This window comes from Trachemys scripta, chromosome 6, assembly GCF_013100865.1.
Source record: "Trachemys scripta elegans isolate TJP31775 chromosome 6, CAS_Tse_1.0, whole genome shotgun sequence".
NCBI classification, from domain to species: Eukaryota; Metazoa; Chordata; order Testudines; family Emydidae; genus Trachemys; species Trachemys scripta.
Window position 1 is genome coordinate 124,057,723 of NC_048303.1, and position 71,287 is coordinate 124,129,009.

At 47.4% G+C, this 71,287-nt stretch overlaps 2 protein-coding genes across 3 annotated transcripts in view; both read right to left on the reverse strand.

The window, feature by feature from the left end:
- Window positions 1-2,706: 2,706 nt before the first annotated feature.
- CHRNB3 (cholinergic receptor nicotinic beta 3 subunit) lies at window positions 2,707-34,402 on the reverse strand. Its single transcript, XM_034774926.1, has 5 exons — window positions 34,245-34,402; window positions 29,603-29,754; window positions 27,787-27,831; window positions 8,823-8,932; window positions 2,707-3,637 (listed from the first exon to the last, which is right to left on the reverse strand). Exons 1-5 carry the CDS (start codon window positions 34,300-34,302, stop codon window positions 2,707-2,709), a joined length of 1,296 nt encoding a protein of 431 aa, XP_034630817.1. The 5' UTR covers window positions 34,303-34,402.
- Window positions 34,403-62,251: 27,849 nt separating this feature from the next.
- THAP1 (THAP domain containing 1) overlaps window positions 62,252-71,287 on the reverse strand; it is a 9,195-nt gene continuing 159 nt past the window's right edge. Inside the window, exons 1-3 of one of the 2 annotated variants that reach the window (XM_034774769.1) lie at window positions 71,201-71,287; window positions 70,020-70,215; window positions 62,252-62,822 (exon numbers count right to left, since the gene is read on the reverse strand). The exon at window positions 71,201-71,287 is cut by the window's right edge and continues 159 nt beyond it. In XM_034774769.1, the coding sequence (XP_034630660.1) occupies window positions 62,385-62,822; window positions 70,020-70,215; window positions 71,201-71,271 (705 nt within the window). In that variant the 5' untranslated portion in view covers window positions 71,272-71,287 and the 3' untranslated portion in view covers window positions 62,252-62,384. Of the gene's footprint in view, window positions 62,823-70,013; window positions 70,216-71,200 lie in introns of both variants that reach the window. The other variant, XM_034774768.1, reaches the window with a different exon arrangement.

The window sequence follows — 71,287 nt, forward strand, 5'->3', positions numbered from 1 at the left end:
GTGGCTGGAGCTGTGCCACTGCTGCAGAATGACAGGGCTCGGACCCAAGTCACAGCGGCACTCGGGCTCTGACCCACGCCGCAGCAGTGTCCTAGGACTCGGGGTCTGTGTGCTGGCTGACCCGAATCAGACTGATTGGTGTGTGAATGGAAGGGGGGCTTGGGCTCAACCCTGAGCCAGAGCCAGGCTTAATGTGCAATAAAGACACTGCCTAAGTGAGCACGACGGCTTCACCGGTACCAGGAGTACAAGAGAAGAGACATCTTTTCAGAACGTCTGCTAGCAGGCTGGCTAAACAAGCCTTTCTGACCCCCAGGCAAGAGACGGGGAGGCCAAACTGGAGACATGCTCTGGAGCAAAATAGTGGCTGCTGTGACATTTGTACATCTGAATGTAAGAGAGCTGGAAAGCGGAGTGCAGGAAGGGCTGACTGGTGCCTGTTCATGTGGCGAGGCAGGCAGAAGGAGGCCGATGCCCTCAGAGAAAGTCCCCGCCCACCCTGAATGAGGTATGCTGGCAGGGCACTTTGAGTGTGGGAAGCTTGCCCTGCTGTTGCCCAGCAGCTAAAGAGAGGACTTCAATCACCAGGGCTAGCAAGCCCTTTAACAAGCTTAATTGCTATGTACATTTCATTTACAGCTTGGGGGGGAGTGGGGAGGTACCAACACCTAACCCAGCGACACTATAGAAAGGGAGATTTCAAGTGGTGGAGGTTGGCACTAGAAGGCCGAGGTTCTAGCCTGACTCCGGGGAAGGAGCCGGTCTGGCTGTGTGATTGCTATAAATGAGGCATCTAGCCAAGAGGGGCCCACAGTCAGAAGGAAAGGAAGTAAAACAATTAGGTAGCACAGAGATGCCCCTTATGGAAGCAGTACTAGAGTGCTAGAAGGGATGAGTGCCCTGAACAAAAGGGAACCAGGAAGGAAAGAAGCCAATTGCCGTGGCTAACTGGCAGGGTTTGGGGGCCTATTTGAGCCAAACAGAAATCCTTCTGAATTTGGAAATCTGACCCTCGTGAAACCAATCAAACTTGAGGCTGAACAGGGAATATGTGAAAGGGAAATTAGAAAGGCTAAAAGGGATTATGAAGCGCAAAGAGCTACATGCATGAAAACAAACAAGATATTATTTATGTATATCAGAAGCAAGATGCGTGAAAAAGAATCAGTAGGTTCACTGGGTCACCATGGACTAAAGGGAGCAGTTAAGGAAGATAAGGTTGTTGCGGAGACACTAAGGGTACACTGCAATTCACGACTGGCCCAGGTCAGCTGACTTGGGCTTGCCTGGCTCAGGCTGCGGGGCTATAAAGTGTCAGGGTATATGTTCCCGTTCAGGCTGGGGCCTGGAACCCCATGAGCCAGAGTCCAGCTCGAGCCCTGGGAGCCAGAGTCAGCGGACACGGTTGCAGTGTAGACATACCCACTATGATTTCTTTGCATCAGTCTTCACCACAAAGGATGCTGGGGAGAGAGACTTACCTGAACCTGCTCTTTTCTTGTACATTAGGGACTGTCAGATATTGAGGTGGCAGGATGAAGTGGCTAAGCTGCGAGCATATATATAAGATTCCCAGACAATTGTGTGTGGCTTTAGAGGAACAGTCATACATGGACTTTTCTCTACCATGCACTTTCATTAACAAGCATATCTGGGAACAGAGCATTGGTTCCACCCACTCCCTCCCTTGCCCATCCACTCCCTGCTCATACATGCAGGGAAGTAGCAGGTGCCTAATGCATAAAGAAGCTCATGACTGAGTCTTCAGAATTTGTGTGATAACTAATGACACCTGCAACGGGCATGCTGGCAGAGCTCACATTCACTTAGAGGGGAGCTTTCCCTGAGTAAGTTCCCCTTAGTACTTTTCAGATGAATTGAATAGTTTTCTCCAGACTAAGGGTAGCCATTGTAGCTATCTGGTGTGGGATCTGTGAGCATTTTCCCAGGCCCTTCCTAGAGCTGGCCAAGGAGCAAACAAATACGAATTCATAAACATCTCGGAAACATTTTTGTTTTGAAGTTTTTTTAAAAGAATATTTTTTTTTACTGAAAATTGTTGGTGTTTTTCCTTTTTTGGTTTTATCATTCAAAACACTTCAATCCAGTCTGTCCCTAACCTGCATTTCTACTATCACAGTGATCTTCTGAAGCTATCAGGGAAATTTTAAAAAGAATAATAACCAATTATATCTTGGGGCCAGACCTCTTTGATCCACTTCTAAAAGCTGGATGGAAACAACAGACTCTCAGAACTGAAGCTTCAGAACAAAGGATACAATTAAAATGAATTATTTACCACTGATTGGAAGTAACTACAACAAACAGCTCCTTTCAGCATGGTACTAACAAAACCTCTATTTCTTTTTCATAACTTGTCTGTATACATCACCCACAAAATCATATCTTTTGGAAATTCCTTGTTATTTCCACTTCTATGTTCATTTTTTAAAATGAACATCATAACAGACAGCTAGATAATTGGGGCAAGAAAGTTTGGAGAGCCAAATATACTTAATATTTAGGGTGTGATTCTGATATGACATACATTGGTGTAAATCAAGAATACCTTCACTGAAATCAATGGAGCTATTCTGATGTAAAACAGATACAAAGCATTTAGGTGGCTAAAGAACCTATCTGTAGGTGTTAGATGAGACAAGTTATTTAACTATGCTGGCTGTAGATGAAAAAAAAATCTTCATTCTATTTCTCTATTAGAACAACCATGTACTCTTCACGTGTTAACATTACCTGTCTGATGAAATGCTCCTTTTTTACATGGCCAGAGATGTATCTAATAGAATCGGCAGCTTTTTCCAAAAAAGCAATCACAATTTTTTCTCCATCCTTGACTTGTTTCTGTTTCTTCTTGCCTGAGAGCTTTGATTTTAACACTGGGATAGTTCCTCCAGCCTCTGAGAAGGAATACCGATCCACATGGCCCTTCATGCATAATAGCCTAGGAAGCTTTTGAAGGAAGAGTCTTTTAACCCAGGGAGCCATAGGATGGTAGGTTGCTGAGGACCGATGGTGCACGTTAATAACGAAAACAGTAACAATAATTGAGAGAGTTACAAAAATCATAATAAACAACAAATACTCGCCAATCAGAGGAATGACTTTGGAAGAAGATGGTATTATTTCTTCAATTACTAAAAGAAAAACGGTAAGGGAGACTAAAACGGATGTAGATAATGAAAGTTTTTCCCCTTCGTCAGAAGGCAAATAGAACACTAGCACAGTTAGAAAAGATAATCCAAGGCAAGGGACAATTAGGAAAAGAGTGTAAAAAAGTGGGAGGCGTCTTAAAACAAAGGAGTAAGTAATGAATGGGTAGGAATGCAACCCATCCTTTCTGCTGCCTTTCATGCCTTTGGCCTTTAAGATCTCCCACTCTCCATTATCAAAGAAGTCTTTCCTATCTACGTTTTCATCTACTAAAATCAAGTCAACCATGTTGCCATCATAGGTCCAGGATCCAAATTTCATGGAGCAATTCTGTCTATCGAACGGGAAAAACGTCACATCCATAGTGCAGGAACTCTTATAACTGGCTGGTGGAGTCCAGGTAACAAGCCCATTGTATTTCACTATGACTTTGGTCATCAGGGAGCCTTCAAAACGTCCATCGGCACTGGGGAGAGGAGAAATAGGATCAGTTTCAGTTTTTCACCAGACCCAGCTCAGTCATTTGGATTTTCTGATTCCAGTTCTGTTTTCTATTCCTTTCAAATGTGAGAGCACTGACACAGTATGAGTACTGGACAAAGAATTCCATAAAATCCCAGCCGCTTTAGACATTTGGGAGGAATACCCCAGATGATGAGGGTCATGGAGGCCCTGGGCTTTATAAAGTGCTACTCTTGTCCTTGTGTAGCAGATCTCAACTTCTAGACTCCCCAGGTCTTTCTCCATGTGATGCCCCCACATGAACTATGGCCCAGTGGTCAGTGGAACTATTCAGGAGCCTGATGCTGGGAGGCAGCATGAACGAGTGGAGAAAGCATGGGACTGGAAGTCAGGAGACCCTGATTCTACTGCCAGCTCTGGTGACCTGCATCAGCCGTCTGTAACTACGTTTCCCCTCCACACTGCTTCTGTCTTGTCTCTTTAGATTGCAAGCTCTTCACAGCAAGGACTGTCTCTTACTGTGTTCACACAACGCTGAGCACAATGGGGCTCTGAACTTAGTTGGGATCAGTAATTCCAATAGCCCAGGTTTCATGGGACTTTGAGATCCTTCACAGATTCATAGAATTTAAGGCCAGAAGAAAAAACTAGATCACCTAATCTGACTTCCTGTATATCACAAACCATTACATTTCACTCCATTATCCCCACACTGAGCTCAGTAACTTGTGTTTGGCTAAGGCAGGGGTTGGCAACCTTTCAGAAGTGGTGTGGCGAGTCTTCATTTATTCACTCTAATTTAAGGTTTCGCGTGCCAGTCATACATTTTAACGTTTTTAGAAGGTCTCTTTCTATAAGTCTATAATACATAACTAAACTATGACTTGCATCTGAAGAAGTGAGGTTCTTACCCACGAAAGCTTATGCTCCCAATACTTCTGTTAGTCTTAAAGGTGCCACAGGACCCTCTGTTGCTTTTAACTAAACTATTGTTGTATGTAAAGTAAATAAGATTTTTAAAATGTTTAAGAAGCTTCATTTAAAATTAAATTAAAATGCAGAGCCCCCCAGACTGGTGGCCAGGACCCAGGCAGTGTGAGTGCCACTGAAAATCAGCTCGTGTGCCGCCTTTGGCACGCGTGCCATAGGTTGCCTACCCCTGGGCTAAGGCATATCTTCCAGAAAGGCACCCAGTTTTGATTAGATGACATCAAGCAATGGAGAATCCACCACTTCCCTTGGTAGTAGGTTCCTATGATTAATTACCATCTCTGGTAAAACACTGTGCCTTGTTTCTAATTTGAATTTGTCTGGCTTCAGCTTTCAGCTACTGGTTCTTGTTATGCCTCTCTTTCTAGATTAAAGAGCCCTTGAGTATCTGGGATTTCCTCCCTTTGCAGATACTGTGTATACTCTAATCAAGTCCTCAATATTATTTTCTGATAAGCAAAACAGATGGCGTTCTTTAAATCTGTTAGGCATTTTCTCCAGCCTTCAGATCATTTTTGTGGCTTCTCTGCACCCTCTCCCATTTTACAATATCCTTTTAAAAACACTGACAGCAGAACTGGATGCAGTGTTCTCACACTGGTCTCACCAGTGCTGCATGCAGGGGTAAAATCACCTCCCTACGGAGTACTCTCCTGTTTATACTGTCCCACTTTGACCTTCCAAAGCCCCATGTACCGGTTGAAGCAGCTTCTGTCCCGCCGAGGATGGCTGTGCTTGGCTCCCCACTCCAGACATTGCAACCTGGTGCACAGGATCACAGCATCACTCCCTCAAATTTGGCCCAGCCGCACCCCTCGTTGGAGGGCTGGGCCAAAGCTGAGTGGCACTGTGCCCTTGTGCAACAGGGACCAGGTTGCAATGCCCAGAGTGAGTAGCCAAGCCAATCAGCCCCACGGAACAGGAACCACAGGAGCTGTTGTTGTGAGGCGGGCTCACGCTCCTACTCCCCCTCGCCAGGCCTCCCACTTCCTGGGGTAGGACTCATCCCATTTCAGCCACTTGAAATGTTGGCAGGTAGGTAGTTCTATGGTAATAGTATAGACAGCTGGTAGGGCTTCCTATTATTAAGGTTGCTTGATACTTCCCATTGTAAGACCCTGTTTTCAGTTGCTTATAACTTTGCCGAACTTTGACCATTCAGGCTGAAATTTTCCAGGCCAGCTGACATATCCGGGAACATTTCAGCTAAAATGGTTCAGCCATTCCTGAGAATTATATTAGGGACAAATAGGTTGTTTTGCCCATGTTGAGAATCTAGCATCTCTATGCTGTGGAGCAGGGAGTTGAAATTTGGTAGGGATGTGGCCTTTGCATCAGGGATGTGCTTTTGCTATTCCTGTTAAAAAACCTGTCCACATTTGGTTATGAGACTTTGAAAAATATCAGTTTGCACATGCTCAGTACAGACTTGTTAGAGCTTGGCTGAGAAATTCTCTGAAGATTCTGTCTGCACTGAGCATGCTCCAGCCAAAGGCTGACCAGGACTTTCCTTGAAGTCACTGCTCCTGGGTGCTGCAGACCATTGTGGTGCCAGGCACCAGAAGTGAGAATAGGGTGATTGTCTCGCAATGCCCACACTCCCTGCTGGGCCAAGCAGAGTGAAGGATGAAACAGCCTGAGTCCAACGCAGAAGGAACAAGAGCTGGAAAGACTGAGATTGGATAGGAGGCTGGGGTGGGAGAGACATTGGGACTTGCTGGGCAAGGAGAATGAGGCAAAGATCCCAGGATGAGGTCCCTGATCAGAGACTGGGACTCAGAGTCAGGGAGGGGGAAGACTGGGACTCGGACAAGGACCCCAAAGGGGAAGACTGGGACTGACTGGGCAAGGAAACTAGGACTGAGCTGAGCAGTCGGGGGAGGAGGGGATATGGGACTGGCTGGGTGAGGAGACTAGAACTGGGACAAGGAGCGAGGGTGGGGAGGGAGAGACAGGCTAGGGAGTGGCTGGGTGAGGAGACTAGAACTGGGACAAGGAGCGAGGGTGGGGAGGGAGAGACAGGCTAGGGAGTGGCTGGGTGAGACAGAAGCAGAAGGGTCTGGGAGCACTGGAGAACACTCTCCTCCAGAACTTGAATGGAACTCATTATTCCTGAGTCTCAGTATTCCTCAACTGTCAACAAATAGCTGTGAAAACCACTGGCAAAATGTGTGTCTCACACCTGCCTCCCCAGTCGCTGCTCCTCACAGAGGATGACAACCTACTACTGCTATCAGTTCATCTATTATCTCAAGTGGCAGAGGTCCATGCAGTGGAACTAAAGATTTCAACCTGCTGATGTTCCTGTGGGTGTCAATATGGTTCCATATGATGGATTTTCTGTTTTTTCAATTTGTTTTTTAAAAACAGGAAATTACACACAACACTATGTTAAAAAAATGTTAAAGTTGCAAAGTCACTGAAGGAGGCAGGAGTCCTGTGGGAAAAAAATTGTTTGTGATCATGTAATTAAGGACTATCAAAAAAGCAGACTCACAAGAGGGCCCTGTTACGGTGGCATAGACAACCTTAATTCTGGCAATTTCTAACTGGAGCTTGACTTTGCAGCCTTAGTGTTTTTTAATGTTGTTTTTTGTGTGCAATAAATAATACTAAGAGAAAAGTTGAGCCCAGGTTGAAGTGCTTTGCTAGGCTAGTGCACTATGCACTACTCAGCTCTACTGCGGGCTGGAGATGACCCATTGGGTATAACAGAATGTGCTAATCTCATCTGCGCCTGTCTCCTTTGTGTACTTATTTTGCTTCCTCCAGAACCACTCCCTACTATGGAAATTTCCTCTGTGCAAGTTTCAGGTAATCTGGTAGCTGGAATGCAGAGAAGGAACAAAAACATGTGCCGAGAAAACTGTTTCATTCTACTGTCTGTCTACAGAAGGCATCTAGAAGGCCAGGGAAACACCTGGCAGTTTGGTAGCACTTTTGAGTAACATGAACCAAATTCTGCCTGGTGTTTTGTTCCTGTGCACTTGCAAGACAAGACATGGGAAAAGTGGGAGTAAGGGGAGAGTCACACAGAAGCTGATCCAGAGAGTGGGGATGGGCAATTGCTCCTTTTCTCCAAAAACCCTCTCTGGCAGAGTACCACAGGGATCATCTATCCTGTCTCCCCTCTGCAACACGAGGCCAACTGGGAGTAGTGAAGAGATGCTACAGATTCTGCTCCTAGCAGCAGGCTGATGGCACCCAGCTGTGCACTGTGTTCCCCACAGATGCAAGTAATGATTTAGTTGGGGATTGGTCCTGCTTTGAGCAGGGGGTTGGACTGAATGACCTCCTGAGGTCCCTTCCAACCCTCTGATTCTAGGATTCGATGTCAACCTCCCGGAGTTCAGATCTGGATCTGAATGCTCCCCAGGGTCAGGTGTGATTGGATTAACAATGACACATCAGGCCCAGGCCGGAACTACAAAGTGCAGGTCTGAATCCAAACGGCCCCAGAGTTTCGTTCTTTTATTTTATTTCATTGAATTTGTAAAACACAATTCTAGGCACTCCTGCCCAGTGCGTAATATGGATATAAACAAAGGACTGCGTCCCTAGACAAATCCATCTCAGCACACTCCCTGTTCACCAACCTTAGGGAACAAAAGGGAAAGATGGGCTGTGCCTGGAGAGTTAACAAATCTGGGCTCTGGCTGGCCAATGCGGGGAGCAAGGTCTGAAATGGAGGACCCCTCACAGACCCCTCAACGCCCTGCCAGCAGCTCCCTCTTGCTTACACTGGGGGAGCTCCATGCAGCTCAAGCGCCTCCGCCGATCTCAACAGTGGCCGTATATCACAAGGTGAGGAGCTCTCTCGGGCAACCCTGTCCCAAGCCATTCTTAAAACCAACCTTTGAATCCCACCCCAAACCTTACAGGAAGCCAGTGCAGACCACAGAGCATTGATCTAATGGGCTCCCAGTGTCCAGCTCCACTCTGCACCAGCTTCAGTTCCTGGTCCCAATATGTAGCCCCAGGCAGAGTATATGACATTATATGGAGCGATCTAAGCCAGCCAGCATTCTAGTCCAGACACATTTCTGGATAGCCGCTATCTAATGAGATCCATGGTTAAGCCCAGTGCTAGCCAGCATGGCTGAAACGTGATGTTAGTTATTCACTGAATAAGTCTAAACAACTATCTGAAACCCTGAGCAATGAGCCTTGCTTTAAAACCTGAAGATCCTTATACTCACTTTTCAAACAAAACAATGTCCGGCAGCCACAGCGACTCTGACGGAACCCGGATCGCCGTGATCCCACCATAGTCCTCAGGATTCCAGCACAACTTATGGTCAGTCCATTCCTGCAACGAGCCAACAATGTCCTCTTTCCATTCAGACACGACAGGCTCCCACCGCCAGATGGGACATTGGTCCATCTCAGAGGGATTGTAATACACAGATGTAAGCCCAGCACAATGGGACCTCAAGTCCTGATTGGAATCTACGTATCACAACAGCTGTTGTTGTTATTAATTTATTAATTATTATTATTGAAGTTGGTAGTGACCCCTATATTTAGGTTTGTCGCGGGGTGAACACCCACTCCAGCCCTGAAGGGGTTGGAAAAGCCCTGCAGAGGGCTGGGGCTGCAAAAGGGAGCAAAACCCTGGCTGATTGGGGGAAGTGGCTGCATCTGGGGTCATGCCCCAATCTAAGCAACTAGGCCTTATAAGAAGGCCAGGGAACCCAGAGGGAGAGTCTCTTTCTGACTGGAGAGGGAGACATGCCTGGCTGCTGAGGAACTCACCCAGGGGACCTAGAGTGAGGCAGGGCTGGGGAAGGGCCTTAGGAGCTGGGAAGCCCTAGGCCAGCAACTCCCCCGGCTGCAGGGCCTAGTTCTAGGCCTCCTAGGTATTGGGCTTGCAGAGGGGCAGCCTGAGGGTGGGTAAAGGCAGCCAGTCCGAACCCCTTTGCCTGTGATGAGTGGCTGATAGACTGCAGGGTGCGGGGGCTAAACTGAGACTGGGCAGTAGCCATGACTGAGGTGATGTGGGGATAGGGGGTGGGGGTTGCCCCTAGGGGGAACCCAGTAAGACTGTGGGGTACTCCAGGAGGCAGAACTCTGAGATAAGGGCACTGGGGTCCTGGGAGGGACACGGGGGGGCCAACGGCAAGCAGATCACTGGCCTGCAGAGGGCGCTCCTGGGTCAAAGAGCTAATTCCTGAGGATAACCAGCAGGAGGCGCCACAGGGGTGAGTCCTGCGAGGTGCTACAAGGTTGTAAAACTTTCCATTACAAAAGAATTCGCCTCCACTTTCTGCAAGAGGCCTGTGATATTTGGCAGGGAAAATCCCTTCAGGATAGAGAAGTGCCTTTTCTTTATCCTGTGAAATTCTGTTCAGATTTGGTCACCATTTTTTCCTTCTCTCCCTTGTGTTTCTCAGAAAATTTTTTTGGTAGCCTGCCAAAATCACTGAACATTCCCAGGCTGGGCTCACACCACCACCAAAACAACAGCAACGTGCATGGAGAACACCAGTCAGCTGCCAGGGTGGAGAGAGCCAGGCTCATCCCCGGAGCCTCTTCTCTGCCCGCTCCAACCTGGCACATGGGACCCAGCATCCCAGCCCCCCTTTGAGGGAACTGTATGGGGCAGGAGCTCCCTCAACTTCCAGAGCTGGCAAGAGAATGCAAAGCCAGGCTCCACCCATAAACCCCTGGACCTAGTACACGTCCCAAACAACTCTCCCCCTCCTTGGGGGCCCACACAGGGCAGAAGCCCCCACCTCCCTGGGTGGGAAAGAGAGAGAGTGACATCAGACTGCCTGTGACCACCCTATGAGCCCAGCACATGGTGCCAATGGCCCATACTTCCTCCTTTTGCCATGCAATGTAGTTACTCCTGTAACTCAAGTGGTAGCAGGCTGTGTTGCAGAGCTGAAGTTTTGGGGTTCAAACCCTGTAGATGATGGAGGGGTGGGGTATTACAGGCATGTAATAGAAATGTTTTTTACCTTTGTCCTTAATAAAAAAACTAAGACATTACATACAAGAAGGACGATAAAAGAATGTTCTTTATCCAAGCACACCAAAATTAGGAAATGCCAGATTTACGCTTGCCTGTGCAACCCTCATTCTCTTGCCTGTGCAACCCACATACAGTATGATAAAGTCTTCAATTACATTATCACATACTGTGTTATCCACAAGACCCCTGCCTCATTCAGTGCACAGGATAGACGACCAAGGGGGCTGATGGGGATGCTGGTGAGTTCATGTTTTAGGAGTAAGTCAGGTGCAGGCCTTTCTTTCAGCACTGAGCTTTGGCACGATTTTCCACCTCCTTGCTTTGTTTCTTTGGTTAGCTTTGTTAACTTTGGATCACATGATGCCCAGTCTGAAGAGCTGGGGATATGAGCAATTCTCACAGTGAAAGAGATTTTTGCTGCTGCATTCATTATTTATGGGTTTTTAGGCTGCCCTGTGAGATTGCGAAGAGAGAAGAGAACATGCAAACTAAAATCAATACCAGTAATAACAGCAGCTTTCTGTAAAAGCTCACGAGACAGGGCCTAAATAGCCCCTTGGTTTTCCCAGAAACATCCTGCCTGGTACTTGCTGATTGGCTATGGATATCCCAGAAGGCAACATTCTTTGGCACATCACATACTATGGATATGCCGAGTTTGCAATGTCTGCCATTAGTGATGATGCCCCATTGCTATCCGTTCAGATTGCTGCTACAAAGCTCATTCTCCTAGTCTGTGGCTTTGACCATGTCACCCCTCTCTTTGTGAAAGGGACTGTTGGCCCCTTACTAAAACTCAGTGGGGGTGTTTTGGTTGGCTACCTCCCAGTACCAAAAGGAAGGGGAGGGGTCAATGGGAAATCAGGACCCTGAGACTGACAGTCCCCGGGAACAATGGGGAGAGGCCAATGCTCCAGGTCAGCCTGATTGACAGGACGGGCAGGCTAATGAAGGAGTCAGGGGGGGTCCCAAATTGCCTGGAACAGAGTGGGGCTGAGGAGAGAGCAGGGGCCCAAGGTGAGCTGGGGAGCAGAGCTACGCCAACCAGAGAGAAGCAGCCCAGGGAGCAGACCTGTGCTGGGGGCAGAGCTGCAGCAACCAGAGCCAGAGGGGCCAGTGAAGCAGCCCAGGGAGCTGGAGGCAGAGCAGCAGCAGTGCTGGGGCTGGAGCCATCTGGAGCTGGGGGCGGTGAGCAGCTGGAGAGATGAGGGGGACCCTGGGCAGCGGGCCCAGTGCAGGGAGGCGCCCCCAGCCAAGAGGCTCTGCGGGCCAGACTTGGAGGGGGATCGTAACCCCGACAGGGCGGGGGCGACGCTGGGAAGAAGGGTCCTGCCACCTAGAGCCTGAGGGCTTGTGGCCACCACCAGAGCAAGCGTCCGACCCGCAGCACTGCCAGGGCCTGGGACATGTGAGTAACAGACTGAACTGCCCTGACATTCCAGAGATGCTGGTTGTGACGTCCCCGTGCCACAGAGCAGGGTGACGCGTTTTTTTTCCTTTAACTGTTCCCATTTTTTTCCTTATTTTTTTAAATTGGTTGCTGTTTAATAAATTGTATTTGCTTGAACTTGTAATGATCAGTGGGTCAAGGAAGCGTCCAGAGCGGAGAGAGCCCCCCAAAGTGGGGACACCCCAGCCCCTGCCCTAAGTGACCAAACAAGGCTGGGGGTCGAGCCCCGCAGGAATCCTGGGCCCAGCCTTGTTGGGGTTACGAGGACTCTGCCACACAGGAGAGAGGAAGGGGAGCCCTCGAGGTCAGGGAGGCCTCTGGATAAAGGAAGTGGGAGCGAGGACTCAGATCCTTTCGCTAGCCCATTTCACTGGGGTAGTGTATGAGCCAGGAAAGTTCCCCACAATAGCAGGACTATTCCCCCACTTACAGTTGCATCCCTCCACTGGCTTGCTCTTCTCTCCTGCACAAATATAAGCTGCTCTCAAGGCTCTTCACAGTAAATCCCCATCCTACCTATCTTCTCTCATTCACCATCAAGATCTCAACTCCCATCGCCAATCGTCCTGGGATGCCAGCCTCCGTCGCTCACTTGTTAAATTTTCAAACAAGCCCCTGCATGCTTTCTCCCATGCTGCCCCTCACACCAGGGAAAAGTATCCCCAAAACTAACTTATCAGCCTCCTTCAAACCCCCTTTCAAACTCGGCTTTGCTGTGTTGTCTACAGAAAACTTGCCAGTGCTTAAGCGGTTAGGGTGCTGATACCACCTTGTACTCCCCAGTCTGTCTGCATCCATCTGTTGTCTCTTGACTTATAGACTGTAAATTCCTTGGGACAGGGACGGTATGTTTGCTCTGGGTTTGTAAAGAGCCTAGCGCAACAGATCCATGAGTGGGGCTTAGAGGCACTACAGTAACACGAATAACAACAACTACTTTCTGGGATGACTCTAGTGCTAAGAGGATCTCAGAGAGGAACAAAAATTAAAATTAAGTTAAAACTTATTTCAGTGCCTAATGTGTCACCCTTCCTTCTTCCACAGGCTGCGATTCCCTCACCACCAAGGGGTGCAGGTTACAATGACTCTGCTACAAACCCTAACTTTAGTCTTCTTCCCCAGCGCTCAGACACACTCCCAGCAGGTGGCAGCCCTGGGGAGGGCTAGCAGCCAGAGCAGAGCTGGCCATGTGGTGGCTGATTTTACCTGGGGAACTGGAGGGCTAACTCAGCCAGGGCTAACTCAGCTGGGGGAGGGAGGTTCCCCAACAAAACTCTACAAACTGGGCGTCACCTTGAAGAGGGAAAGGGTCAAGCTGAGGGATGTTGCTTCCAGGTCCCCAGAGGCCAGTTCTCAGGGGGACCCTGCATGCAGGCCTGGGACATACCAGCCCCCGCTACCCCCAAAATGGCTTCTCTCCTCTCCAATGCTCCCCGGGGCAGGCATTTCACTTCCTATTGGCCAGGCTAGCTCTTCTTCCCAGGCTTTTCCCTGTCTATCATATGACTCTACCCCTGCCCCCTTCTCTCAGACAGTGCCCCTCCTTTGAGCAGGCATGCTGGCAACCATCTGGGCACCTCTCCTCTCTCCCTCTGTGTTGCCTAACTGACTCTGAGTCTGCTCTTGGCCCTGCTTCCTCCCAGGGGCAGCGCCCCTCCCTGAGTTATACGCACACAGAGCCCCTGGCGGGTTACGAGTACAACTAGATCATTTCTCCTACGGTCTTTGTGCTCGCCTGTCTCTTTGTCTGTCTGCACCTATTGTCTCTTGTCTTAGGGCAGGTGCACACTGTGCTGGGCCACTGTAGTGCCTAAGTGAAAGCGCTCCTATGCCGACGGAGAGCTTCTCCCATCGGCATAATTAATCCACCTCCCCGAGAGGCGGTCGCTCTGTTGACAGGAGAAGCTCTGCTGTCGAGCTAGTGCTGTCCGCATGGGGGTTAGTTCAGTATAACTACATCACTCGGGGGGAGTGTAATTTTCACAGCCCTAAGCACTGCCGTTATCCTGATACAGGTCTGTGCTGTAGCCCTGGCCTTACGCTTAGATGATAAGATCTTCACGGCAGGAACGGTCTCTTTGCTCTGTGCCTGTACCACACCTAGCACAATGGAGTGCTGGTCCGCGACTGGGGTCTGTGGGTGCTACCACAATACAAATCGTAACTACTAATGATGGCTGAAAGGGGCTAATGGCTGCCATCAGGTGGGTTGAGGATCTAAGACAATCACTGACCTTGTTAAAGCCAGTGGGTGCCAAGCACCCTCCTTCAGGATCAACAGAAGGCACAATCCTGCAGCTGCAGACGTAGGCCTTGGCTACACTTGCGAGTTGCAGCGCTGTAAAGGCACCTCCAGCACAGTAACTCACTCCCCGTCCACACTGGCAAGGCATTTGCAGCGCTGTATCTCCATGGTTGCAGCGCTGCATGTACTCCACCTCTCCGAGAGGAATAGCAAGTATTGCGCTGCCGCTGCTGCGCTGCGGCGCCCGTGTGGCCGCCCAATGCGCTGTGAATGGCCTCTAGAAGTATTTGGCAGTATCCCACAATGCCTGTTCTAGCCACTCTGGTCATCAGTTCAAACTCTACTGCCCTGGCCTCAGGTAACCAACCATGTGACCGACCCTTTACATTCCCCGGGAATTTTAAAAATCCCCTTCCTGTTTGCTCAGCCCGGCGTGGTGTGGAGGGCTATCAGCGAATCTTTCCAGGTGACCATGCCTCCACGCGCCAAGCGAGCCCCAGCATGGAGCAATGGCGAGTTGCTGGACCTCATCAGTGTTTGGGGGAAGGAAGCTGTCCAGTCCCAGCTGTGCTCCAGCCGTAGAAATTACGATACCTTCGGGAAGGTATCAAAGGACATGATGGAAAGGGGCCATGACCAGGACACCCTGCAGTGCAGGATTAAAGTGAAGGGGCTGCGGAGTGCCTACCGCAAAGCCCGTGACGCAAACGGCCGCTCGGGTGCTCCCCCCACGACCTGCCGATTCTACAAAGAGCTGGATGTGATACTTGGGGTTAACCCCACCTCCACTCCGAGCACCACCATGGACACTTCAGAGCCAGTGTGGGAGGAGGAGGAGGAAAACGGGAGTGATGGTGGTGGGCCGGATGGAGACACCCCGGAATCCCTGGAGCCATGCAGCCAGGAGCTCTTCTCGAGGCAGGAGGAAGGTAGCCAGTCGCAGCAGCCGGTACTTGGTGGAGGTCAAACAGAAGAGCAGGTTCCCGGTAAGCGTTTTTTGTTTTTTTTTTCGGGAAGGAATTTTTTCGGTGCGGGCTCTTTGGGAGAGGAGGGTTAGGCATGCATGCCTAGATGCGGAATAGTGCATTGATGTGGTTTATCACATCGCGTTAATCGGCCTCAGTAATCTCTTCGAAAGTCTGATCCAGAACGTGTGCAATGCGCTTTCACAGGTTTATCGGAAGAGCCACCGTGGTCCTTGTCCCAGCCAGGCTAACGTGTCCGCGCCACTGTGCCGTGAGGGGTGGGGGGACCATTGCTGCACACAGGCAAGCTGCATATGGGCCAGGGCGGAAGCCGCATTGCAGTAGAAGACCCTCCCTTGCTTCCCAGGTCACCCTCAGCAGCGAGATATCGTCCAGGACGAACTCCTGTGGAAAATGTTGGGACAGTGTTCAGTGTAGGTGTCCCCTGAAGCTGTTGGCTCTCCCCAAGGCACAGAAACCCAGAGGACAGTGCAGCCCTGAAACAATCAGTCCCCCTTACTCACCATTTTGAGGCTCCTGTGGGATATGTGTGCTCTGTTTCGGATGGGAAAATTATGCTATTGTGTAGACCCTGTGTGTTTTCTACTCCTTAAGTGCGGGGGGAATCATTACTCTGTCTGGTATAAACAATGCTGCCTCTGTTAAATGTTGCATTTTGCCTATACAGCTGCAACAACCTTGAGACCTCAGACGTCCCTCTTATCGCCTGCTCAGAGACTGCAAAGACTCAGGAAGAGATCGCAAAAAAGCAAAGAAGACATGCTGCAAGAAGTGATGCGGCAATCTATTAAAGAGAATGAGAAAGCACAGAACTGGAGGGAGAGAGAAAGCAGGATCCGCCAGGAAAACGCAGCACACCGGCGGCAAAGCACTGATAGACTCATAAGCATCCTGAAGCGCCAAGCAGATGCTATCCAGGAGCTGGTAGCCGTGCAGAAAGAGGAGCAGTACCGCAAACGAAAACGCCCCCTTCCCCCCCCCCCCCCACAGCCCTTGTCCCAAAACTCTTTCCGTTGTGCCCCACTGTCACCTCCAACCCACTTTCCCCAACTTCCGTGTTCTTCACACCACCCGCTGCCTCCAACACCAGTATCTTCACCACCCAGCCCTGAAAACCACGATCCTCACCCTCTGCACTCAACCCTCATCACCATGCAGTGTAGCTATCCTGAAGTGCAGCACTCACTGCACAGCACACCAGACAGGACATACGCGAATCTGTGATTGTACTGTTCCCCACTCCACCCCCCTTGTTTCTTTTCAATAAATGGATTTTTTTTCTTTTCAATAAATGGATTTTTTGGCTTTGAAAACAGTCTTTATTATTGCATAAAGTAAAAGACTCCTTAGCCCAGGAAATAAAGAGGCACTGCAAGTCTGCTTGTCTGCTTAGCAAACACTGATTCCTAAAGATTGGAACTACTGCACTTCACTCCCGTGCAGGGGCACCAGATACCACTGCTGGTTTTCAGCCTCAAATTGCTCCCTCAAGGCATCCCTAATCCTTGCAGCCCCACGCTGGGCCCCTGTAATAGCCCTGCTCTCTGGCTGTGCAAATTCAGCCTCCAGGTGTTGAAGCTCGGAGGTCCATGCCTGAGTGAAGCTTTCACCCTTCCCTTCACAAATATTATGGAGGGCACAGCACACGGATAAAACCACGGGGATGCTGTTTTCGGCCAAGTCCAGCTTCCCCTACAGAGATCACCAGCGGCTCTTTAAACGGCCAAAGGCACACTCCACAGTCATTCGGCACCGGCTCAGCCTGTAGTTGAACCGTTCCTTGCTGCTGTCAAGGCTCCCTGTGTAGGGTTTCATGAGCCACGACATTAACAGGTAAGCAGGATCTCCAAGGATCACAATGGGCATTTCAACTTCACCTACCGTGATCTTCCGCTCTGGGAAAAAAGTCCCGGCCTGCATCTTCCTGAACAGCCAAGTGTTCCGAAAGATGCGTGCGTCATGCACCTTTCCGGGCCAGCCTGTGTTAATGTCAATGAAATGCCCACGGTGATCCACAAGCGCCTGGAGAACCATAGAGAAATACCCCTTCCTATTAACGTACTCGGATCCTAGGTGGGGTGGTGCCAGAATAGGAATGTGCATCCCATCTATCGCCCCTCCACAGTTAGGGAACCCCACTTGTGCAAAGCCATCCACTATTTCCTGCATGTTACCCAGAGTCACGGTTCTTCTGAGTAGGATGCGATTAATGGCCTTGCAAACTTGCATCAACACGATTCCAACGGTTGACTTTCCCACTCCAAACTGGTATGCGACCGACCGGTAGCTGTCTGGAGTTGCCAGCTTCTAGATTGCAATAGCCACCCGCTTCTCCACTGGCAGGACAGCTCTCAATCTCGTGTCCTTGCGCCGCAGGTTGGGGGCAAGCTCCTCACACAGTCTCATGAAAGTGGCTTTTCTCATCCGAAAGTTCTGCAGCCACTGCTCGTCATCCCAGACTTCCATGATGATGTGATCCCACCACTCGGTGCTTGTTTCCTGAGCCCAAAAGCGGCATTCCACGGTGCTGAGCATGTCTGTGAATGCCACAAGCAATTTCGTGTCGTACGCGTTACTCGGCTCAATAGCATCGTTGGACTCCTCACTCTCACTGTCACTTTGGATCTTAAGGAATAGTTCGACAGCCAAACGTGACGTGCTGGTGAGACTCGTCAGCATACGCCTCAGCAGTTCGGACTCCATTTCTCGCAGACAGATCGCGCTGCACAGAAACCGTTGAAAGATGGCGCCAAAAGGTGGACAGAAACAAAGGGATTTCTGGGATGCGAAGCGATGCATCACGGGGCATTGGGATAAAACCCAGAATCCCCCGCACCCACGCCCCCTTCCCACAACCCACAGCGCCAGAATGGGAAAAGGTGCTCTGTGGGATAGCTGCTCATAATGCACCGCTCCCAATAGCACTGCAATTGCCACAAATGTGGCCACGACAGTGCGCTGGGCAGCTGTCAGTGTGGACAGACTGCAGCGCTTTCCCTACTCGGCTGCACGAAGTCAGGTTTAACTCACAGCGCTGTACATCTGCAAGTGTAGCCAAGGCCTTAGGGCTTCTGCCTAAAGCAATAGGTCTCGTGGCAAGCTAGAGCTAACCCAGGTAGATTAACCAGGGTTTCCCTTGTTGCCAGCACAGGGACTAGGCTGTGTTCGCTGGCAGGAGAAAGCCAGCAGGAGTCGTGAGTGTGACCCTGAGAGGAAGCAGAGACAGAGCACGGGGCTCCCTGAAGTGTCAGCCTTGGGGATTTCTGAGCAAGGAGCCTGCCTACTGCTTGCTTCTCCTGTGTTCAGGGAAATGAGACTTTGTGGACACTCTTTGTGAATAAACAAGATCACACCAAGAATATACATAAATCGTGGAAATACTTCCAAGATGTTTGAGTGAATTTTTCCATGCCATAATACAGCAGCAGTACTTCAGTAAGTAAGAATGGGCTACCTAGTACCCACAGCGGTAACAGTCGGCAGCCTCTGCATTACTGGGAGTATCAATGCTGGTCACTGAAGTGAGGACACCTAACATATTGCTTTAAATAAAACTACACGCTTTACTACCTTCAAGATCGTTTTACTGATGCAAAGAATTAGCCATCACATTCCAAGGGGCAATGGTCATGCATTGATTTCGTTTCCTATTGCTTTCTTGTTAAGGCTGTATCCATTCTCATGCACTGTAATCAGAATGATCATTTATATTACCATAGCACGTAGATGCTCCAATGGAGATCAGCACCGCATTATGCTAGGCGCTGTACAGACACACCGTGAGAGAGTCTCTAGCCCAAAGAGCTTACAGCCTAAGTGGACAAGGAGGGGAGGGGAAACACAGAGATTTGCCAAGGTCTCACCACAGGTCTGTGGAAGAGCCAGGACTAGAACCCAGGTTTCCTGATTTTTACTCCAGTGTCTTAGCCACTACAGCGATATCAGCCCACCCTGGTCCCTGTCATTCTCACCTCTGATAGCTGCTCCCAGTGGATGGACGGGCATTGCCGGATGTTCCGCCAAATCCACCTAGACTGAGTATCCCCCACTTAAGACTGGGGAGAATAACGTACAGCCTAATACTGACCAACAGCTCTTCTTGCTGTTCGGAGCCTCAATGCTCCATTTCTTAGTTTCATCTCATTACTTCTAGTTACAGCCCTGGGTGTTGCACTAATTCCTCCTTCTCCTTGCTGGTTACACACATCACGGATTTGTAGTCTGTTATGTCCTCCTTCCGTTCCGGCTTAGCCGAGCTGTACATATTTGCCCCTTCTGAGCACGCTTCGTATATTCGTCCCTCCAGGACTCAGATTATTTTTCTTGTTCTTCTCCGAACTTCCTCCAGTTTGTCACTATCTTGGGGCTAATAAGGACCCACAGCTGAATGCAGCGTTACAGATGTGGATCTATCAGAGTAATAGAGGGGGATCGTTACTTCCCTGCTCTGGGATCCCATTGGATGTAGCCCAGATCACACTGGCCTTTGTTTTGCTTGCATCCATATTACATGGCCATCCCACGTCCATACTTTGCTGCCCATCATTACTATTAATAATAATTTGTATTATGGTGTAACAGTAGCACCGAAGGGCCCACGCTGGAGCCAGTCTCGCTGCGTTAGGCACTGTACAAACACATCGATTCACTGGTTTTAAGGCCAGAAGGGACCATGATGATCATCTAGTCCAGTGGTTCCCAAACTGGGGTTCGAGAACCTCTGGGGGTTCACGAAATGTTACAGGGGGTCTCGGAAAAAAAATCTCTAATGGCAGACAGAGCTGTCCCTACGGACCCCGGGCAGCACGGGGCCAGCAGCCCAGAGCCCCTGGACTTCCAAGAGCTAAACAGATCAAAGCAAGCGTATCTATCACACTGAGGAGATTAAAACTTCAAGACTCCTTATAAGAAATGGAAAGGGAGGTGGATATTTTTTGCTGTTTTTAAAATTAAACAGGCAGCTTGTATTGTTTTTAAAATTATTATGAGGAACAAGTTTAAGCTTTGTTGTAACGTGCGTTGTTTGCCTGGACTGCTCAAGACCTGAATGCTTGTGTAGGAGGAACTCTTTGAGTTGGCTTCTTAAATACCTTCATGCTGTTTCACATCTGATACGCCTTGATGAAACATAGGAGCCTTGTCTTATAACAGGCTTATTCCAAGTGATACAAGCTACGAAAGTGAGATCGTGGAAGAGTGTTGCCATTTTCATAATGTAATAAAAATACTGTAATGATAAATAAGAACATAAGAATGGCCCTACTGGGTCAGACCAAGGGTCCATCTAGTCCAGTATCCTGTCTTCTGACAGTGGTCAGTGCAGGGTGCCCCAGAGGGAATGAACAGAACAGGGAATCATCAAGGGATCCATCCCCCATCACCCATTCCCAGCTTCTGGCAAACAGAGGCCAGGGACACTTAATAATAATTAGTGTGTAATAAGCCTGTCATAAAAACAAATTTTATATTTCCAAGATCTCTGCTTTTATAATTTATACTCAGGTAAATGAGAAAATCCCTGGAAATATTCATTTTTAGGAGGGCGTTCACGAGACTTGACATTTTAGTGAAAGGGGTTCACAGGTTGTTAAAGTTTGGGAACCACTGATAGTCTGACCTCCTGCATAGCACAAGCCAAAAAACCTCCCCAATGGTTCTTGCACCAAGCCCAATGACCTAGTGCTTTATTTTGGAAGGACAAACAATCTTGATGTAAAAACTCCAAGTGATGGAGAATCCACCATACCCCTTGGGGATCTGCTGGGAGGGGACAGGAGGGGCTGCTCACCCGATACTCCTCCCTATGAGCAAGTGGGCGGAGAAGGGAATGGAAAGGGGCAGGACATGACAGGAGACCTGCCTCTATTTCCCTACTGGTTGGCCAGAGAAGCTGGCCGGGTGCACGGGATGAGTGAGCTGCGCCACAAAACACAGTGATGAACTCACTCCTCCCCAGAGCAAGGGGGAAGCAGGGAATTGTGATCTGAGTCCCAGTTTATGGTCTTGTGTGCTCCTGCAACTACATACGTGCCACCTCTTATGCTGGACAGGAGACAGGATAGCAGGTGCCTGTATGATGCCAATCCTCAGCTGACATTTAGTCCTACAGAGAACACTGCCAGATGGCATAAATTAGAGCAGCCCCTAGCCTGCTCTAATTCACACCAGTAGGTTGGGACCTGTGCCAATGTACCATGAGAATCCAGGTGACGTAACTTGCTCCCCAACAGTCTTTGATGCAGGAGGGAACCTGGGCCAGTCCCTGTAGTAAAACGGGCTTGAGCACGTGTGGTCTGTGACGTCACACTCCCCATCCTGCACTATCTCCCTGTGCTAAGGTGCCATTTTGTGTCTGCAAGGTGAACAGTCATGGGTGGCAGGTGAACCCCAGCCTGACCTGCCCCTTCTGCCTGAGGCCCCACCCCTCCAGCCCCCGCTCCTGCAGCCGCCAGCCCCTCTCCTTCCCCCCTGCCCCAGCCCCAGGCCGCCTGAGCACCTCCAGGCCCGGAGCCAGGCCCGCCGACAGCAATTCCGGGCCCCAGGGCAGAACAGTCAATGGGCCCCCTAGAAAGGATGGGCCAGTCTCCTACTGTCTGTGTTTCTGTGGATCATTTTCTCTAATACACATTTACCAACCACAGAGATCCTAACGTTCAGCTCTTCCCCATGGGTATCCATCCAGCTGCCTTTCCCTTCCACGTGGGACTGGTACAAGTTCCAGAGCTGCTTCAGAACTTGTTTCTCAGATACTACCCAGCCCCTTCCCCAGGATCTCACCAAAGGAGTTTCTTCTCATTGGCCTTTGGGAGGATGAGGCAGAATAAACTGCAGTTTCTGTAACTGTGTCACTACCTGAAAGCTCTGTGTGTGGAACCTGCAGTGCAATGTCTCAACACTGAAGAATTAACTCTCCCCTTCCTTCCCCAGGCCAGGGGTAACCTGATGCCCTAGTAACCAGCCAAGATCTGCTTTTTTTGTTTGTTTGTTTTGCTTTTTTTTTTTAAAAAAAAAAAAGGTATTTCCAGACAACTGGTCCAAAAAATAGGAATGTATCCAAAGGTACTTGAGCATGCAAATGCCATAACTCAGGTCGCAGTGGGGAACCATTACAGCTGTTATTATTTATGCATTTGTATTACAGTAGCACCTATGGGTCCCAACTGAGATCAGGAGACAGTACCCTGCCCTACAGAAACTACAATCTAAACAGACAAGACAAAGGAAGGAAGGATTGCTATCACCATTTTACAGATAGGAAATTGAGGCCCAGAGAGATTAAGTGATTTACCAAAGGTGGCATTCTGTCCCCCCCACTGAACCAGAACCAGCCCACAAGCAGCCAGAGAATTCCCCTGCCATGGGCACTGCATTGTGCCATCATAGGCAACCCAACACTGCCCCCATTGCACACTCCAGCCATGGGAGGCAGGAAGTCTAGGGCAGAGAACTGAACACAGAGCTCCTACTGCTATACCCCCCAAGACCATCCTTCATCTCCGTGTAAAAACTCTTCCCAGAAATAAGTATGAATTCCCAAGACAGGACAATAAATACACTGAAAGGCAGTCAAGCTGTCTGACCCATTCCTAAATCCTACAGCTAGAAGAACCCCAACACTCTACATTTGTGGCACACAATTCTGCACACACAACCATTTGCATATGCAACAATCTGAAAAGGAGGCCAAACTGAGGTTCCTTTAAAAATATGTCCCTTTGTTCCCTAAATTCAGGGAACACTTCATATAATGTTGCCTAAAGGTTAGAACAGCACACTGGGGTCTATCTCTGTCTGTGCCACTGATTCATTGGGTTTCCTTAGGCAAGTCACTTAATCTCCCTGAGCCAAATTCATTGTGATATTGTGTTCCAGCTAATCTCCTTCCCTCTGCCAATTTCCCACCTAGAATATGAAGGAAAATCCCAACTAAAAGTCTGGCTGAAACAAACAGTACTAATGTATGGGAGAGGGAGGGTCCCAACATTAACCAGTGACCTAAATAATGATTACATTTACCTACTGGGCTTTCTAAACCCACAGCTGTGGATGTATGAAAATTCTCACGATAATCCCCCAAGGTGTGTATGTCCCTCTTTGACATGTTACTCATGCACCAGTTGAAGCTCTTTTTGGAGCCTTGCATTCTTATTCATAGATCCCAAGGCCAGAAGGGACCATTGCAATCATGAGTCTGACCTCCTGCATAACACAGGCCCCGGAACTGCTCAAAATGATTCCCACAGCAGAGCTTTTAGATCTTGATTTAAAAACGGTCAGTGATGGAGCATCCACCAGGATTATTATTAGTGAACCCAAGTACATCCTCTGGTGAGACTTCATCACTGTTCCCTGTACAACAATCCCAACAGCAACACATCCCCACCCCCCAACTACAGCCCTGATCTCAAATCATCCCATCACCCCCAATCCATCTCCAAATACCACCAACAATCCCCTAATGAGATCAGCAACATGATCCCATAGAACAGCCATCAGACCCAACTAAAAATTGCCTCAAACCTCCCCCCCACCACCAGCCCAGTGCTGTCACTGAAACACCCTCCCTTTCCCCCCAGACCCACCCTGCCCTTCTCCTCCCTGGCAGACCCCAAACAAAGGCCGGCCGGCCCCAGCAGAGCGCTGCCAGCACCTTTGCTGCAGATGTTGGACCAGTGGTGGCTGGATCCTGAGTCCGATCTCAAGTCTGTCCCCCAGTGGTCCTGTATCTGGCTCTGCCTCCCCCACGCCCCGCTCGGCTCCTTCCCCAAGCCGTCCTTGTTACCTCTGCTCCCCCACCCCCTGCATTTCCCCTTCCCAGCCCGGCTCCCTGCCTGTAGCCATCCCCAGCCCGGTTCCTCCGCCCCCACATGGATGCAGAAAGTTTCGCTCCTGGATACAAAGTGGCAGCGATTGTTGCTGCAGCCGGACTGGCTCCTCCCCCCGGCACAGCTGCCCCGACTCACCCTCCGGCCGCCCAGGTCCCCTCCTGTGGTGAGAAACAGGAGAGGGCTTGGGGGTAGAGCCGGGGCAGGGCCACACAGGGCTGTGCCCTTTAATACCTGCTGCCCATGTGAACAGTTGTGCGTCACGTTACAAGTGCTAATACACACAGCCTGTGGACTTGCATGGAGAACAGCTCACATGAACACCAGGGATTTTCAGTGGTCTGGACTGTCCTGGCACCTGGTGCAAACACCTAGGATGAATGTGATACAGGAGGCCCATTGCTCTGTGCCACTGTCATCTGAAAGCCCCTCTGTGACCCCAGATACATTGTCTTCCCTTTGATCTGTCAGAGGGCTGTGTCTGACCCCTACTTCTAGGGGTTGTATTTTGCTTGTTACATCACGTTTATGATTCTCTGGAGGCAGCACCCTTTGGGTGTGCTATTGACGGAGCAGCCCCCACACTCAAAAAGTTAGCCCAAGCACACAATAGCTATAAATACAATTGTCATTGCCCACAGGACCCAGGCCTGAGACAAATGAAGGTTACAGACAAGATGATCTGCTGGCCTCTAATTTCTATAATTCTATCACAAAGTGCCCGACTTTCACGCTGTTTCCTGAATCCTGGTTCTTCTGACATCTGACACCTTTCTGGCAGGCAACTGAAAGTCACAGAATGTCCTTGCAACATTTAACCAGACAGATCCCATCAGACTCCCTATCTTTTTATGTCAGGATTTGCAAAAAGAAATCTACGCAACTCCCCGATACACCCAAGAACTTGCTCAGCAAAGCAGAGCCAAAAAACTGACCAGAAGTGGTGCCTTTAGAATAACCCTTCGCCCTGACGTCTAATGTGTTATCCACATGTCTGCAGTCCCTGTCACTGCAGTAGTATAGGATCTGACTGATTTTTTTTCACTTTCCACCATCCCAATTGATCATTTAATTTACCTTAATTTTATCACCATTTTCCCTGTTCAAACATGTCAGCAGAGTCAGAATGAGCTCTCCCCTGACATCTGGTGGTGAGCTGTGGAAAAGGATTTCAGGGGCTGATCTCGTTTGCCTGGGCACATCCACCCTGCCTAGCACGATGGGACTGCCTGCCCAAATGGTCACTTTGGCTGCTGTGGGATCCCCAGTCTCTTTGTTATTGGGGCAGGAGTAATAAAGGGTTGTTATCCTGGTTGTGTGAATCAAGGACAGCAGAACTGTCCTTGGCATTTTACGGTTGAGGGACTTGCCCTCAACTGAGCGGCACTCGCTAGGCAAGGGACATGGGTTCCAAAGGCTAGTGAATTGAGAGGTGGGAGATAGGTATTTGTGCTTGGTAGTGACAGACCCAAATACCACTTTGACCTATTGTCTCTCTACTATGTAATAACAGCTAATTTTGATTTCATTAGGGGTCTTGTTACATGCTGTAGAGCTGAAATCATTGATATCTAGGTCTAAGCATTAGACCTACTTTGTGCTACTGGTTCTGATGCAAGAGGACTATCCAGGTGTACTAGCACCAAAGTTCCCCTACTAACAGCTGAAATCACTGAGAGCTGTGTTACGTGTGTCTGGGGGGTGTGGCTGGTGGAGAGGTGTGGCCAGCCGGATGGCTGGGGGAGAGGCATGGCTAGCGGAGAGGAGAGGCCAGCAGGACAGCTGAAGACTGCAGCAGAACCCCATGGAGAGGTGTGGCCATTGACCCGAGCAGCAAAGCATGTAAGGTGCCCCCATATTTGCCCCCTTCCACCCAGGCTGGGAGGTAAACTCTGCAGATTAACTTCTGAACTCTGGGGCTATGCTGACCAAGGACAGAAACTGTGGGAGGGGTGACTTTTGGGTTGCTGGACTTAAGACCCTGAGAGGAAAAGGACACTGCCAAACTTACTTGGGGGTGGGTCTTTTGCTCATGGTTTGTGTTATGAATCTTGTTTGTGGTGTTTCCCCAACATAATGCTGCATTGCTTATTTATTTATTAAAAGGCTTTTGCTACACTCAGACTCCGTGCTTGCGAGAGGGGAAGTATTGCCTCTTAGAGGCACCCAGGGGGGTGGTGTGTAATTGTCCCAGGTCACGGGGTGGGGGCTTGAGCCGGTTTTGCATTGTGTTATTGAAAAGGAACCCCTAGATACTGAACCTGGCCCTTGTTGCTACCAACTCTGATGGGCTGAAGGGTTACAGTTGGGATCTAATTTTGCTCTTTTTAAAAATAATAGCATCAACCCCGAATCGTATGACATGTGGATCCCAATCTTTCAAACCTTAATGGGATATCCAAATCCCAACATTGGATGCTCACATCTAAATGTCCAGTTTGTGCACCTATGTGCCAATCTGAGCATCCAACTGTTGGAATGAGATCCCCAAAGTATCCACCTGTGAAAACTGGACTCTGTTTCCCGCTTATTTTCTGTTCACTTAGGAACATAGGACATAGGCCAGGAAGGGACTTCCTGGGTCATCAAGTCCAGACCAATGCTCTCGCAGGCATCCCTATCATATAATCCTGTTCTTAAATTTATCAAGCTCGGTCTTAAAACTAATTAGATTATTTGCCCCCACTCATCCTATTTGAAGGCTGTTACTTGATCTTTATTGTTTTCAGTCTCAACATTAGTACTTAGAAATTCTTCAGCCATCAAATAGTCCTGAACCAGCAATCAAACAACTGAAAATTATAGAGTTTCTATCTGAAACTCTATGCCAATTGCTTAAATTACAGTAACCACACAGCTCCTTTAACTCTCACTGGAGCCAGGTGCTACTTACATTTACAGGATGCTTTAATGAATTGGATACTCATTATAATTGTCATGATGTCTATGAACCAATCAAATTGACTAAACAAAACACTAAGTTCTTTGGGAGCTAGGGAGAAGGTGGGTAAATATTCATTAAACATATAGCTCTTTGGTTCAGTTTGTATATGATAGGTCATTCCAGTGAACAATGTCCCCCAGGACAAGCACATTATAAAAGGATGATGAATTTAAATCTCAGGCATTGTAATTACTTTGGAAATATGTCGACTGTTTGTTTTTTGCTCCTTTGTTTGATCTTGCTGAGAAAGGGACCCCATGGCTAGAGGATAGTGCCAACCATTCTAATGCCCTCTAAGAGTTAGACATAATAGTCCCTCGGGGCTGCTGCACTGTGCACCGAATCCTGAGGCCTGGCTTAGTTCTCTGCAGTGGAGTAAGAGGTTGTTCTAACACATAGCTGGCATAAGTGCAGGACAGAAAAGGAAGATCACATGATTGTGTTTGCCGGCTTGTAGTCAAATGCTGGAAAACAGGCAGGCACGTGGTCTAGAATTTCCATTCCTCAGAAGCCCCTTTGGCTACTATCCGAGGTGCTGTTTGTATCAGAACAGGGAAACAAAATCTTCATGAAGGGCCACACTGGCCTTATTCAACCCTGGAGGGTAAGAACCCCATTACTCTCCTGATCAAATGGTGACTCCAACCACAGAGGGGGGAGCGAGGTCTGCTTGCCTGGTGTTCCCCCCCTACCACCAAACAACTCGACATGTAATGTAATGAATGGCCTGTTTTACCTGTTTCAGCCACACATTTGTGGTCATCAGCTGATTCTTTTCATCCTAGGGAGACAAGAGAATTGAAATTAAAAATATCCAAATAAATGCTTCCCATACTGATGTCTGACTGAATGGAGTTCAGTTCCTTTAGAAATCTCAGGATCGGCATTTAGCATTAGGGTCAGATTCTTCCAAAGAGTTCAGCACCCAGCTCTCATCAAAAGCCCCTGATTCTGAGCGCTTTGAAAAACCTCAGCTGGGCTTTTCAAAAAGGCTCAAAGGAGTCAGATGCCCAACTCCTTGAACAGCCCGAGCACTTAACGCCCAGTCCTGTTAGCCCACACAACTCCCGCTGAAGTCAATGGAAGCACTGCCTGGAGGCTCCTAGTAACACATGAATGCAACTCTGGGAAAGAATTTTCTTCTACAGAAATTAAAGCAAAATGTGCATGAACACCAGCTTTAGACAGTAAAGGATTTTGCGGACTGTGCTGTTTAGTTTAAAATAGGAGAGGGGAAAAATTAGCCACAGTCTGAACTCCCTTTGTTTTAGGTTCTAGTATAAGAGACGGGCCTAGGCCAGTGGAGTTAAGTGCTAGTGCAACGCTCCATGCTGAGAGGAATAAATCGGAGAACTCCCTTGCACAACGGCACCTACCTAAGAGCTTGGGAATGTAGGTGGAGAAAGAGGGTGTCTGAGTAGATGTGATCCAGTGGGCTCATTTCTTGGACTTTCCAGCTGCTACTATGCAAAAGTAATTCTGGGACCATGCTCCCATTCACGTTGCTGCAAACTCACTCAGACATTACAGTGTCTTATGGACAGACAGAAAAATAATGTTTAGGGTGAAAAAATAGTTTCTGCTTCATGTCTGGCTTCTTATTTTGGTTGCCAGCTGTGTCCAGGCATGAGTTGTGCCCAACATTTATATTACAAACATTTGAGGGTTGCTGGTGGTGATATTTGGTTGAACTGGTTAAAAAGGGGGGGGGGTGTTAAATTCACTTTTCCCTTTTCTTTAGAGTTTCAAAATGTTGAAATTTTGAAAACTGAAAAACATCAGCCAGCAGGAGAGTTGGAAAATGCGCAGGAGGAAATTGGGAAAAGTTTGCTAAAATTTTTCCTAATTTCTTTTTAATTTCAAAATGTTGACATTAGAAATTTCATTTAAATTCAAAAAATGTCAACCAGCTCTAAGCTTCATGAAGAGCAACCTTATTTGTAAGCTCTATTACATTCTCCTCCCCTTGGGCTGTCTTTCTATTCGATGGTAAACTCATCGGAGCAGGGACTATCTATTACTCTCTGCTTGTGAAGTGCCTAGCACACTTTATTATTTGTACAACCCATAGTTTCTAAGAGCCCCAATCACAGACCAAAGCCCCATTACACTAAGTAATATACAAGCACAGAATAAAACAATGTTCCCTTGCCCCAAGGAGTTTACAATCTGTGCACAAGACAAGAGACAACAGCTAGATACAGACAGACCAAAGGGGGAGTACAAAGGAACAATGAGACAATATTGGAGGAGGGACTTTATGCTTGTTATAGAGTAGCAAGATACAATAACATCCTAGGAGCAGAAATTGGGTAGACCGGGATCGCAAGGGGTGAGTTGTCACATCTCTAGCCAACAATTGACATGCAACTGTCTGACAACTCCATTATGCATCTCGTATCATAAGGTGAAAGGTTAATGAACTAAGCTCTTCCACATCCTAGTTCCCTAAAATTTGCCATGAAAAATGATACAAACATTAAAAAATCATTTACAACATGAGTTTGCAGATATAGGTTTTCTCTTTGTTAAAGGTCCTACAGCTTACTTACCACATCCACAAGCTGAGATATCTTTAAGCCAAAAAGGACTTTTATTGTATCATTGGAGTTTTCAACAGGTCGGACCCATTTCTGGTACCCATGAAATAAGTGTCTCAGGAGGGCATCTTCGTTTTCAGCAACCAAACTGAGCCCAGCAACAGCTAAAAGGAGACAAAGAGTGTTTGGGTGTATGCGAAAGTGCAACGCGAGGTGTCCTCTGAGTTGAAGAGAGTAAGAGGAAAGACAATCATCAGCAATGAAAACAGGAAAATCTGCCTCAGGCAAAACCTTGCCAGATAGGGATTAAATTTACAGTCTCTCAACAGAGCCAAGGAAGGAGGGAAGTACGATTAGTCAGCTCAAATGGGGATTTTGTTATATTTATGCTGACATTGTGTTATCTAATTTGATTAGATGTTTATTGTTTATTTTTAGTGTATTTTTAAAAGATCATCAAGAGTGCCAGAACATCAGGTGGGCCTCTCATTGTAAAGCAGCGAAAATCCAAATTAATAAATGCTGCCTCAGGAAGAAATCACACTTTTTGGTAATACCTGACTTGGGGCACCCTGGTCACTTTGTACTCCAGGCAGACAGTACTCCTGTTAACAGAGCCTCAATCTCATTTTGTTCACATGGACCTTTTGAAACAGAGCGCGTACACGGAGTGAGGTATTGCATGGTTGTGTTTTGTGATGAATCTGCTAGGCAAGAAGCTACCATTCCCATCACCCCCTCCCCGCCACGTTCTGATCCCCAGTGTGGACATACTTCCCTGGCCAGGGGGCAGAAACTCTATGAAAAACCCTGACCCAGGAAGTAACCGTGCCCTGGGGGAAGCAGCAGCAAACTGGGAGCAGCTGGGAAGCAAAATGCAGGGGAAGCTACACGCACTGCTAACTGCAGCAAGAGCCAGGCAGCTGTGTGTGAACAGGTGGCCACTGCAGCTGGGGTCAGGTCAGCAGAGAACTTGCAGGAAGGTAACCGCAATAATTATGGTTCGTATTCGGGAACATTATGAGTCATAGACCCCATTCCATTGATCCACTGCTCTCGGTCTTCCTCCTCACATCATACATGCTCAGCCCTGGGGTGGATGACCCCTGCAAGGTTACATCCATCCATTCTACATGCCGCTTGGAAATTTGGGCTCCCCACTACTCCGCATCCCTCTGCCAGCTGTGTCTCCACCCCCTTGAGCTGCCATCTGCCTTCCAGCCCCAGGCCACCCCCTGTTTCTCCAGGGGAAGTTGGTAGTCACACAGACAGCACTTGAAGGAGAGACTGGTGTATCCTTTTCCTCTTGAAGACCCACGTGGTAAAATCCCACCCTGAACTCATGTTGCATCAGCCCTCTGGCTAGTGTTGCCAGATCTCCCCACTCATGCCTGCCCTGGTCTGTGGGCTGCAGAGAGGAGCAGGGTTTTGCTTTACCTGCTCTCTTCCTGCTTTGGGGGCCCACAAGGCATTGGGAAGGAGCAGTCACTGGGCGACTGAGTACAGGTGTAATGCAGCACCCGGGACTGAACCTGGGACCTTCAGATCTTAGCACATGAGCCTCTACTGCCTGAGCTAAGAGATCTAGCTCTGTTAGCCAGGGGTGTAGCAGGCCCATCCTCCTTTAAGGGGGACAGAGCGCGACACTGCGTGGGTGGGGGCTGTAGAGGCATTGCTATGGTGCCTGGCCTCATGTAAGGTGTACAAGACTGGGAGGAGGCTCCAACCTGAGAATTCATGCTGCAGCCAGGCCCATTGGGGCTGTGATTGTCAGGAAATACTCACTAGATACCAGAGACATTTAAGCAGGGGAATGTCCACACCCCCAAAGCTGATATAGAAAAGCGAGTCCCTTCTTGGCGGTTAGACAACGGTCAATGGATTAAAGGCGCTGATTACACGACACCTTCCATGGAAGCAGATGGCGTGGCAGTCTCCTGTGTTTGACCTGTCAGCATTCGTTAGGTAGCATCTACAAAGGGAGAGGGAGGGGCTTCCCCTTCATCCAGAGCCTGGCAATGCATTCAGAGTGCAATCTGGAGGCGGAAGCTAGTAACGCCCTGCAGCAAGCACATAGGAGTAGACTGGAGTCTGGGTTTGTATGTGTGTGAGGCCAGCGGACAGGGTGGGCTGGGAGTAATGCTAGGGTGAGGGCAAGTGAGGCCTAGGAACCAGCTGCAGCAGAAACATGCTCCCGGATCTGAGCTTTTACATAAACAAACCCATTTTCTAACCCCTGTGGTTACTCCCAGCCTGGAACTGGACACATGCCCATGTAACACTCATCTTACATCTACAGTCTCGGAGCCTGTGAGGATGGGAAATGCCCCATTCATCTCAGGTAGGTTGTTGACTCTGGAGCCTAACAATAACACTGCACAAGGTAACGCTGTTGACTGTTTCACTGCTGATTCTGAGCACTCCTGTGCCGGTCCTTCGTTGTTGGATATGGAGCCGGAGCAGAGCAGCTGGTTGAGGAGACAGAGCACAGTTGACGTGGGGAGGTGGGGGCACCAGATGGCTTTTGGCCGCTTTTCCACCTTCTCTGCACTGAGACAGCAAAGAAGCCAGTTTGCACCCACCCCCCCACCCGTGGTACAATTTAGAGCAACCTCTGGGCTGCTCTGAGTTTTGCCAGTTTGTAACAGGACCCTAGGGGCTGTTACACCCGCTGGGAAGTGCTGGAACACACCAGTCTCTCCCTCCCCATACTGCTCTCTCCGTTGAAGGGGAGAGAGTGGTATTTAGCTGGTATAGCTGGCTCTGTGCTACCAGGGCATTTCACCATGCTCCTCCCCAGCTGGCTGGCCCCACCACCACAGGCTGGAGCAGGGACTAGACTCTGCCTCTACAAGGTCAAACCCTTTCCTCCAAATGCCTGCTCACTCCATTTCCCATGCCCACTGCCAAAAGCCTCATTGAATCTGAGGGCCCCAAACCCAAACTGCCTCCCACTGTTCCCAGGGACCAGTGTCTCTAGCTGCCCAGCCTTCCAGCTTTCCCCTGATGAGTGCTGCAGTGGTGCATTGCGGGCAAAATTTCACAGCAGGGGGACAACCTGGGGGAGGCTGTAAACCAAAAAACATCCCAAACCTGGGAAACGTGCTGGATTTAACCGGAAAATAATGAACAACATCCCCTATCCCTTTCCTGATTTAATGTAATACAGCCTTCCCCTGAACCTGGCTCAGAAACATCCCCATGCCACAGAATCAGTAGAGAAGAGGAAGCAGTTTTCATAGAACCTATGTCACAGACTACATGGGGCCTGACTCTGACCTGGGGGGGCATAATGGAAACCTGGCGGGATAATTCTTATAGCTGGAATGAGCCTGGAAGAGCATGATCAATAGAGGAGATGCAGAAAGGGAAGAAGTGGGGTCCCCAGAAACAGAGCCACAAAAGATGGATCGGGCCAAATTCAGCTGTGGTGAAATGGTGACATCAGTTATCCACTGGGCATAAATTGGTCCCCAAATGCAGGAGCCTGGGGCAAGGAAGAGGCAACACTATGGCCCTGCCCCCTCCCTAGGCATGGGGTGAGCAGGCTGCATCCCATAAAATTGCAGGCATGCACCACCTGGTGCAAAGGCTACATTCTACACACTGTCTCCAGGTATTACTCCCCCCCTTCCCCCCGGGCTGTGCCTAACAGGCATCCCTAAAGCCTTAAAGAAGGAAAAAGGCTGTTTAGGGAACTAAGAGAAATGGGGTAAAACTGAGCACAGAAAACATGTAGGCTGTATAGCTGGAAAAAAAGTCCTTCCCCAGTGAGGTCTATTCTGCCATGATCTCATCTCCCCAAAGAAATGTGAGAAGACCATAGGCTAGAATCTTTTACAACAAGACTAGATGAAGCAGCGGGGAATACACTGAAAGAAGCAATGTTGCCCTTGAAGAAAGATGAACAAGATTATCAGATGCTGTAGGTCAGACCCATCTCCAATGTCATTGATTCATGTGTGTGTGTAAGTTTCAGTGCTCATCACCACATTTATTGTGTGTACGATGAATTCATCACGCTTGCCATACCACTTAATATTGCCCCTCGTTAACTTTTCCTCATTTATAGTGGTTTGTGGTTTCTGATCCTACTGGCAAAAGAGTTGATAAATGAATAGAAAAAGCTCTGGCAAGGATGGTGGAGGGAGCTTTCTACACATGATGTGCACTGGAAGAAATACACAAACAGTACCTTTAGCCTTTTGTCTTTTCACTTGAGCGGCTAGGAGTTCATCTCAATGCTGGGGATTTTCTCTTCTTTAGCAACACATACTCTCTTTCTCTCTCCCTCACACACCCATAAAAACACTACTTTTCCTCTCAACTGTCAAATATTTTGTGGCATTGGGTACTAAACCCAAGATGCACTTTTCTGAGTAGAAAGGGGCTCTGCTATTTTAGTTACTCTTCATTTCTCCTCTGCTCCAGTAATATCTACCAGTAACTTCATTGCCTCATGTTTAAAAGGCTTTTAAATGGAGGAACAAATATAACCATGTTTACAAGTCAGAGTTGTTTTAAAAGAAAGTAGAATAACTATTATAACAATGAATGCTAATGCCTAACTTCAGCGAGCAGACACCGAACTCTGTTACAGAAAGAAATCTGCATTTCTGGCGTTCCCGGTGGAAAAGGAAGAAATCGCACTTACCGGAGTTGCTAACACAAAGAATGAGGGGTACCAGAGTAAGATCTAGCAGCAGCAGCATGGCAGCTTTTGTTTTCACAAGCAAACAAATTCCAGCCTAGAAACGGGTGAACAGGAACTAATTAGAAAGCATGAAGGATCAGAGTGTCTGCAAAGAAGGATCGGGCATGCCAAGCCTAATCTTGCATCACTGGGAAGCTTTTTAAAGTACACTTCATTGATTTTCAGTCAGCTGTCACAGCCTGTAAGTCTAAAAAAATATCTCTGGGTCCTAAACTCTGACACATTTACTCTTTATATTATAACCAGTGCTAGCCTGTTATAAATCAGAGACAGCATGAAGTCAGAAAAAATATAAGTGGTAGACAGCCAAGACGGACCATAATACAAATATATCTTTTACCACTAAATCATAGATCTCAGGGGTGGAAAAGGTCTAACTTTCCCAGTGCAGGAAAGGTTGAAAGAAGGGCATGTTTAATCTAGAGAAAAGAAGGCTGTGGTGGGACATGCTAACTGTCTTTCAATACGTAATAAGTTGTTAGAAAGAGGACAGTGTTCAATTGTTCTCCATGTCCGCTGGAGGTAGGACAAGTAGTACTGGGTTTAATCTGCAGCAAGGGAGATTTAGGTTAGATATTAGGAAAAACTTTCTAAGGGTAGTTAACTGGCTTCCAAGGGAGGCTATGAAATCTCCATGACTGGATGTTTGTAAAAACAGGTTAGGCGAACACCTGTCAGGGATGGTCTAGGTCAGTGGTTTTCAAACTGTGGGTCGTGACCAAGTACTGGGTCGTGGAATGTCAGGCACTGGGTCATGGTGGCTCTGGTCAGCACCGCCGACCGGGCCGTTAAAAGCCCCATTGGCAGTGCTGCCCGGCTAAGTCAGGCTAGTCCCTACCTGTTCCGACACTGCGCTGAGACCTGGAAGTGGCCAGCAGCAGGTCTGACTCCTAGGCGGGGGGGCCACGGGGTTCCACAGGCTGCCCCACCCCGAGCACCAGCTCCACATTCCCATTGGCAAGGAACCAACCAATGGGAGCGGGGGGGGAGGTGCCTGCAGGCAAGAGCTGTGCGGAGCTGCTCGCGTACCTCCGCTTAGGAGCCGGACCTGCTGCTGGCTGCTTCCAGGGCGCAGCGGGGTCTGCGATGCCAGGACAGGTGGGAAGCCTGCCTCTGCACCCCAGTTGTGCTGCTGACCAGGAGCCGCTGGAGGTAAACCCGTGCCCCAACCCTGCCCCCCAATCCCCTGCCCCAGCCCTGAGCCCCCCTTCAAACTCAGAGCCCCTTCCTGCACCCCAAGCCCCTCATCCCCGGTCCCACCTCAGAGCCTGCACCCCCAGCCCAGAGCCCTGACCCCCTCCCACACTCAACCCCCCCCCCAGCCCAAAGCCCCCTACCACACATTGAACCCCTCATTCCCAGCCCCACCCTGCAGCGCTCACCCCCACACCCAAACCCTCTGCCCCAGCTCATAGCCCCTCCCACACCCCAAACCCCTCATCCCCAGCTCCATTGGGTCGCAGACATCAATAATTTTCTTCAACTGGGTCACCAGAAAAAAAGTTTGAAAAATCACTGGTCTAGGTTTACTTGGACCTACCTCAGCATAGGGGGCTGGACTAGATGACCTCTCAAGGTCCCTGCCAGACCTACATTTCTGTGAGTCTAGGACTGTTTCCCCCACTGGCCTCATGGTCTAGTGTTAAATAACTAAACTGATGGGGCTTATAGCAGTTCCATAGGGGAGATTATTGAACAAGTTTCTAAATCTCATTCTTCCTGTATATGGAAATCAGTGACTTCAAATGGGCTTTGGATCAGACCTATTCAGCCTCACTGTTCATTTTCCCAACCCATTCATCCCTCAGGCACCCCGAATGGAAGTCACTTAAACATATATCTACAAAAAGGGAGTTTAAAGTGCAGAGTTTTGCCCTTGCTATAGCAAGATGGACTGGCCAAAACCCTTGGCTTGCATCCAAATTAGAAAATACATTTCCAGTTTGAAATCTAGATATGACTTTCTCAGCTGTTCTCATGGGATACTGATTGTTTTTTGATGGCCACATTAGAATCTTTTGGAGCTAGTCAGATCCTCGACTGATTTAGTTGTATGACGGTGACTATCCTGGTATCCCTATAACATCTTAATTTACCATCTGTTCAAGCTCATCTTTTTACTTTTTGATGCTAATGGGGCTTTTCATGGTGCCTGTCTTTTTGGCAGCATGCTCAGATCTATATCAGTGTGATGGGTTATATCCTCTATGTACCCCGGTCTGTTAAACAGCTCACCAAGTTCTTTAAAAACATCTTTTGCATCCCATTCAACAGGCAAGTTATACCCCCATTTGATTATCTGCACTTGCAGGTTGCTTTTCAACTCAAGAATTCATGGAACTCCCTGTTCCATTACTTCAAACTGGCATCTGTAACAGACTTGCTAGTGTGGCTTCGACACATGGAACGGTGTGGTGACTGCTTTATGAAAGAACCTTAGATTTGGACTTTAACGCTGGGCAGTCACTAACCCTTTTGTACATGCCTGCTGTGATTATTTTACACTCTGCTCCAGTATGTATTCTCAAAGGCATTTTTTGTTGATTTATTGCCAAAGCCACAAGCCCATCTATTGTGGAACCTGGCTTTGTAACGGTATTAGAAGACTCAGCAGTCTTCTGCATCATCATCAGAGCTTTATTCTCCAGTCTTATATTCAGGCATCCATTCTGCTTTTGTACTTCTTTGCAACTTGTGCTGCCAGAGATGCACTTTTGCAAAATGGTTGCTTTCACTGCACATTTATCACACCCGTTTTGCTAGCCATCTTAGAGTTGTTTTGCAATTGCCTGTATATGGAAATCAATGACTTCAAATGGGCTGTATATGTGTTACAAACATATTTGATCGTTGTTATTTGTTTACCCTTGCAGTCTGTCTTTATGCCGTGGACTGCATTTATAATTAGATGCACTTCAGTTCTCTTTCCCTCTTGGTTAACTGGAAGTTGGGAAGCTCGGTTTTCACACGTATCAAATCTTTGCAAATTCAAGTCAATTTCTTGCAATAACTTTGCTTTGAACTGGTTATCAGTTATACGAGAAATAATCTGGGTTCTCATTAGTCTTTCTGTTAATTGTTCAGATTCACATGATTTAGCCTCATTACACAGGTTTAAAACATAATGATCAATTATCTTCTCTGGCAGTTAGTTTCCTTTAAAGCAAATGTGTCTTTCTTAAGTAACAGTTCTGTGTAGTTCCGTGTTCTTGACATTTTTAATGACCTTTGTCTAGCAGTTTGCAGCCCCATTCATGCTGTCACTGACTTGTACTGTGCGTGCCCCTGGGCTTGCCACATAGAGTAGCGTGAAGGATCTTACCCTCTCTGGTTTCTCTGTTCTGTTCCTGGTCCAAAAATATTTGCAAGTGCTGCAGCTTCCTCCTCCAGTTCTCTGCTGCAGTCTTCCATGTCGAATAGAGATCGGGAAGCATTAATATCATTGTACAAGGCACAAGAAGGACCTCATCTGGAATACTGCTTACAGTTCTGGTCACTCATGTTCAAGAAAGATTCATTCAAACTGGAATAAGTTCAAAGAAGGGCTACTGGGATGATCAGGGGAATGGAGAGCCTACCTTACAAGAGGAGACTGGGAGAGCTTGGGTTGTGGGCTGGCCCTGTGCTACACAAGATTTTGGCACCTGAGGTGGGGAGCTGAAATGACACCCCCATGCCCCCTTGCTTGGGCCAAAACTTTGAAACTCTGGGTCCTAGTGGTGCCCCCCCCACCCCAGTCTGGCACCTGAGGTGGCCGTCTAAGTTCGCATCATGGTAAGGCCAGCCCTGGTGTAGCATAGCAAAAGCAGGCTCAGAGGGCATATGGTTGCACTCTAAAAATCATGGGGGTAAGCTAAGGGACGATGTTGGCACAGGAACAAATAGGTATAAAGTGGTCATGAATAGATTTAAACTGGATATCAGAAGAAGGTTTCTAATCAACAGAGGAGTGTGTTTCTGGAACAGCCTCCCCATAGGAAAAGTGGGTGCAAACAGCCTAACTAGTTTTAAGTTGAGTTTGGTACATTTATGAAGGGGATTAGATGATGGGGTTGCCTGCCATAGCAGAGGATTGGACTTGATGACCCTGGAGGTCTCGTCCATCCCTATGTTCCTTAATCACCACGGATGAGGTTGAGAAGTTTTGAGGACAGGAAATGAGAGACTCATTGGAGAAGAAGCTAGACAGGGAGGAGCCTGGAGGACAGTAGGTGACAGCTACAAGAGGGAGAGAGCAGTTGGCTGCAGGATGCTCTGGCAGAAAGGGGATAAGCAAAGCAGGTCCAGGTCTAGGTAACACAGGAACAGAGTTATTCAGGTTTAACACTCAGAGCAGGAGACTCTCTGCCTCACTCATGTAGGGAAGGGACTCCCTGTAGGCCCAGAGCCAGAGAGAGAGGCCCTCAGAGTGGCGTTTGGGCTCAGCTGCCATTTCAGGATGGTATTTGACTCCCCAGGGCTTTTGATGCAGTTTGATCATGACGTCGTTTTGGGAACAATCTCAGGATGGTCATAGTGAAATGGGTAAATGTAACGGAGCTCTGGGCCTTGCTGCTCTCCCACACCATGCAGGGAGCACTTAGAGAGAGAGTGGCAGCTCCTGTAATGAAGTTTGGAGGTTGAAGTTTGATCCCCCTCCCAATGCCCACTCATCACCAGAAGAGCCAGAGAAGAATCCAATTCAACAGACTTCCCCTTTATCACAACACCTGCCCCAGGGACATCCATGGTAGCCCCTCAAAATCAGGGCTGTTCTGGGCCATTACCATCAGCAAAGGACTGTAAGGCACCTCTGGACTAAGTGCAGCTTCCTGGAACCTATCTCAATTCCACAGCAGTATTTCCAACTGCCCCCCATCAGCTCCTGTAGAGACAATGAGGTGAGAGTAGCTTTCCCACCCCACAGCACACACGATATTTTCAAAGCAGGGGCCCCTTCCTCCTCCCTCAACTCCCTTCCATAGCGTGAAGGCACTGTGGACTACTGTTCAATAGTGTCTCACTCCTGCATCCCCCCCAGACCCTTCCCTCCCTCCCTCTCTGCTTCTCCCCTCCCCTATCCTCACACGCTGCCCCTCCTTCCCATACACACTATCTGTTCCTTCTTCCATATGCACTCACCCAAGCCCCCAGCTCTGTCTCCTTGTCCCTTCCCAGAGACATCCCATGATCACCACCATCCCTCTCCTTTTTTCTTTCTCTCCTGCCACTGCCATTCTTCCTCCGTTATTTTCTCTGTTTCCTTTTCTATTTTCCCTTTCTGTGCCTTCCCTTCCCTTCTATTGCTTCTTTGGTGCAGCTGCCCCACCACTTGATGGCAGGGTTGGGACACTGCTGGCAGCAGCTCCTGAAGGCCAACTGTAGTAGCTTTGGGGCATGTCTACACTACAAAATTATGTCAACCTAAGTTACATCTGCATACAGCCAGCACAGTAATTCAATCGTTTTTGTGTGTCCACGCTACGCTGCTTGTGTCAGCAGTGCCCGTTTTCACTAGCAGTGATTGTAGTGATGCAGAATGCCCTGCACCATGAGTAGCTATCCCACTGTGCAACTTGCTACCATCTAGCGCAGGGTGTTTTGGGAAGGTTTGCAATGTCTCATGGGGCCAAAATGAGTTAAACTTCCCATCATGCGGTGTTCTCCATCCCATAATTTCACCTGCATCCCACAATGTTTTGCACCTCTTTTCAAAATCCCTGCAAACCTGTACGTCCCCCCTCAATGTCCGCAATCTTTGTCAGAAGCCTGGATCCTGGACATCTCACAACTATTGTGATGAGCGTTGCAAGCCTGGGGAGCCTGATCCTAGAGTATTTGCAGAGCCGCAAGAGGAGCCCTGGGGAACACGACGATTCCTTGGAGGCTAGATTGCTGTGGGACACAAACAATTCAAAGCTGTTGGCGGCATTCACAGAGCAGCTGCAGATGGTGGAGCACTGGTTCTGGGCCCAAGAAACGAGCACTGACTGGTGAATCTCATTGTCATGCAGTTTCAGGATGATGAGCAGTGGCTGCAGAACTTTCGGATGCACAAGGCCACATCCTGGATCTGTGTTCAGAGCTCGTCCCAGCCCTCCAGTGCAGCAAGACCAAAATGAGCTCTGCACTGACAGTGGAGAAGAGAGTGGCGATTGCTCTGTGGAAACTGGCAACGCCCAATTGCTACCACTGGGGGCTATTGTGATACAAGTGTGCAGGGCCATTGATTTATGTCCTGCTATGAAGGACTGTGACTCTGGGCAATGTGCAGGACATTGTGGATGATTTTGTAGCACATGGGTTCCCAAACTGCAGTGGAGTGATAGACAGCACGCAGATCCCCATTTTGGCACCAGACCACCTTGCCATAGAGAACATCAACAGAAAGGGCAACTTTTCTATGGTAATGCAAATGCTGATGGATCACTGGGGATGCTTTACCAACATCAGTGTGGGGTGGTCTGGAAAGGTGCATGATGCACGCACGTTTAAGAACACAGGCCTGTTCAGAAAGCTGCAAGCAGGGACTTTCTTTCCAGACCAGTGGATTACCACTGGGGATGTTGAAATGCCAACAGTGATCCTGGGAGACCCAGCCTACTCCTTGCTCCCACCTCAGCACCACCAAGGAGCACTTCAACTAAAGGCTCAGCAGATGCTGAATGACAGTTGAATGTGCCTTTGGTCATTTGAAAGGTCGCTGACGCTGTCTGCTCTTGAGATTGGACCTCGGTGAGAAAAATATCCCAATGGTTATAGCTCCTGCTGTGCCTTGTATAATACCTGTGAAGCAAAGGGGAGAAAGTTTCTCCTGGGATGGACAGCAGAGGTGGAATGGCCGTCTGCTGATTTTGAGCAGCCGGAGCTGTAAGAAGAGCTCAGTAGACAGCTATTCAGCTCAGGGAGGCTTTGAAAGACCATTTCAATAGTGAGTCACAGTAATGTGTGTTGCTGCAGTGTGTTCTACCTGGCATTGCTCTTTTCCACCCCAGGATGAAGCTTGTAATGAGTGCTGTCTGTAGTAGTAATATAACATTGCAAATGCACCCCTAACTATTATCTGTGAATGATGTCAGCCCCAGCCAGCATACACTGTGAACTAGTAAAGATGAAATACATTTTCATAACTAGACTTTTCTTCCATACCCATGGGAAAAAACGGTTATTCACCTTCTCGTAACTGTTGTTCTTCGAGATGTGTTGTTCGTGTCCATTCCAATCAGGTGTGTGAGGGTCGAGCCACCACAGGAGGGAGTCGAGGACTGGGTGAGGCAGGGTCACGCTCCTGTCCAAGCTGTCCCAGGCTGGGCAATACACTGACGCGAGCCACGACTGAAGAGGTCGAAGTCTGAGTCTGTCATGCTGCACCACGTAGGATCAGGCAGCCATGTGTCTGATAAGCAGTTCCTCGCTGAGGTGGTGGGAAACAATCTGAGGCCTCAAATGATATCGGTCGGGGCCTGAAACCTTGCTTCCAGCAGGTAAGCCCCGGCTTGAGTCGAGTACAGTACTGCCCCTATAAACTCTATCCTCTGGATGGGGGACAGAGTCAATTTTGCTTTGTTTAGAAGGAGACCCAGGTTGTCGAAGGTGGCTCTGATTAATCTGACCTGAGCTTCCACTTGGGTCCTGGAGCGGCCCCGATCAGCCAGTCGTCGAGGTATGGAAACACCTGTACTTGGTGCCTGCGCAAGAACTCAGCAACGACTGCCATGCACTTGGTAGAGACTCGAGGTGCTGCTGACAGGCCGAATGGAAGAACGGTAAATTGGTAGTGGGTACTGTTGACCACAAATCTGAAGTACTTTCTGTGGGGCTGAGTGATTGTGATATGAAAATATGCGTCCTTCAAGTCAAGGGCGGCATACCAGTCCCCTGGATCCAAGGAAGGGATGATGGAGGCCAAAGAGACCATGCAGAACTTGAGTTTCTTCACAAACTTGTTGAGTTCTTGCAGGTCCAAGATAGGCCTGAGGCCGCCTTTAGCTTTCGGTATTAGGAAATACCGGGAATAAAAGCCCTCACCCCTTTGCTCCTGAGAAACCTCCTCCACTGCCCCTAGAGATAGGAGTGACTGCACCTCCTGGATAAGGAAATGCTTGTGAGAAGCGTCCCTGAAGAAGGAAGGTGGGTGGAAGGGTGGGAGGGCACAGAATTGGATGGAGTACCCCCTGTCTATCATGCGGAGCACCCAGCAGTCCAAAGTGATTTGGGACCATGCCTGGTAGAAGGACAGTCGGGAGGAAAAGGTAAGGTGGGGTAGATCCAGTTTTTGTTCTGGTGCACTGTCCTGGACTACACCTTCAAAAGGCCGGTTTGGGGCTGGAAGGTGGTTTGGGTTGGCCAGAGCCCTGGTCTGAGGACGGGTGTTGTCTTTTTCTGCTGCTCCTGTTCCTCCTCCGAGAACCGTCCTGGCGGTTCTGCTGATAGAACCTCAGAGGAGGTTGCGGCCTGAAGTGTTCCTGCTGTGTGGCAGGAGTATGCAGGCCCAAAGACCTGAGGGTGGCTCGTAAGTCTTTCGGGCTATGCAGCCTCTTGTCTGTCTTTTCAGAGAAAAGAGTCACACCCTCAAATGGGAGGCCCTGAATGGTCTGTTGGACCTCATAAGGGAGCCCCGAGACTTTGAGCCAGGAGCCCCTTCTCATGGCCACCCCAGTAGCCATGACACTAGTGGCGGCATCAGCACCATCCAACGCAGCCTGGAGGGAGGCCCGGGAGACTAGCTTTCCCTCCTCCACCAGGGCTGAGAACTCTGCTCGAGAGTCTGAAGGGAGGAGTTCCGAAAACATGGCCATCACTGCACAGGGGTTATAAGAGTACCTGTTGACGATGGCCTGCTGGTTCAAAATATGGAGCTGCAGATCCCCTGTAGAGTAGACCTTTCTCCCGACAAGGTAGAGTCGCTTAGCCTCCGTGGTTTTTGGGGAGGGTGGAGCTGGTGCCAAACCAGCTGCCTGAGCCAACGAAGGTGGCGGGGCCATTGTCTGTGCCGCTGTCGCTGCTGCAGTGCCAAAAATACTGTTGGTACCGGCACAGTAGTCGGTGCCGAGAACGCAGTGAGCACCGAGGTTGAAAGAGTCGTTGGTGCCGAGGCCAGTACCAGAAATGGTGCCCCAGCCAATGGAGTTGGCGTGTGGGTAGGCGCCAAGGAGGGCTGCGTGGTTGATGGCGGGACAAATGTGGCTGAGGCCACTGAAGATGCTGTGGAGCGGTGCCCTTGGATCCCTCCCTGGCTCTGGTGAAAGGCCCAGGGGGTCCAGAATGGCCACTGTGGTGGATTTTGCCACTGCGGTGGCCATGCCAGTGCTCTCACCTGTCTCGCCTTGACCTCGATTGTCGGCTCCTGCTCCTCCGAGAGCAGTAGGAGTCAGACTCTGACTCCGAGGTCTCCAAGATTGAAGACCACAGAGGAGCGGAGCTTCGGTGCCTTGAGCATTAAAAGCTTGGGGAGCGACTAGGCTCTCTGTCCAAGTGAGCCGGTGCCAAAGAACGTGGAGAGGCGGAATGCCTGGACATCATTGCCAGCCTCCTTCCTGACTTCACCTGGTTCCTCCCTTGTAGGGGGCAAGAACGGCGCTGTAAGGTGCAGCAGATCCCAAGCAGCTTCAAAAGCTTCCAGCATCAAAGGAAGTGGCAGCTGCTGGCCTGTAGGGAGCAGTGAACATGGGGGGCCCGGACTCAACTACCTCGGCTGGGCAGGAGTCGACACGGCGCTAATGGGGGATCCCGAGCTGTGGCCCACCTGGGGTCTCCCTTCCTTAGATTTAGCAGGTGCTGACCACCTGTCCAACTTCTTTTTCTTCTGAGACACCGTCGAGTAAGACCAGTGCCTGCTCTCCGCTGTGCCTCAGGAGGTGCCCGTGCCAGTGCCCAGTGTCCCAGGACGAGTCCTTTCTCAGCACCAAACTCAATGACAATGCCGGAGCGCTCCAGATCGACGAGGAAGTGCTAGGAGCCAGGTCCCCTGAACCCGGGTCCAAATGGGGGTGTAGAGCTGCCTCCATGAGGATCACTTTTAGCAACTGCTCCCTTTTTTTAAGAGTTCTAGGGCGGAACTCGCAGCAGATCTTACAGCGATCCTTTTGGTCACCCTCCCCTAGGCACCGTAAACACGAGGAGTGTGGATCGCTCTTTGACATGCACTTCGCGCAGACCCCACCATTTTTAACCCCCCCGGGACCATGGCATACCACGGCTCCGGGGAGTTGAAAGGGGGGTAGAGACCCCCAACAACTCTAATCACTAACTACTAAGATAAACTAACTAGTTACAAACAACTGGAGTTGAACATGCTTACTAAAGCCAGGGCTACGGGAAGTTCCAGCTAACCGTCACTGGTGGTAAGAAGGAACTGAGGGGGTGGCGGGTCGGCCGGGCTCTATATTAGGTGCCATGAAGGCGTGACTCCGGGGGCGCCCAGACTGACCCGACGGATGCGTCTATGGGAAAAAGCTTCCGGCTACTGGGCACGTGCGCGTGCACGCACCTGATTGGAATCGACATGAACAAACACTCGAAGAAGAACAGATACATTTGTAACTGAATAAAACGCAATAAATACAGGGAAAAGAACTTTTAAAGGGGAAAGAACAGTCGTTTCCATTTCAGAAACACACCAAGCGTGCCTTTCACCGGTCAGTGTATGAGCAGCTGTGATAACCTGTACTCTCCCTTGGGGAGGCATGGTAGGGGTAGTGCAGTGGCCCTGGATACCACATGGAATGTGTGTGGGGGGGGAGGTAGGGAGGTCCCAAAGGCAGTTCTCTATGGGCTGCAGAGGGATGCGAGCACGGGACTGTTGAACCTGAGGGTCAGCAAGAGTCTCCAGCATGTCTGTTTGCTGCCTGAGAAGCACTAGCATCTCCTGCTGCATGTCCCTCTCCTTTTCCTGCGCCTTTCTCCTCTCCGCTCTATCCCTGGCCAGGCTGTCCACGAGGGTGACCCTTCAAGCCCTGTGCTCGGTATCCGAAGCAGCAGAGGGTTGCAGGATCTCTTGGAGCACGTCATCCCGCATCTTCTTCCTTCTCCTCCTTATCTGGCTGAGCCGCTCCGCTGGTGTGGATGGAGAGACCCTCCAGGGCATATTTCCAGCTGCTAAAAATGCAATGCACAGAGGTACTATAGTGAGTGCAGTCACAAGATAAAAGGAAATTTGGTATACTTAACTCACTCCCTTTGATCCACACAAGTTACCAGCACTACATTCTCACTTCTCCTTGGGATTTATAGAGCACAGCGGTAGTCCCAGCCATGGTGAGTATGGCCCAGAGGGGAGGAGGCGGCGAGTTGGGACGATAAGGCAGGGGGTAGCTCACAGGCATGAGTTATGCAGATAGGCCAACTGAACTAAATACTGGCACTGTTTTCCACAGGCGGTGGTGATTTTAGCCAATATCTCACTCCTGAGGGCAATGGAGGCTGAAAGGGAACAGCTTCTTCAGGCTGGACTGCCTCCGACTCGGGTTCCTCCGAAGTATCCAGTAGCCCCCTGGACGTGGTGGTGGTGAGGTCTTCACGTAGGATGGCATGCAGCTCTTTGTAAAAGAAGCAGGTCTGCAGCTCTGCACCTGAATGCTTATTAGTCTCCCTTGTCTTCTGGTACACCTGCCGCAGCTGCTTGGCTTTCAAGCAGCACTGCAGCTGGTCCCTAGTCTTGTAGCCTTTCTCCCCCGTGCCCCGAGCAATCTGCCTGTAGATGTCAATGTTTCTACGACTGGATCGGAGCTGTGCGTGCACGGCATAGACTCTTCTCCCCACAGACCCAGGAGATCCAACACCTCCTGTGCTCTCCGGCCAAGAGCGTGTCTGCAGCGCGGAGCTGGCATGGTCAGCTGGGCAGTTGCTAGATGTACTCAAGAGTTGCTAGGTGAGCTCTCCAAGCCGAGCAAACAGGAAATGCAATTTCATAAATTTGCGGGACTTTAAAATGGAGGGGTGGCTTCCTGTGTACCTGGCCGCTGGGCAGCAGAGTTCAAAACATTGACCACAGCAGTCAAGGTGGGGTATTGTGGGACAGCTCCTGGATGCCACTAACAGCCAATGTAAGTAACACAGTATCTACACTGACACTGCGTCAACCGAATTACGTCAGTCTAAACTCTATGCCGCTCATGGAGATGGAGTATTTATATCAGCGTAGCAGGTGAGTTACATCAGTGGGAGTGAAATTTTAGTGTAGACAGTAACATAGTTAGTACCTTGCATCGACCTAACTCTGCAGTGTAGACCAGGCCTTGATCCTTAAAAGATCAGGACACTTTTGCTTAGGAGACTAAGGCCCTGCGTCTTGCAAACCTGGATGTGTTTAACTTCCTGCACATGACAGATCCCATCAACTCCATGTGAATATTCACATGAAGTGTAATTTAGGAATCTAACTTTAGGCACCTAGGTTTGAAAATCTGGGCCTAGGATGATCATTTTGTGCAACTTTTCCACGTTGCTGATGGATCCCACAAAACCTGCTAAAAATTTATTCCGCGGGTATCCTCCATTTTGTCAAAGCTTGAGAACTCTGCACAAATGTTGAGCCCTGGTTATGTCAGCAATTCCAGCTGTAATGAACAGATTTATCATGGCTTGTATATTGGTGAGAAAAGCAAACTACTGGACTCCGCAGGGAGGTGAACATGTAGACTAGCTCAGCAAGATCTGCAAGGGGAAATGGGGACACCTAATGGATTTGAGATGAAATTACAGTGACTGTCAAATAATCATTAATGCACATTTAAAACAGGATGCTCCTTCAAGTTGCTCTATTATTTGCCACACATATAGTATATGATATGGCCCATATTATATGATTATTAAATGAAAGGCCGCATTATAAGGCAGACATGTAGAAGCACAGATAACTCAAAATTAGTTGACTTCTTGGGGATCAAAAATGTAAGGTTGCAGTAGCATTATTTTTACAAGGATTATTAAATAATGTACCCCAAAATTACATGTAAATCCAGACCAACATTTTCAAACATGAGAGACCAAATCTAGGCATCTATCCTGGGATTTCGAATGAAATTCAATGGTATTTCGCTGTCTTACTCCCTTAATCTCCTTTGAAAATCCCATCCCCAAAAAATGCTTATTTAGGAAAGTGGCCTGATTTTCAGAAGTACTGAGCATGCACAGTTCCCAGGATGCTTAGCACCTCTGAAAATCAGGTGCTTAACTTTAGGCCTCCAGGTTTGAAAATTTAGCTTAAATCCTATATTCTCTTTTTAAATTCTGATGACATTAGTAAATCACTTAAAGTTCTTGTTGATTGAATTATAGCTATAGGGTCTGATTCAAAGGCCTTCCATTGTCTTCTGCTGACCTTGGTTCAGGCCTGTATGCCCTTCCTCTCTGAAAAGGTTTACCATTTTTAAAATGTAATTCAATTTTCCTCAAAAATGGTTGAAATCTGGAAAGAAGCTGCAAAGATTTGTGTAAGAGAGTGGCAGGTCACCCAAAAAATCACTTATGTTAAGGAGATTTTTAAGAGCAGGTTAGACAAACACCTGTCACCGATGGTCTAGATCAGCTGGTCTCAAACTTTAGCTAACTGAGAAACCCCATTTTGATTTAAAACTTTTTGCAGACCCCAAAGCCCCCCGCTCAGCCTCAGGCCCCACCCCTATTCCACCCCTTCGCCCAAGGCCTTATCCCCACCCCTTTTTACCCCCGCTCCACCCCTGCCCCTCCTCTTTCCGCCCTTCCCCCAAGTGCACCCCATCCCCACTCCTCCCTCCCAGCATCTCCTGCATGCTGGGGAACCAAGGGTACTCCAGGGGGTCCGCTGGTCCCCCGATCAACTCCTCCCACTCCCTCCAGCACCTCCTGAACAGCTGTTCCCTGGCATGCAGGAGGCACTGGGAGGGAGCAGGAGGAGTTGATCAGCGGGTCCAGTGGACCCCCTGGAGAACCCTCACGGAGCCCCCAGGTGTCCGCAGACCCCAGTTTGAGAAACACTGCTCTAGATAATACTTAGTCTTGCCCTTAGTACAGGGCACTGGACTAGATGACTTCTCGAGGTCCCTTCCAGTCCTCAATTCTATGATTCTATGTTTGTTTATTAAAAGATTTTGGGGGTAAAACCCATCTGGTTTAAATTTTAAAATACGTATCTTAAGAGAAAGGCGGGCCTGGGACTCAGGTGACCTGGATTCACTCCTCGGCTCTGCTACAGACATACTGAGTGACATTGATCAAATCACTTAATCTTTCTGTGCCTTTTCAGGGCTCCAGTCTCAGTTGGGACCTATAGATATTACTGTAATAACATCAATGAGATAACTGTCTAGAAGGCAGTGTAACTGACTCCACTTGGGCTAACAATGGGGCTTGAGCCCACAGACCTTGGAGCTAAAAGCATGAGATGCTCTCACTTAAGCTAAAGCACATAGTTAATTAGCTAGAAGCAATAATAGATTCATAAGCCTCTGATATGGGCCAGCCACTAGTAGAGGGAGCAGACATTTGTCTTGGGGTTAATGGTAGGGTGTGACAGCTGGGAGTGTCTGAGACGGAGCAGAGGAATTAGAGAGAGATGCTTTTCTATGATGAAGTGAGCAGGTATTTGTCAGGAGACGTAGCAGGAGGGTTCAGCAGCTGGGATGCTGGTTGGGACAACTGGTAGAGGAAATTAGCAGAAAGGAATGGTAGCTTCCCAGAAGTCATTCAACAAACAGACCTTCACATTCAAAGAAACTCACAGCGTGAGTCAGGTGCCAGCTTTTATTTCCTCTTTACCATTCTTAAGAAGGAGTGCTTGGATTATCTTCCTTCTCCACCATGTGTATTTGAACAATGATTTGAGAAGGCCTGGGATCACGGTGATTTTTGACAGTGTAGAGCCCCTGCGTCCCTCTGCTCATGTCTCGGTGATATCCCTGCACTACTGCATTAGGACTGGACACTCGTATGGTGATGGGGGGTCTTCTGGAAGCTGGCACACCCTTCACAACAGTGTATATGTTAATATTTCTAACAGATGGCACACTGCCCTCTGTATTAGTGCCTTTGCTTTCCTTACTAGGTTCCTCCTTTACAGAGGAATCCTGTTCAGGTTCCTGCACTGGGTCTTTTTGCTCAGGAGTCAAAGACTGAATTTCTGCAACAGCTCCTGACATTTCTGCTCCTGACGTAGGCTGTGTCTCACAGCTGTCAGGACTGTTTTTACAACCATTAGAAAAGGGCTGGCTCTCCTCTGCCTTTATCTTAGCTTGCCTTTCTATTTCCCTCCTCTGCTTTCTGGCTTGATACCCCCTCCATGCAGCTTGGATTTGAATTGCAGCATGACAGATCCTGTGCTGCTGTGTCCTGCTTTCAAAGACGTTTAGTGTAGGTAAGCCACTAGGCAACACAAAACCTTTCCTCTTGGTCTTGAGTGAAGACTCTACTTTCGGGAAGATTGCTATGGGGATAAAGAAGGTGCCTTCTCTTTTGTTAGTCTTATGCTGGCTTCTTAAACTGTCACTTTTAGTGATGTTGCTTGGTGTCCTGGAGTCCCAATCCCACTGCTGATCCAACCTTAGAATGAGTGGGAATAGCTTTTTCTTGCTTTTTGCTCTCCTTTTTTTTTTTAATTGTAGGCCTTCATCCTTGCCATATGTGTTAAATCCAAGAGGCAATTCCCGTCGTGTCCTGTAGCCTCGAAAAACAGCCTGAATTTTGGCAGCGGCTTTATTCATCCCGTCAATCTCCCTTCTGACCTGATAACCTCGCCAGGCGGACTGAATGATTGTTGCTGACTGGTTTTCTTTTTGAAGTTGCTGTCGTGTTTTCCTTTGTCTGATTCTGCGCTGCTGGGATGGCGCCTCACTTTGGCACACCGCGTTGGAATGGAAAAACTTGGCATAACTTAGAAACTCTGGCTTATGAGCAGCATGGCTAGTTTTACAATCTTCACTTCTCCCTATTGTCAATAGCCTGTGCCTTGCAGCATCTTTATCCACTTTCGCAAAGATAGCTGAGCGGTGTCTGTGCGTTTGCACAGTACACCTGCCTGGCAGTGTTGTGTTAATTCCTTGTATCCCTTTTGGAACATTTGCTGTTGTGTATGGAACATATTGCTCCCCTTGTCTGTAATGTGAAAACGTAACATATTTGTTAGAGACGTCTGAAGGCTCGTATTCGGGTGTCTCATCCCTCTTTACATGACTGGATGTTTTGTTGGCATTTAGGACTTTTTTCCATGATCTTTTAGCAACAAGAAATCCAAGTGCTGTTACATCTGTTCCTTTCATGTTCCATGCCACCTTGCAACCTGCTTGGATTACAGAAAGAGAATCATGTTCAGCAACATGCTTTACCTCTACAGAGGAATCTCTCCATCAAGTGCAGTGTGCTCTCCAATGAGTGTATCAGTAACCCCAGCACTTGTGGCTACACGACTGGAGAAGCAAGATTTCTGTGCTCAAATCCAGATGCATAGCCTAACCCCAAAAGTTCTGCTTTCTGATCGCTACCGCCTTCTGTTTCTTTTACTAATGTTGCAGTCAAGGTGGGCTTCCTTCTCCTGCTACTTAAAAATAACTTCGCCAACAAACTATCTTCTACTTAAGCAAGCAATGAGTATACCCAAACCAGCAGTGCATGCCTTAGGTACATTCAGCATTATGGGCACTAGTGACCAAGGAAGACACATCCTGCTGCAGTTCATTGCTTTCAGACCAGCTCCTCAATCAGAAATTTCAGCCTGTTGGCGGGATGTTCTGTGCCATCTCCTTCGGTGGTATGAAGTGGATTGTGCCAGAAAAAGAAGAGTTAAGGTGATAAAACTCTTAGCCACAACTGAGAGGCCAAGTGTTTCAATTCTTATTTCTTTCAACTATTTGCTACTGTGGTTTTTGGGTTCATCGCGCTGGCCAGACTCTCCATCCCCTCCTATTCCCATCACCCTTTCAGCAGCACTGTATGACCCAATGCCTCTTTCCATTTCAAAATGGAGCCAGGAGTGTTAAGCAGCTCCCAATTTGGCTCGTATGATAGAAAACGAGATTTCATGCTCTCTAGAGAGCAATGAAGCATCGCTACAAGGCTAGCTGGGGACTCTTCTCAGTATACTGAAAGGCAGGGCCGCCAGAGAGGGGGGCAAGTGGGGCAATTTGCCCCAGGCCCCGCAGAAGCCCCCACAAGAGTTTTCAGGGGCCCCCACGAGAATTTTCGGCGGGTCTTTGGTGGCAGGTCCTTCAGTACCACCAAACACACCCGGAGCGAAGAACCGGAGCTTCTTCCACTCCAGATCTTCGGCGGCAATTCTGCGGTGGCTCCTTCACTCACTCCAGGACCCGCCGCCAAAGTGCCCCGAAGACTTGGAGTGGAAGGATCCCCGCTGCCAAAGACCCCAGACCCCCTGAATCCTCTGGGCGGCCCCGCTGAAAGGGCAGCTGGGTACTCTCTTCCTGTCTGTTTCCTTCTTGTTCTGCACAACAATGTGAACTCCGGAACAGGTTATAGCTCTCCCCCGCTCCCGTGATATAGAGACACAAGGGCCTTCTGTACATGGCTGTCCACAGCCCCCTCAGCCCTGACACCCCTTCCCATGACTCTACAGAAGTCTGTCTGTGAGATCAGGATCTGTGTCGTCAGCTGGGGATTAGGAGGACAAGAGTGGGCAGTGCGCAAGCCCACCATGAGACAGGTGGGCTGGAGGATGCCCATCTTACCCCCAGCACAGACTGCTCATAAAGAGAAGCTTGGGGCTTTATTACCCCTTCTAACACAGACTCTTTAAAGCTGGGAACCATCTTTAAAGAGGGTCCTTGAGCAGCCCCTGGGGGTTCATTGTAGCCATGGGAGTTGCTGAGTTGGGGAGAGTCTTAGATACATCTTCACAACAGGAACAACTTGGGGGAAGCTCCACAAGAGATTCCTCAAAAGTGTTCCTCTCTCCTCTCCATTTCCCTGTAGGAGGGCTCGATCTGGTCTATCGCTGTTTGAAAGACAATGAGATGGCTTGGGATAGGACTCGGTCCTTCTTTCTGGAAGTGTCAGATAACGGTATCAAGCTAGGAGCCAAATTTTAGTTTGGCTTATTCCATTTAACATGTACACGGATATTATTTATTCCTACTGGAGAATCCTTTAAGATTAGACATGTGTTAGTGTTGACTGCTAAGCCTCTAGCTGCTGGCCAGTGGCCTTGGGTTTTTAAACACCAAAAAACACCTTCCTTTGTGCTAGTAGTACACATGCCATGCCAGCAGGCCCATGGGAGAGCATGGTGTATCATGGCACTCGGTAGAGGAGTTGGCTACCATCAGCTCCTTTCAGCAGCTTCCACGGAAATCAATGCAGGCTACTGATTTAGGTGCTTAACTATAAACTTCAGCACCTAACTACACTTTCATATGTTTTGACAATTAGTATTTTTCATACATGAGCTACCATAATTTGACAGTGCCATAGGTACCAATTCAGCAAGGGAGGAATCCCATTGACTTCAATGGGCCTACTCATGTGATTAAGGTAAGGCACATGCTTACGTGTGTCGCAACCCCACTTGTGTATTTGAGCTCAAAGAGGAGAGTGGAGGGAGCCAGACAACCCTGTGCACAAGAGGGGCCAAGGAGGTGTCAGAACTGGCAGTAGCCCTAGCTCCCCTGGCCGACAGAAGTTTTACTGACAAAAGTGCAGTGTAGACATAGCCTCAGACCCTCTCTGGCAACCTGCTGCAGCACCCCTCCATGAACATGGCAACAATTTCTAAAGCCTCTACCCAGCCCTTATTTTCTAGTTTACTTGGGCTGAAGAACGTAACTACAGTAATTCTACGGTTACTTTCAATATAACCAGCCCATCTGAAACAATTTTTCAATCAACAAGTAGATCAGTGTTTCAAACAGGCCCGAAGAAGGCTACACCAGGGGCCAAGATAAATTCACCCCACAGTTTAATAAATAATCAATCAAACCATAACAACAACAACAACCACTGCCACTGGGTATTCAATATAGAAAATCCTTTAGCATTAAATTCTGCACTCCTGTGCTGGTAGAGGGATGATCATCTATGTATCAATATTATTCTATACATTATTTGATTCTTTAAATAATCATTTAAAATTATAACTTGATTTTAGTTTACCATAGGTCTGTTATGGACACATTTCCATTTCCATTCAGTCACCAGAGACTGACATGCATGTACTGAAAACTGAGCTCCCATTATGACATCATCCACTACTATGATTTAGGCAGTCGGAGCTGAAAGCACATGTGGTTCCAAGCCCCTGTTACAGGAAAATAAGCATTGTTAGATTCATTTCAAGCGATGCTATTACCTTTATCTTACCCTTCTTAAGGCCTTATTCTGCACTACTCTGACAAGTGGGGCTGGGAGGTCTGCTGATGGTGGGATTTGCTATAGCCCTCAGGGGGAAATCCTGGCCCCATTGAAGTCAATGGGAGTTTTGTTATTGACTTCAATGGTGTCACGATTTCACCCTTGGTGTTGGCTTAACTCAGCTCCCGGGGAAGTCAACAGGAGTTTTAATCATTGACAGAACTCTTCTGTTAGTCTCTAAGGTGCCACAGGACCCACTGTTGCTTTTGAGAAAACTCTGTTTCCATGAAAGTCTATGTTGAAAATTCCACCCTGAGTGCCCTCAAACAACCCTTTGATTCCCAGTGGGAAGCGAGAGTGCTCAGAACCTGACAAGACCCAGCTCTTAATCTGTCCCATTATTTTATACATAAGAACAGCAAGATTCAAGTAGGATACAAAGACCCAAAATCCTGCCTTATAATTTTTAGTTACAAGATGAACAACCCTGCATTCCCTAAATAGGTATTTCCATTTGTGAAAACAGCAGAGGGTATTCTCATTTATAAGTCTACACAGATAGTAAAAATATTTCTATTTTCTTACACAAACTCAAGACCAATATGGTAGGAGTAAATATATTGAAATTATAAACAACTTTCTCACCTAGAGTACATTCCTTAGTCACGGTCTGATTATGTCTGTATGGTCTAAGAAATATAATATTGTCTGGTGAAATTTACATTTTATTTTGTTTCTATGTTTCACAGTTTTTTTTTCCCCACCACCTCTGGCACGTTTAAAAACAAATGATACAGCATTAATAGTCCTCAGAATACAGCAGATCATAGAATTCTATGACCCCGCATGCACCTCCCAGAGCCAGTACATCTGAAACAAATGCAAAGAACTGTGCACGGTTTTGTTTCTAAAGTACAGAAGAACAGAGAGGGAAATAAACAAGGAGTTTGAGGAGGGGGAAAGGGTAGATAATTTGGGAGCTTAAACCCTGACAAATTATTAATTCAATGGGTGAACAGAATTGTGAGGGAAATAGAGGAAAGGCAAGGTATTTTAAAAGGATAAGGCTAAGCACAAAAGGGAAAAGAGAAGAGATCAGAAGCAGCATTTAAGCCTAGAAAGGCTATATGAATAAGCAGAGAAGTCCCACCATATCTTGTTACATAGAAGATGGCATCAGTAGGTAGCATGTGGTGGAGACTGAATTCTGACCTAAGGACCAGCACATCATCATCTGCTGCAAGTATAAACTGAGTGTTCTTCTGAACGATAAGAATACTGGATGCAGAGATTTTTGTTTTGTATATGAATCCAGCTTGTCAGAAGGTATTTGGAATAACTTGGGAAAAGCACCAGTTACAGACAATAATTCAATATTCTTACTTATTATCGTTTTATATGCTGATGTCAATTACCTGACAGCTGTTATTTGGTATATGCATGGATCCAAAACGTGAAGTCATCACTTCCTTAATACCAAGGCCATCTGATGAGGGTTCAAGTCATCAGGGAAGCAGAAAAGCCCTACAAGAGTTCTCAGCAAAGAACCAAACCAGAATGTCAATAACCATGTCAAATTTTAGCTCGCTTGCAAATGAAACGTGTGATGGTGAAATTCTTTGGATAAGAATTAGAAATTGGACAAAACCAAAATCTCAGATCCACACAACTTCCTGACTTTCCTCCTCCCACACCAGTTAAAAATGAGTTTCACTTAGCCTTAGATACAACCAATCTCTTTCAAAGCCAAAACTGCTGGAGTGGGGAGGCACCATTATTTATGTGGGCTTGGACAGAGACAGATGAAATTCCAGCAAGGTAAGATGATTTCCTGGACCTTGGCTTAATGAAATCTGCTGTGATGACAGAAAGGGCTATGTTAGTGGGAGCAGCATGAGACGACGGCAGACAGAGGACTGGGCAGGAAAGCAGAAAGAAGGGTAAAGCTAGAGGATTTCCTTCATTCAATGGGACAGTGACCCCACATTTAATTTAAAAAAAAAAAAGTTCCATTGTGGTAACTGAGACGACAAATTTACCCTAATTGTAAGCTCAACTGTGAAATCTCAGGAGTGAAAGCTCCTAAGATGTGACAACCTATAACAACAAATGTTGATGGGAAAAGGTGCAAAAAGAGACAGACTGAATTGGTCCAAACAAAAAGGCTTACTGATAAAATTCAAGGACTTTATTACGATCATGCCTGCTAAACAAGAACAGTGTGAGACCGGAAATCAATGAACCAAAATGGATGTGTCAGAAATTAAGCCTAATTGAAGAGGAAAAAAGACCCATCACTCCCTTTTGAGGTTCTTATAAAACAAAGACTTTGTGGAGGAAATGGACAGAGGCAACCGTGACACTGGCTGACTGAAAGAAGGGGAAGGTGTGAGCTTCACCATCATGGCAGACATCCCCTCTGTCTTCTAGGACCCCAGGCCTTCTTCATCCAAAGCCTGAGATGTCCTGACCAGATCAGGCCACAAAAAGGGACCCAGATCACACTGCAATTTCCATGATCCTCCCCATCTGCCATGGGTCCTTTTCCTTCCCAGTGTTATTTCTTCTTTTCTCCTTCCAGCTAATAAGAGTCTGGCTAGCTGGCCAAAACTGCATTTTTTGTAGCACTGCTGTGACCAGAAAGGCAGCTAAATACAATGTCCTAAACAGCCTGATGGTGGTACAAGTTTGTCAGGTCTCTGAGTGGCTGATAAGACTGTGTGCTGTGTCTGTGTTTTTCCAGCAGCAAGACTGCAAGTGAAAGTCAACACCCGAGACAGAAGCTGCATTTTCTATCTTTGCTGTTCTTTTCTTTTCTCTTTTGTATGTGTGTTTGTTCTGTCTTCTAAGAAACAGAATCGGATTTAACAGCAGCAGGTCCAGCCCATCTCAACTAACTTATTCTCTCTTCCCCCAGACAGGCAGTTCTTTCCCTCTGTAATACCATCTAAGAGACTGTCAAATAATGGTGGGAGGTAGGAACTTTCTTCTTAAAACTCTCTCCAGCTGAAAGGGAAAAGGGGTGTTGTTACAATGAAAGCCATCTTTAATACCTTACATTTCAAATGCTTTAACTGTTCTCCCTTCTTTTCTGTATCTTTAATAAAAGGTTAAAGGATTTTTAATGATGTGTTTGCTATGGTGCTAAGCAGGCTAAGGTCTCCGATACCAAACCTTGTTTAAAACAGTTTCATGCTGGATGGTTTCAGGGTCATGTTAACACCTTTGACTCTTTGAGCCCATATATTCCACCTAGTTAATACAACATTCCCCACCTTCACAGAATATTTGCTACTGAGGCAGGAATTCCTCTTTATTAAGCCATTACATACCCCAATAACATATGGACTCCTACCACTTCACAGAGCTCTAAGATGAAGTGAGAATTAGCCATTTACACAGGGAATCCTGCACTGAGCTAGAACCTCCTACACTAGCAAAAGGGAAATTGGGGGCAGTAGGAAGACATTTTTTGTTTAAAGGGGTGACAGTACAACAAGCAGAGCAGTGAAGCCAATTGTAAAAAGAAAGCTTTAGGAGTAATCTAGGAGTCCAGATTCTCAGCTTTTTATTTTCACTCATTTTTGCCTATTTTAACAACTCGTAACTTCCCTGAATTTTCTTCTTCGTCGTCAAGGTTTTGAATTGCAGCTACATGTATTTGAGCAGAAATCACTTGTTTCATTAGCAATCAGAGAAACAACACTATTAAAAGCCTTCTCCCAGAGCCTACATTCCCACACTATTTTCAGCCCCAAACATTTTTTCAGGAGGTGTTTGAGGCTGCTGCTACGTGCACACAGAAGACCTGCAGCCAGCAAAAACAGGAAGTCACATAGGCTGTTATTTACAGCAGACCGTGTGAACGGTATGTGCATTCCATTCAAAGCCCCTTTAAAAGGAACTTTCCCAGTTTGTTTTACTCAGGTTTTCTTTTTTTAAATGAAGAGATGCTTGGAAAACTAGTCCATGTGTTGACTGGTTTTACTTCAAGGTCCAGTAGTGGGCAGCCTCCACCTCTTCTTCACATACTGCATCGACTGCAGCATGCAAGTACCTTGGTGGTGGAGGAAATTCCAGTGAGGCAAGAATCACCTCTAGCAGGATGAGCTCTGGTTTTTGAATGTTAGGTTTTACTAAAAGCCTTGCCATAGACATCAGTGCTGCATGGTAAAGTGACAGCTGCTAGGGGCCTGGCAAAGATCATCATCTACTGCATTAGCTGCTATAAGAAAGGAATCAAAGCAGGAAGTGAAGAAAAGCTTCCAATGGGAATAAAAATGCTTCAGGAGCATGACAGGCTGCCTCTCTAATGAGAAAACTCATTACTCACTATGGTACGAGGGGAAGTGAAAGCAGTTGGGAGCACAGTTCCTTCTCTACCTCTGTACTGGAGGTCAGATTGCATAAGGCAGCACACAGAGAATAGCAGTCACTGCGTTCTGGATCCAAAAATCACAGTACTCATTTGGGCCCTGTAGCGAGGCGGTGGGATACCCACAGCCCCGCTGAGGGCCAAACCTCCCCTAACACCAACGTGGGCGGAGCCACCGGGTCCGGCACCCACCCCTCAGAGGTCACGGCGCCGACCCGGAAGTATAAAAGCATGCCTGCAGAACTCAGTGGAGAACAAGCCGGCGGAGAGAGCAGATGTCTGTGGCCGAGGTCCTGTTTGGGAGACAGCAGCAGGCCGCAACCGGCTTGCTGACTCACCAGGCCAGCAGAGCCTACCTCTCGCCCGTTACCTCGAGGAGGATGGCCGAGCCTGCCCCTTTCCCAAGGAGGAGCCGAACCTACCCTTCGCTACCTACCCGGAGGAACCGATGCTGGTGGAGATCACCGAGGACACTAGTACGGCCCAGGTACCATACGAGGGGGGAATGTGGAAGTAGCCCGGGGGCAGCTGACCCCAGTCTGGCTGCAGCACTGCCAGAGCCTATGTCAGTGTGTTGCAGCCAGGATCCCCACTGACAGCAGTGAGTTTCTGTCGCTGCTAGGGCCCCGGGCTGGGACGCAGTGGAGTGGGAGGGCCTGGGTCCCCCCTGCCACCCACTCCTTGGGTGGCAGACTCCCCCTTTCCCTGGCCTAGGGAGGCTGGGACCTCTTGCTCCTTGACTCAGCCCCTGCTTAAGGGCCTGAGCTCCAGACTGCGTGGTTGCTGCCTCGCCCTGATCGAGGGCCCAGGGCTTTTCCTGACCTATTGGATCAGCCCCTGCTTAAGGGCCTGAGCCCCTAACCGTGTGTTTGCTGTCCCACACTACCGCTGGACGAGGACTGACGGTGGACCAGAGCGAGGCGGTGGGATACCCCACAGCCCCGCTGAGGGTCGAACCTTGGCCGAGACTTGTACAGGCCCCAACTCAGCAAGGTACTTACATGTTTAAAGTTAAGCACGTGCTTAAGTACTTTGCTGAGTTGGGGACTTGAAGAGCAGGAATCTACAGAAAAATTCTTGTAAAAGGAACAAGAACAAGTTGATGTACTGTACCCCCCCCCATCACCATACATGGTATCAGTAGGTGAACATTAACAATTCTTTAGAACTGACTATGCTTTTGTATTAGCCATTTTTGAACCTATATATTTCCCAGATTATTTTAAGTACTTAAGGGTAATAGCAAAAAACCTCAAGTATTGATTTTCACATTTTTGTTTTATATTTTCTGATTGCTTTTTTCCCCCGCATCTGAAACCACAAAAACATCCTTTATAAAACTATTAAAATGACAAACAATTTGGCAAAGGGGGTGGGGGAGAATAGAAGTACCCCAAAGCTAAGTTTGCTTTAGCAAACTGTTTGCTAAGTTTCCACCTGGAACAGATATTGAATGTACACAATTAAGTTGAGACCTTAAAAAATTGAGTTTAACAAAAATGCTCTCAGATACTTAAATACAGGAACACTACCAAACAGTAATGAAAGCAGATACAGAATGGTTGATGCCAGAGTATCACTGCATAAATGTGGACACAAAAAAAAAAAAATCACTCTCTTACTCTCTAATAGACTTGAGCCGTGGAGAGGGTGTGTGTGTATTCCACTAAATCAAGGTCAGCACCAGCTGCTTCTCATTAAAAACTAAGATGATGAACCTAAATGATGTCAAGTATCAGGGGGTAGCCGTGTTAGTCTGTATCTACAAAAAACAACAAGGAGTCTGGTGGCACCTTAAAGACTAACAGATTTATTTGGGCATAAGCTTTCGTTGCATCCGAAGAAGTGAGGTTTTTACTCACGAAAGCTTATGCCCAAATAAGTCTGTTAACCTCAATGATGTGATTTCCAAGTCTTATTAGACATAAACACGAATTCAAAGTTGTTGTACTAAATGTTGTACATTCTAAGCCCCCCCCCCCCCCCCAATCCTGATTCTGCACTGATTTCAGAAGTCACAGTTGGATGCAATGAAAGTTGTGAGTACTTAGCACCCTTGAAAAAAATCAAGCCATTTATTTGGTGCCTGGTGTTCGGCACGTGAGTTTGAAAGTTTTGGTCGAAATCTGTCTCAGATTACCCGTTTGTAAAAAGGGGATAATACCGAGATTTGTGCTCCCCTCTGTTTTAGACCATATGGGAGCAAAGCACCCGACACTTCCACCACAGGAGGGAACAGAGACAACATGGTATAGTCCCACCTTCCACAAAGCTCTCTCACCCCTCTGCACCTGGCTCCCTGCATTAGAGACTGTGGCTTATCAGAGGCAGTGCTGAGAAACAGCCACTCTCAGCAGCATGCTGCCCTTCCTGACACCATTCTTAGCAGAAACCCAGCCTAACAGGGGTTGGATGGAACTTCCAATGCAGCGCTCCACCTGCTTCCTCTCCCAATAGCTACAGCTTCAGAGTCAGATATTTTGACATATTTCCATCTTCCCCTGAGGTTTTCCAAAGGAAGAGATGTATATACCTGGGGTGCATTTCATGGGGCGGACTATACACTTTCTCTACCTCACTGGAGTGATGTTGGATTGGTGTTTATACAATGCTCTGACAATAGAACGTGCAGAGGATCATTAGTTTGAGGTTAGAAAGTTATCCCACCCTGCAATACGCACAGAATAAAAGACAGGTGGGATTTTCAAAAGTGCCTCTGTTCCCACTGAAGACTCTGGAAGTGGGAACAAAGTGAGGCAGATACGAAATGTTTTTGAAAATCTTGCCTCCCAATAGTCTTCACTCTCAGCTGAGATACTCTTTGCCCACCCAACTCCCAGGCCAAAACTCTGTTATACATTTTATACTTGTTTAACCTGCATCCTCCCCCTATTAAAAGCATGGCAGATTTAAAAAACCAAATGTAGATTCTAATTGTGAGATGTATTTGTAAAACATTTTTCCAGTTTATTAAAACTAAACATGGAAGGATTAGATTTTCATTGGTAAATGTCAGTAAATGACAATTTCATATAAATGAACGAAAAAAATATTTCTGTCAATCAAAATTACTGCTTGAGAATTTATTAGTGATTTAAGGACATTTACTTTGTATATTTTGACATGTAATGTTGACAATTTGTGTTTTAACAGTTCTACTGCAACTCAAAAAAAATTAAAGCTTTATCTACTGTCATTAAACAATTATCTGACCCCGCCCCATAAGTTTGCACAGGAGTGAACATTTAAATCAGGCCTGCACAACATGCAGCCCACGTGGGCTCACTGTGCGGCCCGCGGGGGAGGTGAGTAGGCAAGCGGCGGGTGAAGGAGGGGGTTCCTCTACCCCCCGTTACTTCCTGTACCCCCCGACCTTAGCTCACCTCCTCTCTGCCTGCCTCCCGGAACGCGACACTGCTCCGCTTCTCTGCCCTCCCTCATCTGAGAGGGAGGGGGGAGAAAGCGGAGCGGCAGCATGCCTGGGGAGGAGGTGGAGCGGAGGTGAGCTAGGGTGGGAGGTCACGGGGGGCCTGCAGGAAGCAATGGTGAGGGAGAAATGCGGCACGCCGGGGGAGGAGGCGGGGCTGGGGATTTGGGGAAGGAGTTCGGAAGGTGTGGAGTTGGGGCGGGGCCAGAGGCAGAGGGGCATGGAAAAAAAAGGGGGAGAGCGGCGGCCAAAAATTTTTTTGCTTGGGGCGGCAAAAATCCTAGAGCTGGCCCTGCCCTCTCCAAGGGTTGCAGCTGTCTGGAGGTGCCTGCCTTCCACGCCTTCCTCATTCATACCTCATTCATTCAACAGGGCAATTGATTACAAAGTGGGGGGAAGATCTTATTCTACTTCTAGCAAAAAGACATTTTTCTTTTACCTTAATTATACTACCTTAGGGGCCCGCTATAACAAATTACCGAGGTTCAATACTGTTTCGGTGGGGTGGCGCTGGGGAAGGAGGGTTTGTTTCCGCAGGCCAGGTGGGGCGGCGGTGTTGTGTTTCGGCAGCACTGGGGGGGGGCGGGGTGTTTCCGTGGGGCGGGTGGCGTAGGGTGTGTTGTGTTTCGGGGGGGAGGAGGGGGCTGGGTGGTGCTGGGGGGGGTGGCAGTGCTCGGGGGTTTCGGCCCTCAGCTGTTTTCTTTGGAGTAATATGGCCCTCGCCGCTTTACAAGTTTTGCAGGCCTGATTTAAATTATCAACAAAAAAACCTTAAAAACAAACAAACATTGATATTTTCCATCAATATTACCAAAAAAGTCTAATTCTGCCAAGCCTAATTAAAAGTGTTAAAAGTTGCAATGACAATGAACAAACAAACTGTGCTCTATTGAGTATTTTATAGCTTCTTTATTATTTTTAGAATGGTTTTACACACAATTAGAGAGCATTCGTTTTTAAACTGAACTTCTGTGTTAATCTGAAGAGGCTATTTGGCACTGCCCCTTTAAAATGAACGTCAATGTTTTTATGCAGGTACTTCCACGATTTCAAAATAGTCATTAGGTAGAATCACATAGCCTTTTCCTGCCACTATGTCTTTTTCCTTCTGAAACTGAACGATCTCTCGCAGTTTTTCAATCTGTCTTTCCTGACGTCTGCATCGCTGCTGCGCTGTCTTGAGCTTCTTTCGCAGTTTTTCAACTTGTTCCTCCAGCTGTTGAATTCTCTTTCTTTGATGTACTGTATCCTCTACAGTATAGTTGTGATCACAGAAAACGGCAAGATTATTAGGGGTCTGGAGAGGAGGCATTAATAATCCAATACTTGGATCTACCAATCTTGCATCTATTTGAGACAAAGGAAAGGAAGGTTGCGGTGGGGCAGGTGGTAGCAGAGTAGGGGGTGGTGGAGGGGGTGGTGGTGCGGCAGACAGATCTTCGGGTTGCTCTGTAAATTCTTCAGTCTAAATCAGCAAGACAGAAAGTACATTTTAATCTGTTTTGTGAACAGCATTCTAATTGCCACACTGTAATCTGTATGCAACAGTTGCAGCACCCAGCTGACAATGCACTACGCATGGCTGAAATTAGTAAATGAAGGTGATAAGCACCCCCCTTTTTAGCATTAATTCTGTTCGTGAAGTTTGATGGCCTACATTTTCAAAAGTGATTGGGATTTGGGGGACCTCAGTTTTCAATGCTCCGTTTGAGCCACCCTAAAAGCTTTCAGAAATGCTGAGCACCCACCTTCTTAAAAGTCTCAAGTTGGACACCTAGAAATTGAGGCAACCAAAATCTCTAGTCACTTCTGAAGACTTTGTCAAAACACTTATAAAATTATAAACTGTCCAGTCTTAACCCTTCAACCGTGTGGTGGAGTTAATCAGCTGCAAGAACTCATTCACCCACTTTAACCTAGATACACTTAGTGTACTTACCTAGCCCAAGTCCCCCCCCAAAACAGGTAATGAACAGAGGGAAGACTTAAATCCTTTCTGCCCCAAAGATATAGAGAGCATTCAGAATTGCATCTGCTTGGACTCACATGAAACAGTGCTCTTGAAACACAACAGTAAACATATCCAGTATCTAGCAAAAACAGCTAAGAACTTCTCGGTGAAAGATGCACTGACCTAGAAGTCAATTTTGTAACGGTCTGCTTTGATGGTCTCAATGCATTTAATGGCATTAACAGTGTCAGAGACAGAGATGCTATATTCTTCACCCAAGTACTTGCAGATTACATAACCTGTTACCCCTAGAACCTTGTACTCTGAGGATCTGTCATGTTTATACTACATAAGTAGCGTAGATGCTTCCTACATCGACAGAAGAGGTTTTGCCATCGATGTAGATAATCCACCCCTCCGAGAAGTAATAGCCACAAAGAATTCTTCTGTCAACCTAGCTCTGTCTACAGTGAGGATCAGATTTACCTATCAGGGTGCAAAATTTTTCACAGCCCTGAGCGATCGAGCTAGATCTAATATATAGGTGTAAAAGACCATGGAAATACAGCACTATCCAAGACATCCTAGCCAAGCAATTTAGTATCTGTTTTTAATCTACTGCCTAGACATTGCTCCTGCATAGACTATGATACTAAGCAGAGTGTAACTGGAAAGTCAGTTTTGCTTCCAGTGTTGATTTAAAGTTTCTTGTAGGTGCCCATGTATAATCAATCAGTATACATTAGCACAACCTCAATCTGACAATCCCAGTTGTGTGCCTCAGATAAAATGAACCTGTTTTTGTCACAATGTATCTTTTAGCCTCACACATGAAGAGGTCAAACATTTTGACCAGGTCAAACTTGTACTAGTCAACCGTAATTCTCAGAGCCCCCTTTGTGGGGAAGATTGCAAGGGAAAGAGGAAGGGGAAAGCATGTCTCTCAGTGAGCAATTCACCCTCCTTAGGAGCACTTGGGACAATCGCCAGACAACTAGACTTGCAGAAATTGGTATCCTCCAATTCTAGTCTCCCCCTTTTGGCTGATGGCACATGGTATCTTTCATAAAAGATCTCCCTCTCGGTATACGTGGCCTTCTCCCTTGGTAATCCATCACTGACGTATTATGGGCGAATTCAAAGCATTTCTTATACCCAATGAAGTTTTTGTTCCAAAGATCCTACCAGGAAAAACGGCAACAGGTATTAAAATAAACGGTATTACACAGCTTTGATTATCTTGATGTAAAATCTGAACCCTGCTCTGAGAGTAACAGTTACCACTATCTATGGTCATTTTAAAACTGCTGCAAATGAGCTGGTAATATCAAAACAGCTCGGAGTGAACAGCTGTGCACATCGCCAAATCCACCTCCACAACTGACACTAACAGGCATCCTTACTAACAGTACAAAAAGAGGGGGCAAGGAACGAATGAGCAGAGAGAATTACTCTGCTCCCTAGAAGTGGTCCATCCACATGGGTTGAGGCACAGTGGCCAGATGCAGGAACCTGAACTGCCACTGATCCGGATATATTTGTCCTGTGGCATGGGCAGCAACTTGGTTAGAATATTCTCCATCTCACCCTTTCTCTTGTGTCTAATTTGGCTCCCACCATACTCATCTTTTCTATCAGGGAAACACAATCAAAGAAGAAAGTATAAATAAAGAGTATTTACCTGAAAGTTGCTCATCTTTTCTTGCACACGCTGTGTCTGTCTGTCTTTCTTACTAGCTGCCTTCCATTTTCCACTTACATTCCCTCTTTATTTCCAGGCTATTTTCTTTATTTTCCTACTCTCCTGTGTGCCTCTCTCCCCATCTTTTTCCCCTCTGTCATCCCCCCCATATCTCTCTTTGAGCTTTTTCTGCTGTTCTTCTGCTATTCTCACCATCCTTTCTGTTCCCTTCTCAAAGGAGCGAGAGAAAAGAGACTTATTGGTGCATGTTTTATCTCCCTTATAGAAGCTAGGAATCCTCCAAATCACTCCTGTTCCGTGCACTCAGTGTGCCGAAGGGGAAGAATTGAATAACCTGCTCTAGTCCCAAGGGTAGAGCCTGGGTATGTCACTTGGTGGTGCAATGAAGAAAAAACACATGTGCTCTGTCAGGAGGAGCTACATTTGATGTTTGGAGGCAGTAACGCTGCGTATGTAACAGACAAGGTGTGTGAGGGGTGGGGAGTAGGAAATGCAGAGGTAATATTATGTATACTTCTATTACACTCCACTTTTTCTTGCACTTCATTTTACCTCTCTGCTAAAGCATAGGCCAGGGTGTGTAACACTCTTTTCTGAAAAAATAGAAGAGTTCAACCTCAGAGCTATGGGATCAAAAACCCTGAATGTAGGAATTAATAAACAGTAGAGCTATCAATAATCACACTGTTAAAGAATAATAGAATACCATTTATTTAAATATTTTTGGCTGTTTTTTACATTTTCAAATATATTGATTTCAATTACAGCACACAATATAAAATGTACAGTGCTCACTTTATATTTATTTTTATTACAAATATTTGCACCGTAAAAACAAAAGAAATAGTATTTTTCAATTTGCCTAATACAAGTACTGTAGTGCAATCTCTTAAATCTCACATTGGTAGCTTCTTTGTGTTTTGTGAAATCTGCAGTGAAAGTGTTCTTAAAACAAACATGTGCTGGGTCATCATCCGAGACTGCTATTACATGAAATATATGGCAGAATGTGAGTAAAATAGAGCAGGAGGCATACAATTCTCCCGCACCAAGTTCAATCACAAATTTAGTTAACTCACTTTTTTAAATGAGAGCCATCAGCATGGAAGCATGTCCTCTGGCACGGTGACCGAAGCATAGGAATGTTTACTGTATCTGACACAAATACCTTGCAATGCCAGCTACAAAAGTGCCATGCGAACGTCTGTTCTCACTTTCTGGTGACATTGCAAATAAGAAGCAGGCAGCACTATCTCCCATAAACTTAAACAAACTTGTTCGTCTTAGCGGAACAAGAAGTAGGACTGAATGGACTTGTAAGCTATAAAGTTTTACATTGTTTTGGTTTTGAGTGCAGTTATACAACCAAAAAAACCAAACTACATTTGTAAGTTGCACTTTCACGATAAAGAGATTGAACTACAGTACTTGTATGAGGTGAATTGAAAAATAGTATTTCTTATCATTTTTACAGTACAAATATTTGTAATAAAAATATACATAAAGTGAGCACTGTACACTTTGCATTCTGTGTTGAAAGTGAAATAAATATATTTGAAAATGTAGAAAAACAGCCAAAAAATTAATACATTTCAATTGGTATTCTATTGTTTAACAGTGCGATTAAAACTGTGATTAATTGCGATAAATTTTTTTTAGTTAATCACGCGAGTTAACTTGATTAATCGACAGCCCTAATAAACAGCAGAGAGTGCTCTACAATTCCTTAGTGAACAATTAATACGCATACAGACATTTGCAAAAAGTATTAGGAATACTTTTGAATAACTTATTAAATAAACTATTAGGCAGTAAACCTTTTGGTGATCCTTATATAGACTTCCTCACTTAAAAACATAAGAACAGCCACGCTGGGTCAGATCAATGCCATCTACCCCAGTATGCTGTCTCCAACAGTGGCCAGTACCAGAGCTTCTGGGGGCGTGTACAGAACAGTTAGAGTGATCCATCTCTGTCCTTCCCTCCCAGCTTCTGGCAATCTGAGGGTTAGGGTCATCTCAAGCATGGGGTTGCTTCCCCAGCCATCTTGGCTAGTTCTTTTTGAACCCAGTTATACTTATGGCCATCACAACATCCCATGGCAATGAGTTCCACAGGTTAATTATGTGTTGTGTGAAAAAGTACTTCCCCTTGTTTGTATTAAACCTGCTACCTATTAATTTAATCGGGTAACCCCCGGTTTTTGTATTGTGGGAAAGGGTAAATAAAACCTCTCTATTCATTTTTCCACACCATTCATGATTATACCAACCTCTGTCACATCACCCCTTAGTCATCTCTTTTCTAAACTGAACAGCCTTAATCTTTTTAGTATCTCCTTGTATATAAGCTGTTCCATACCCTTGATCATTTTTGTTGCCCTTCTCTGAACCTTTTTCATTCCGTTATATCCTTTTTGAGATGGGGAATCCAAAACTGGACACAGAATTCAAGGTGCAGGTAAACCAGGGATTTAATATAGTGGCATCCTATTTTCTGTCTTATTTTCTGTCCCCTTCCAAATAGTTACTAACATTCTGTTACCCTTTTTGACTGCTGCTGCACGTTGAGCTGAAGTTTTCAGAGGTTTTCCAAGGTCTCTTTCTCCAGTGCTAACAGCTCAATTAGATATCCCATTATATATGTGTAGATGGAATTATTTTTCCAGTGTGCATTACTTTGCACTTATCAGTGTTGAATTTCATCTGCCCGTTTGTTGTTCAGTTTTGTGAGATCCCTTTGTAACTGCAGTCAGCTTTGGACTTAGCTATTTTGAATTAATACGTAGCAATTGCAAATGTTGCCATTTCACCGTTCACTCCATTTTCCACATCATTAATGAATATGTTGAACAGGACTGCTCCTGGCAGAACCTCTCGCCACTGTGAAAATGGACCCTTTATTTCTTATCTTTTAACCAGTTATTGATCCATAAGAGTCCTGTTATTCCAGGACTATTGTGTTTCCTTAAGGTCCCTCACTAAAGGCTCTTGTCAAAGACTTTCTGAAAATCCAAGTACTCTACATCACCTGGATCACCCTTATACAGATGCTTGTTGACATCTCAAACAATTCTAATAGATTGGTGAAGCATAACTTCCCTCTACAAAAGCCATATTGACTGTTCCCCAACAAAACATGTTTATCTGTGCACCTGATAATTCTGTTCTTTACTATAGTTTCTACCAATTTGCCTGTTACTGACGTTAGGCTCACCAGCCTATAATTGCCAGGATTGTCTTTGGAGAGTGTTTTAAAAATCGGTCTTACATTAGCTATCCTCCGGTCATCTGGTACAGAGGCTTGTTTCAGCAATCAGTTACATACTATAGTTAGTAGTTCTGCAATTTTGTATTAATTCCTTCAGAACTTTTGGGTGAATACCATCTGGTTCTGGTGACCTATTACTGTTTAATTTATCAATTTGTTCTAAAATCCTATTGATGCATCAATGTGGGACAGTACTTCAGATCTGTCACCTAAAAAGGATACCTATCGAGAGTTACCTCCCCCACACCTTGGTTTCTTCATACATTTCAGTGTAAGTCTGCAACAGAACATACACTCTTGTACACTTTAACACATGTACACACTGCCTTCACATCTTCTCACTTTCTAATATGGCTTCAAAATATGCCTGTGTCACCTGGATTCTCCAGAGCCTGAGAAAGGCAGCCTCTCTCAGTTCCCTCCAAAACACATGAGAATCTCCTAAGCAAAAACAGCAGTTCCAAGATTCTTGCAGTCAGCAGCTAATTCCAGTCCCTGAGCTAATAGTTGACTGCTTAATTGGTATCTATGTAGAGTTGTTGTAGCCACATTGGTCCCAGGATATTAGAGAGACAAGGTGGGTGAAGTAATATCTTTTATTGGACCTACTTCAGTTGATGAAAGAGACTAGGTTTTGAGCTTACACGGAGCTCTTCTTCAGGTCTGGGAAATGTACTCATTCCCTGTCACAGCTAAATACAAGGTGGAACAGATCATTTAGCTTAAGTAGTTAACACATACACCTCTACCCTGATATAACGCTGTCCTCGGGAGCCAAAAAATCTTACTGCCTTATAGGTGAAACCGTGTTATTTCGAACTTGCTTTGATCCACCGGAGTGCACAGTCCCGCCCCCCCGGAGCACTGCTTTACCACATTATATCCAAATTCATATTTATCGGGTCGCATTATATCGGGGTAGAGGTGTATTTTCAAGGGACCATTGAGGATGGGGACCGAGAGGTCAGATATAAAGTGATCGCTTTGTGAAAAGTGTTACAGGTGATACGGTGTTTTTGTCATTTATCAGTTTTCTGTATGGGTTCATTCAAGTGTGCAGTGATTGTCTCATTTCACCCACATAGTTGTTATTGGGACATTTAGCGCACTGGAGACATGTTAACAGGCTACTTCACCTTAAATAGTTTCTTGAAATATAGGTTAACTACTTATGCTAAACTACCTGTTCCACCTTGAAAGCTTGTCTCTCTCACCAACTGAAGTTGGTCCAATAAAAGATAGTACCTCACCCACCTTGACTCATTGGTTTCTAGCAAGATAGGGAACCTATACCTGTATCCAAAGTGAGACAAGTATTGGAACACAGCCTTCATATCAGAAACAGCTCTTTGGCCCTGCATCAATCAGCTGATGACTCCAATTCACATATTTATAACCCTTTCCCGAGTGCCAACTGGCTCAGCTCTCAGGTGGTGATTGTGTGGCACCACAAGACCACTTGCTCTTAATGGAAACTTTCCATATAGCTTCATAAAAACAGCTGAACATTTCTAGTTGTTACCATACCTCTCTTCTATATGTCTCGGGACCCTTCTAAGTTCTCCGTCTATTTCTGCACATGTGCAGAGAGCAGATCAGACTTAAATCCCTACCTCCTTAACACTGCTTCTCTCCCTTCTTTGCATTTTAAAAAATATATACTTATACTGCAGTATTTGACAATGTATACATAAATTAAAGTATGTATGATAAGAAAGAGTTTTCGTGTTTACCTTTACCTTCTCACTGGGTTCAGTGTAACAAAATATTGTGGGCACAGCATTTTCTTTCAGTAGCTTGTTGTTGCACTCTCTTTTAAAGCAATCTGGAGTAAAGTGTTCTGAACAAATGCTGCTATACTTTGTTGGTTTGAAGTTTTTTCTTTTAACAGCAGCTTCCCACTTTTTGCAGAGATCAGGTCTCGTGAGAGGAAACCTGCAAATGAAATGGACCTTCAGCTCCATTTCAAGGCTTTCTAAAAAAAGCAATAGCACTGTAGACATTCATAAGACACTTAAGACAAGGTATTGGTGTAGCATCTAGAAACACTAGTCACGGACCAGGACCCCCAGTGTTAGCTGCAATATAAACAAGGAACAAAGAGCCTCCCCGATACTGCTACGTTCAGCACCATTGCTTAGGGCCTGATTTTGCAAGCTGATAAACACAGTCATCTCCTTGCCGGGCATAGGGGGGGGGCAATGGGGAGGCACAAGGGGTCACCTTCATGGATCAGCTGACAGGGCAGAGCCCAGGGGCAGGTTTTTGCTTTATTCAGGGGAACTGAAAAAGCCAGGCCACCATCAGGCCGCCCAACGAGCAAGTGGCAATGAGGATTTCAATACAGAGCGTGAGGCCTCAAACAGGCATGTTCACAGGACACCTGCAAAGTGTGAAGAAGCCTCCGGCTCCTTTGCAAGCTCTCCTACGAAGCTCCAACCAAGTGGTGGTGCAGATGCCTGGAGTCAGACCCGGTGATGGGCGGGCTGGCGCAGCCCCTCACTTGCCCAGTGTTTACATCCTCCTGTGGGCTAGGCCGTGCCACTGAGCTGGCCGGCCCACGCCAGGCCACAGGGCTGTCTGCTCCAGGCACCAAATAGGCACGTGGCCTAGGGTGCCAGGGCAGATCCGTCCCGTTCCCCAGGAGGATGGGGCAGGCTGTCTGTACAGCGCCGGGCACAGCCGGCCCCCCCACCCTAGGAACCCCTCCCCCCACGCGGGAGGAGTAACTGGGACAGGCCCACTTGCGCAGGACTCCCCCTGGGTGAGCGCGCTCCCCAACGGCCGGTGCGCACGCGCTCTGGGCTGCTCGCCAATGACGGTTACTCCCCGCGCCCCCAGCGCGCACCCTGGGCATGGCCCCTCCCCCCGCCGTGGCGCGCCCCCGCCCCGCGCAGGCGCGCTCCTGCCCCGTCCTCACTTGTGGAAGGAGATAGGCTTCTCTTTGTCGTATCGGTTCCGGCAGCGGTAGGCGGAGCAGGACTGCACCATTCTCCCCCGCCGGCGG

Coding starts and splice junctions, on each gene's coding strand:
- CHRNB3 (XM_034774926.1), bottom strand. CDS start 34,302: ATGCTGCTGCTGCTAGATCTTACTCTGGTACCCCTCATTCTTTGTGTT. Junction 29,755..34,244: donor TCTTTGTGTTAGCAACTCCG/GTAAGTGCGATT, acceptor GTCTCCTTTTAG/CTGTTGCTGGGCTCAGTTTG. Junction 3,638..8,822: donor GACATTGTTTTGTTTGAAAA/GTGAGTATAAGG, acceptor TCCTCTCCCCAG/TGCCGATGGACGTTTTGAAG.